The sequence below is a fragment of the Ruditapes philippinarum genome, unplaced genomic scaffold (assembly GCF_026571515.1).
Source record: "Ruditapes philippinarum isolate M1 unplaced genomic scaffold, ASM2657151v2 ctg4797_1_1_1_1, whole genome shotgun sequence".
NCBI classification, from domain to species: Eukaryota; Metazoa; Mollusca; class Bivalvia; order Venerida; family Veneridae; genus Ruditapes; species Ruditapes philippinarum.
The window spans coordinates 1-65,381 of record NW_026852106.1 but is presented as its reverse complement, the minus strand read 5'-3'; the positions used below and the strand labels follow the sequence as shown (position 1 = coordinate 65,381).

Here is a 65,381-nt window from a genome sequence, read left to right as displayed (position 1 = left end):
ATATAGGCCCCCCCACCCCCCCCCAAACGTTGCAGGGCCAATTTAACCAAAGGGCTTTTATTTGCACAAACTTGGTAGACACCCATAAGAAGATGTTTCATGCTTAACATCTAAGCTCTAGCTCATTGGGCTATTTAAAAGAAGATTTTTTTTAAGTTTTTACTATGACACCCCTGGGGCCGGGCCAGTTATGACCCCAGGGTTTTTATTTGAACAAACTTTGTAGACACTTTCTAGAATATGTCTCATGCTTAATATCTAAACTCTAGCTATTTGGGTTTTTTCAAAGAAGATTTTAAGTTTTTGCTATACACATATAAGGAAAATCAATGACCCCGGGGCGGGGCCAATTTTGACCCCAGGTCTTTTATTTGAACAAACTTTGTAGACACTCACTAAAAGATGTTTCATGCTTAATATCTTAACTCTAGCTATTTGGGTTTTTTCAAAAAAGATTTTTTAAGTTTTTGCTATACACATATAAGGAAAATCAATGACCCCCGGGGCGGGCCAATTTTGACCCCAGGGCTTTCATTTGAACAAACTTGGTAGACACCTATTAGAACATGTTTGATGCTAAATATCTTAACCATAGCTCTTTGAGTTCTTTAAAAGAAGATTTTTTAAGTTTTTACTATATGCATATATAGGGAAAATCAATGACCCCCCGGGGCGGGGTCAATTTTGACCCAAGGGCTTTTATTTGAACAAACTTGGTAGACACTTATTAGAACATGTTTAATGCTAAATATCTTAGCTCTAACTCTTTTTGTTCTTTAAAAGAAGATTTTTTAAGTTTTTACTATATGCATATAGGGAAAATCAATGACCCCCTGGGGCGGGGCCAATTTTGACCCCAGGGCTTTTCTTTGAACAAACTTGGTAGACACCTATTAGAACATGTTTGATGCTCAATATCTTAGCCATAGCTCTTTGAGTTCTTTAAAAGAAGATTTTTTAAGTTTTTACTATATGCATATAGGGAAAATCAATGACCCCCCGGGCAGGGCCAATTTTGACCCCAGGGCTTTTATTTGAACAAACTTGGTAGACACTCACTAGAAGATGTTTCATGCCAAATATCTAAGCTCTAGCTCTTATGGTTTTTTTAAAGAAGATATTTAAAGTTTTTTCTTTCGGTTGCCATGGCAACCAGAGTTCTGCATGGAATTAAATTCTTTGAACAATTTTTAAAGGTGACCACCAAAGGAACATTCCTGTGAAGTTTGGATGAAATTGGCCTTGTGGTTTATGAGGAGATGTCATTTAAAGTAAAAGTTTACGGACGACGGACGACGGACGAAAAGCGATCACAAAAGCTCACCCTGTCACTTTGTGACAGGTGAGCTAAAAATAAACATACTACTTTACTGGTCTGCAAAATATACTCGTGTTGTGTGAACATGTAGTAAACTTATTAAAAAATACCTGAATTTCTTTGTATAACATCAGATCCCTATACATCCACTCTGAAGAAAACTGTTTAGTAAACAAAAAACTTCTTAACATGGAATAAAACAATCAAAGGAATAATAACATAAACTTTTTGAACAATAACTACTAAAACACTTCACCTACACATTAATAGCAGTTACTACATCATTAGTGTCCAACTTTGTAATCCAATGAAAACGCTGTATTTCTTAAAAATTATGTGTTATCGCTCCCGTCAAAGATTCAAATTTTTGAAGAAAAGCACGGATGAACATTAACATATATATAGCAGTTACTATGACTTAAAGAGACTTGCATACAAATTTTGACTGTTGAATTTATATGAACATATTTAAAGTATTGACGACAGTTAATTTGCTGTTTTATACTGGATACTGGTACAGCCTTTCCCATACAATTGCCATTCTATTAAATATGATTCCTACATGAATAACTTTTAAGAAAATAAAAATAACAGAATAGGTTAACAGAAATACCCAAACTGATATGCTAGATTGCTCTGCATCAAAGTTTAAATGTCTTCATCTTGGGTATCGACGTCCATGTGTAGGTTTGTCGAAGGTTCAGGGTCAGGATGTAGTTTTGTGATTTGGCCATCCTTGAATCTTGAATAGACTAACATCAATTACATTGGTCTAAACAGATTTCATGAAATTCCATTAATTTCTTTTAACATAACTACTTGGATTAAAAATGTGGTTAGTTTAAATACCTTCTGTAATTCATGTTCAAGGTATAGAAATAAAAGAAAAATTAATATCTGAAATAAGCAGCCGTCCAGTTAGCACAATAGGTAGAGTGTTGGACTGTGAATCAAGTGACCTGGGTTCGATTACAGGACGTTGCAGGTCAATTTCGTTGTAATTGATCATGAAGTCCTTTCTACGGTCATTCCACGGCACTGTACCTCTGCTCTGGCATGTACAGAAGTTTCAGTTCCTTGCAAAAGTGAAAGCAACTAGTACTGGTAAACTGCTTGATAGTCTGCTCAGGAATGATGCGGTGGTTGTGGTGCTCTGGTGAATTCAATGTAGCTTACTGCCGTGATCCGGAGTGAAAACTACCAACACCAACACCATCTGAAATCAGTAGCACAGCTTAGTAAGATATCAATTTTGATGATTTAAATCAATTATTTTTGTTTTAATAATTTGTCTGTATCTAGTAAGATGTACTTATAAATTAATGTAATTATTACGTATTGTACTGGAAAGTACTGCTGAATTCAAATTTTCTCTTGCAACCTGCAGCCAACACAGTGCTTGATAAAATGATATCAGAGTAATATAATTATATAGGACATATTTCGCATGAATTTGCTACTGTAATGGGTTTAAAAATATGAGCAAAATCATAACAAATCCCAAGCATTGAAGACATTTAGGAATTCATAATATGTTCCAATTCTCAGACCCCTTACTAAATAATTTGAGTGGTCAAGCGTTATTGTACCAGCAAAACTAATCAAGTATTGGCTCTGACATTTCTCTTAAAAATAAAATGAAAAACATGACTACAATCCCTTCAGTAACAAATTGACGAAGGTATCTTCTGAGAGACCTCATGAGCAGCCAAGACTAGTATAAACCCATATTCAGCAGCTGATGACCAACATAGTGTTAGAATTTTGCACATTTGCTACAGATACCTATATAAACTGTAAAATATTTAATTCATATAGGGATTATATAAACTGAACATAACTGGACATAGTATTTGTCAATATTTGAACATAACTAACAGTTTTGCAAAATTTTATCATTATTTTTGTCATTGCAATGAGACTTAAATAAAGTAAAACTTCATTTTATATACCTTAAAAAATATCGATATAATATTCTTTAACTGGTTTGTTATTGCGAATACTAAAATATTATTTTTTTCCGTTTGAGTGAGATATGGAATATATTTTCACTAAACAAATAAATTTCCATATATTTTCACAAGCTGGAATTGTGAATGAAATATATATCACTTCATCATGTTCAGTGAAAATATATTCCATATTTCGTCTTCAAAAAAAGGTTTTGCCAAAAAACACATACTTGGGTAAGCAGTTTTTTAAATTGTACCCGGGAGTAAAAATGGTTATTTTAAAAGGGAAAGTGACTCGCTTTAAATTTAAACAACAAAAAAATTTTTAAAAAACCTCTTTTAAAATGTCCGAAAAAAACATGACCAGATAATTTCCGATAATGAAATGAAAAGCTGCAGCTACTGACTGTAACAGATTCAAGCTAAAAGCATGGTTAAAAAAGTGTATCTTTGGGGAGCTTTAAACATTCTTCACACCAACATCAACCATGTATTCTCTATATTCACAGTAACAAAACAGCTATTACTTTATATATTTATCACAATATTCCAAGTCATTTTTAGTACATTATTGCAGGTCCAATGTACATGTAAATATAAAGCACAGTGTCTAAATGAGAAATATCTTATTTCAAATTGAATGGCGAGTCAGTTCTTTTATCTTTCAGAATAGTAGTTACAGCTGCACATGGTAAACAAACAAACCTTAAACTTAATAAAATAACAAAGTGAGAAACTAATACAACAACAATCTAGAAGTTTAAAATTGTCATACCTGACAAAACAGGAATAACCAAATTGAACAGTTAAGTATATTATAATGATTAAATTGATATTTCCAAAAGAATAAGACAATTGTTAACAACAAAACGTTTAAATCCAAACTGGGATTTGAACCCAGGCCTTCTGTTACAAAGTAACAGCTGTTCTACCATTAAACTATCTGGATGCAAATTTGTTGCTTGCTGTAACAATCCACATTATTTTTTTTTAAATACTCTTCAACCAGTAACTCTCTAACATTGAAAGTATTAACTGTGTAAAGAGTTTCTTTTTTAGGTTAATGACAAGTCACTTGTGTGTAAAGTTACAATGTACATTATTGGAACATGAAATGTAATGGAGAGTCATTTGCACATATGAAAATTTCTTAAACAAACAACAGTCTAGTATTTTTCATAATGAATGCATAATACAGCAAAATTACTTTATTCTATTGATAAAAACATTCTTCGCAGATTATATGGCCCTTTATAAAGAGAATAATGTGCTATTTTCTTTTGACATCAATTTTATCAATTGATGTTAATATGGGCTGGAAACACCCATTGCTTTTCACAGAGAAAAAAATATTTCCGAAAACAATTGGGATTCACAATAATTTTGACAAGCAAAATGTTTTATAAATTGTAACAAGAGCTGTCATCCAAGTAACGAATGCCCCCGATAAGGTTTCTTAAGCATGCAGGTATTATGAAAAGAAAACAGAATGAAAGTAACTAATTGCTTAATATTGATCTTAATCTCTAATTGTGAAATATAAGTGTGACCTTGACCTTGTTTCCTGGACAAGACAGAATGAGATAGAAATTTGTGCAAAGTTATTTCAAAATCCCTCACTGCATGACAAAGTTACAGTCTGGACATGATTGTTGTGTAAGTGGGGACACACAGACAAACAGACAGACATGAGCCTTAGCCGTGACACATTGTCTTGATGTGGTAGACATTTGTGCCATTTTATTTTAAAATGTTTCCATGCGCGACAAAGTTACTGTACAGACACGAGTTACTTCACACTCTTCTCGAAAGAATGAGTAATGTCAAACTATAAGTGTGACCTTGACCTTGAAGGTAGGGTCATGGGTTTTAAGATGTCGTCCCTATGTGGTAGACATATATGCCTAGTTATATTAAAATCCTTCAATGCATGACAAAGTTACAGTTCAGACACGATTGTGTGTACCTATAAACTCTAATTGTGATAAAATGAAACAAAACAAAATGGTAGAATGACCTTGACCTTTGAGATAGGGACATGGTTATTGGATGCGACACATCATCTTGATGTGGTAGACATTTATGCCAAGTTATTCTAAAATCCTTCAATGCACGACAAAGTTATAGTCCGGACACAAATGTGTGTACCTGTAAACTCTAATTGTGATAAAGTGAAACACCAGTGTTAGTGTGACCTTGACCTTCGAGGTGGGTACGTGATTACTGAACGCGACACATCGTCTTCTGGTGGTTAACATATGTGCCAAGTTATTTCAAAATCCCTCAATGTATGACAAAGTTACAGTCCTGACACGAATGAAATGGGGACGGACAGACGGTGCGATTTTAATATGCCGCCCTTTTGGGGCATAAAATCTGCTATGTTGCAGCATGTATTATTTAACTTGTGCAACAAAGTCTTTATAGTTCTAGGTAAACATCTTGTACAAAAAACTTTCTTGTTCACTGTTTTGAAAGACTTTTTGCCAGTGCTTTCAGGATAGATTTTTTCACTAGCAATAACAATCATCTGCCTATTGCTCTCCTCTGGAGCCTCCATACGCCATACTGGCCTGTTCAGTATATGAACAAGAAACCACACTGGTAGTTCGCCACTCCTCTTCCTTATAGATGTCTCTACAACTCCACTATCTGATGGTTAGGGTGATGCTGTCAGTGACCTTGCTGGGGTTGGAGGTGATGCTGGTCTTTAATGACGGCTACGGCGTTCTTACCCGCAATGAAGTTGGTTGCAGTGGTGGCTTACTTTTGCTTACTTACACTGTCTGCTTTGTTTCTATTTAAAGATAAATACTTATAGTCTAACAATTGCAGTTTTACCACAACATATAAATGACTTATCACAAATGCTTTACAATAAATAAATTATATCCCAAATTAAATTAAATGCTTTAGTTTTTATTACACTGTCTTTTCTATTTTCAATTTCCAGCACTTTTTTTTTTACTTCATAACAAAAATCCGTTGTTCCTTGAAGTAACCAATTCCTAAGAAATGTAATTCAATTGATGGAACCTTACTCCGGTCTTTTATTTTTATATTCATAGATTTAACCACAAACATTGACATGTGCTTTTTTTGTTATCAAGTATGTTGTGGTGAAATTTTTATTGTATCAACTTATCTGATAATTAGTATTAGACAGGTCAGGGATCTATTCATTTTCCTTTAATGAGTGGGGGAGGAAAGACAATCCATATATAGAGATATTGGATGAGTGTAGGTTTAATACTAAATTTATTGAACGAGTTGAATAAAATCATATTATGGGAGCCTCTGGCGGGTATAATATTGTTTTATTTAACGAGTTCAATAAATTGAGTATTGAATCTCAACGAATATAATATTCTATTTATATCATGTATGTAAAATAAGAACAGTAAACTGTTAAAATGAGTCATTTTTCATCGACGCGCCTATAGTCTCAGTCTAATGCAAACATAAGCGCGCTTCAACGCTATGTTTATATATAGCGCAAATGACGTCACTCCAAAGTGTTATAACACTAGTGTAATATCATTTTAATTAAATCATAAAATGGCTTTATTCACTCCTGTGCCGCGGTTTATGTGATAAAAACATTTGCTGATATTTACTTTACCTTATGAAATGAAAGAAGTATTTATATTACACATCTGGCAATATCATGGAAACTGCAAGACATGTGAATGAAACCACTAAGGGAAAATATGATAAATAAATGTGATATACCACACTAGGTGCCTTAATGCTGCTGTTAATTATAAAATGATAGGTACCAGATCATAGAGTAACAACACCTCTAAATGTAATTTAATATGTATTCTTTTCCAAGATAATTAGTAATTTTCCTAAAATTTACCCCAAGTATAGGTAAGAGTGCATATTGGGTGTTCTTCGTAAATAAGAAAGCTAAAAAGGAGCGGAGCTTGCGAAGCAACTGTAGCTTTCTCATTTACGAAGAACATCCAATATGCGCTCTAACCGGCTTGGTGCTCCGCCCACTTGCGTTTTATAATATAAAACGTCCAGTTTATATAAAATCTGTTCTATTAAGATTTGTAACCTGAAAATTTAAAAAATCCTCGTCGGTGATTGGCTTAAAAATATTGGTGAGCACTAAGATAAGAGTTGTAAATAGTAGTGGTCAATAGAAAGCTCACCTCCAACATTTTCTGCAGAGCCAATCACTCTTACAGGTCTTACTGCAGTCACTTGCTAAAACCTCATTCATGGTATCAAAGTATTGCCAAGATTGACGTCCACGCCCACTTTTACGGTTAACATCAGTTATAACCTTGTGCCTGTACAAAAGATAATTGAAAAACGATGCTCTTTGCAGATACTTTGGAAAACAATTTTATCAAGTACATAACAGTTCTGTATGGCAGATATAATGTATTCAAGGTTTCTCATAAAATAATATGCCAAATATGAGATAATGAATCAGTCACTTCAACAAAGTTTTATAGATTTCATTTTTAATAATAGTTTATTTAATCCAAGGGCAAGGAAAACTCTAAGACATTGATTTAAGTAGCCATGTCTCTCTCAATAGAGTTTCCAGACAGCCTGAGGGATAAGAATTCTGTCATTTCTGGAAAATTTGATTACTATTTGGGAATGCCAATTGGAATCTCTCCATTGAGATGCAACATACATAAATTTATTGAACAGCTAAAGCTGATATTCATATAGTACAAATAACAACATACTTGTGTTTCAAGGCACGCCACTTGCTGTCACAGTGGTGCAGCTGAAAATGATGTGTTTTTTTGGCTATACCAGCTGCAATGTTAATCCAAAATCCTTTCGTTTGTAAATACTATTGCTGAACTTACTTTTATGCTCAGCATACAAACTAATTAGGAGCAGGACAGCCTCATGACTCCACACAACAGTACCTATATACAAAAATATATATACTTATGGGCTATTTTCAAAATAATGGCTAGTAGAGGTTTTCTTTAAATAAAAGAAGTATTCAACAGTGATTTATAACTGTTTTTTTCTCCAAACATGTTAAGCTATGTTATTAAGAAGTGTGTGAAGTTTTGTGGACTTTGCTTCAGATATAAAAAAGTTATGCTGAAAAAACAGGCCAAAAATGTCAGGAGTGTAACAAAATAGCGTGACACTTTGCAAAATTTGCCATTTTCAAAACACTTCTAAGAAAAACATTGACAATGCTTATAATTATAACTGTTTTTAAGATAAAGTAAAATATATGTCCTTCAAGTAAGTATATAACTTTATAATGAATTACTTATCAGAACATAAGAAATAAGTTTTTTTATAAATAAGGGGCTAAAATATTTTTCACTTATTTTTTAAAAAAAAAATCTGTTTTGGTGTACACTTTTAATAGCGCTTATAAAATTTTCAGTTTTTGATATTCAAAATTATGATATATATCACATAACAACAGATAGGTAAAATACTTTTGATAAATTACTACTATTTAAAATACAGTTTTCTCATAAATGTTTGGATTTATTAAAAAAAAATAGAATAAACTATCTTAAAACATATCTTTATAAGATCTTCTTTTTGACAGGTTTTGCAGGTAGATGGGGATGTTCAGCTTAGATTCTTAGAGATTCTCGGGGGATCTACACATGGCCCAAGGCAGACGACATATCATGGCAGTCTCCAGATGACATATTACGAAAATTATCACATCTTACATTATTGGTTAAAAATCATGTTTGATATTACAGAACTTGAATTGTCGGAAAAACAGCTAACAGCTTGAGATGCACTTTCTGTCAGGAGTGTCAGGAGTGTAACAGTATATGGAACCTATTTGTAACACATTTTATCATGTTTATTATACAATCTAGTCATAAGACCAATTTCAGGAGATCATATTTGAACTGTTTCAGTGTTATATTGTTTATTATGACAGACACTAATTTTTTCTTCATGTTGTGAGCCACTAGTATACATAATCATTTGTGATGGTACGGATTTGGGTGACTATTAAAAGTATGTCTAAAATTGGAGACATCTTTTTCAAATTTGTTCAGGAATGTTTAAATGTCCATTAGTTACAATATTTAAACAGTTTAGTTAATTGATATTGTTCATTTGTTTTCAGAATCTTGTTAATGATAAGCAGCTATACATGTCAGGAGTGTAACAATTTGTTACAAAAATGCTCATGTTTTCATGCTGATCCTGTGAAATAAAATCATTATTTCTGCCATCATTTATTTTACTGTGTTGCTTGTTACTGTCCAAAGTCCAAGAATAGATCTATGTTTATAATAATGATGAACCATTTTATCAGCAAATAAAACTTTCATTTTGTAAATTTGAATTTCAATGGGGGAAAATGCAAAGAAAATCCAATTTGAAAAATATTGTATATTTATCGAGCTCTTTAACACTTTTTTTTAGTATGACAACATTACAGCTATGAAAAATAGGCTTTGAAGCTATGCTTATTTTTTTTTTTTGCAAAATAATAGACTTTGAAAAAGATCATGTATTGTTGTTCTTTTTTGCCTATACAGCTTAATAAAATCTTGATAAGAATTTTAATATTCATTTTTAGCTTTACACCTAGTTGAATTTGTACACTGTAATGGTTGGTCTTGGAAAGAAAACAAACATTTTTGTACTTCATGAAGTTTTCAATTCTAACATTTTTTCAACTTTTCTAACCATAATTTTGAAATTAGCCCTTAAAAAATGAAGTCTTTTATATAAAGAATTTTACAAAGTTGGTCAGTGCTCTCCATAAGCACCGGCGGTCGGCGAAATCGCCGACTACTGCACAGTCTACCGCCGGCTACATTTGCCAAACCATAAAATAAAAAATCTCAAAAAAATCCCTCGTGGTTTTCTATTTTTCCTGGGTTTTCTGGACTGAATTACTGTTGGAAAAAGGCGTAAAATGAAACAAACAAAACAATTTTTTTCCTGGTGGTTCGCCGAATCGTAAACAAAAACAATATGTGGAATCCCAAGCATGTTATGCGCATACAGGTAGCGCATCTATTTTTATCGTCCTATAATATTGGCGCGCACTGATCGGATATTTTTTACTGTTTCCGTCTTGTTTCGGGATTAACAATCGGAACCAATGCGGTAACAGAAATCAACTCGTCTCTTTCCGTAAATTTACGTTATCCAATGATATTTCGTTAATTGTATGTCACGGGTACACATGCCGTAACGGGTGTGGGAATTAAGGTCAAAACTGTCAAAATGTCAGGCCCTCCGAAGAAGAAAATAAAGACAATCGGAGGACAACAAACGCTTCATACGCTTTGGAGAAAAGAACAGGGTACTTTGATGACCTTTTTTCTAGGTTTACATCATTTGTTGACAAAGTAAAGTCAGTTTGACCTACCAGGCTACGTCATTGAATGTTCGGTTAGAGCGAAATTTAAATTGTAACAATGTTTTTCTAAATAATTTAATTGATTTGAACATGATTTGATATTTATTTCACGAATAAAAATATCTTTATGCCAGTTGGTAGCTTGTTTAAAATCTATGCCTGACTACTGTATAGTAAGGAAAATACAGGTAGATCTCTATGTACAGCTATAGGCTTTAATATAAACTAGAAATGTGTCCATAGGACACGGGTGCCCCCAACGCGCCACTGTTCTGTCAATCTTTTTACTAAGTCAAGAGAAATAAATCCACAAGCGAAACCCCAGGTGCAAATCTAAAATATGCTGAGCACCCTGCCCATAAGGTTTAATGACTATGTCAAATCCAAGTTGAAAATTGCAAAAATTTTCTTAGTGAAGGGCAATAACTCTAAAAATACTAAATAAATCCAGACAAAAATACCTGGCGCACAACTGCACATGCTGATCAATATTTCTGTAAAGTTACATGACTCTAGGTCAAATACTTTTTGAGTTACGTGCGACACATGTTGAAAATTGCCAAATTTTACTAAGTCAAGGGCAATAACTTTGAAAATACTAAAAATATCCACATGAAAATACCCAGGTGCACAACTACATATGCTGATCAACATTCCTGTAAAGTTTCATGACTCTAAGTAAAATTCTTTTCGAGTTACGTGCAACACAAGTTGAAAATTGCAAAATTTTACTAAGTCAAGGGCAATGACTCTGAAAATACTAAAAATATCCAGACGAAAATACCCAGGTGCACAACTACACATGCTGATCAACATTCCTGTAAAGTTTCATGACTCTAGGTCAAATATTTTTTGAGTTACATGCGACACAAGGCTGAAAATTGCAAAATTTTACTAAGTCAAGGGCAATAACTCTGAAAATACTTAAAATATCCAGACGAAAATACCCAGGTGCACATTTTCACATGCTGATCAACATTCCTGTAAAGTTTCATGACTCTAGGTCAAAAACTTTTTGAGTTACATGCGACACAAAAGTGAACGGACGGACAGAAGGACGGACGGAAGGACGGACGGACAAGGGTAAATCTAAATGCCCCCCACTAACGTGGGGGCACAAAAATAAAATATGAAATATTTCTTTCAAAACTTATTGCCCATCCCCTTTTTTTTCATAATATTGTAGAATTGTTATTTTTTGCAAAAGTATTAGATCATTTTTAAAATATTTGTACAATCCTTTTAATACATTAAATATACTAGAATTAAACATAAAAGATACCGGTATAGACTCTATAGATAATGTATAGAATTAATCTTATTAAAATATCACAGCCATGTAAAAGATCCAAAGTCATAACAGATCACTAAAAGAATTATAATATTAGAAAATATTATGCATAGTAAGACAAATATATTTTAAATCTAAGCAGCCTGGTCTTATTTCAACTTTACTAAAATTCAATTCCTGTATATTTGATATTTTTATATAAAGTCAATATGCTGCTGTATGGAAACTTATATTACATGTATTCTAATTCTTTTAACAGACAACCCTACCACAACCCTCTCGAAACGTTGAATGCAATGTTGAGGTTGAGACACAGAAAGCTGTATCTGAAGCAGATGACTATCAAAATGCCCTTCATGCATTAGCCATGGATGACTCAAATTCTGGCCTCGAATCAGGCTCTGATGATTGTTTTAAGTTGTTAACTATAAAATGTTCATTAAACTGAGTTAAAATTTATTTGATTTTTCTGTTCAATTTCAGTGTCAGAGCAAACCTTCCCAATAAAAAAAACCAGGTCAGACAGTACCTAAAAAATGTACCAGAATGCACCAAAATGCAGGATTTAGCATCTTTAAAAGCAAAATTTTCCGGGGGAGGCCCCCCGTACCCCCCCAGCGGGAGGGTAAACTCCTCCCGCACTCTCCCCCGTCTCGCCACTGCGCGGCTCGCGTTAACGCATTCAACTTTCGTCCGTTACTTTTATTTGGCCACTGGCTACTTTACAACATATGGAGAGCACTGGTTGGTACGCCAAAAAGGGTTTACCTGATTATGATAATTCAAAATATTATATTAAACATTAAATTGAGTTTAAGAAAAGTAATCATATAACAAAGTACAAATTACTTAAATAATGAACAGGCTTATAGCAATTAAACTCAATGCTTTAACGTTTTTTATAAAGATTCTAGAGGATGGGAGTTAAAAAAGACATATTATGTCCGTAGTATGTGTACATTTCTAGCATCTTACATGTAAAGATGGAAATTGTGTTTAGATTTATCGTAGGGCTGTCATTTAATATCATGATATCAATGTATCATCAGTATAAACCATTCGATATCAATATCAATACACAATTTTTACACTTAATACACTCTAAAACCTATTTCTTCTTGTCTTATGAAATATCTTTCCATTCTGTTTACATAGAGATTCTACTTATTTTCATTCTTCATGGATAGCTTAGTTCAATTTTCATTTGCAGCAAGAAAAACAATTATAGAAAGCAAACTCTCTTTATGTTAATCTAAAACTAGCTTACATAACACCATGAACATAGTCTATAACACAAATTTAAGTGTTTTACACTATATTAACTATTTAGTTCAATATATATCGTCAATCTTTGTCTTTCAATAAATGGATACAAAAATTTCCATCAATGACAGCTTTACAGGGCTCGACAAATATTTTGAGAGCAACTCATCCTGCAGGGCAAGTAGCTTAGAATATTTACTGGTCCTGCAGCAATATGAACTCGTCCTACAGTTCACTAGGAAATTGCAATAAATTGATAAATTTGAATAAATCAGTAACTACATTTTATACTGTAATTTTGTATTTATTTACTTTTTAATGAAGCAATTTACACATTACCAATGAAACTTACAAACCACATAAATGACAAAAACAAGAGGGCCATGATGGCCCTGAGGTCGCTCACCTGTATATAGGCCCCCGGAGCAGGGCCAGTTTAAACCCCAGGGCTTATATTTGAACAAACTTGGTAGACACTCATTAGAAGATGTTTCACAATGTTAAGCTTTTACTACACACATGTAATGAAAAACAATGATCTTATCCCCCCCCCCCCCGGCAGGGCCAATTTTCACCCAAGGGCTTTTATTTGATTTTATTTGAACAGACTTGTTAGTCATCCATAAGAAGATATCTCATGCTAAACATCTAAGCTCTTGTTCATTGGGTTTTTTTAAAGAAGATTTTTAAGTTTTTACTACACACATATAGTTAAAAACAGTGACACCCCTGGGGCGGGGCCAGTTTTGACCCCGGGGCTTTTATTTGAACAAACTTTGTAGACACTTATTAGAAGATGTTTCAAGCTTAATATCTAACTCTAGCTATTTGGCTTTTTCCAAAGAAGACTTTTTAAGTTTTTACTATATGCATATATAGGGAAAATCAAGACCCCCCGGGGCGGGGCCAATTTTGACCACAGGACTATTATTTGAACAAACTTTGTAGACACTCACTAAAAGATGTGTCATGCTTAATATCTAAACTCTAGCTATTTGGGTTTTTTCAAAGAAGATTATTTAAGTTTTTGCTATACACATATAAGGAAAATCAATGACCCCCTGGGGCGGGGCCAATTTTGACCCCAGGGCTTTTATTTGAACAAACTAAGTAGACACACATTAGAAGATGTTTCATGCTGAATATCTTAGCTCTAGCTCTTTGAGTTCTTTCAAAGAAGGTTTTGTAAGTTTTTACTATATGCATATAGGGAAAATCAATGACCCCCTGGGGCGGGGCCAATTTTGACCCCAGGGCTTTTATTTGAACAAACTTGGTACACACTCATTATTAGATGTTTCATGCTGAATATCTTAGCTCTATCTCTTTGGGTTCTTCAAAAGAAGAATTTTTTAAGTTTTTACTATATGCATTTAGGGAAAATCAATGACCCCCTGGGGCGGGGCCAATTTTGACCCCAGAGCTTTTATTTGAACAAACTTGGTACACACTCATTAGAAAATGTTTCATGCTGAATATCTTAGCTCTAGCTCTTTGGGTTCTTTAAAAGAAGAATTTTTAAGTTTTTACTATATGCATTTAGGGAAAATCAATGACCCCCTGGGGCGGGGCCAATTTTGACCCCAGAGCTTTTATTTGAACAAACTTGGTACACACTCATTAGAAAATGTTTCATGCTGAATATCTTAGCTCTAGCTCTTTGGGTTCTTTAAAAGAAGAATTTTTAAGTTTTTACTATATGCATATAGGGAAAATCAATGACCCCCTGGGGCGGGGCCAATTTTGACCCCAGGGATTTTTTTTGAACAAACTTGGTAGACACTCACTAGAAACTCACTAGAAGATGTTCCATGCCAAATATCAAAGCTCTAGGTCTTAGGGTTTTTTAAAAGAAGATATTTAAAGTTTTTTCTTTCAGTTGCCATGGCAACCAGAGTTCTGCATGGAATTAAATTCTTTGAACAATTTTTAAAGGTGACCACCAAAGGAACATTCCTGTGAAGTTTGGATGAAATTGGCTTAGTGGTTTATGAGGAGATGTCATTTAAAGTAAAAGTTAAAAGACATACGGACGGACGACGGACGGACGCTGGACGAAAAGCGATCACAAAAGCTCACCCTGTCACTTTGTGACAGGTGAGCTAACAAGAGGGCCATGATGGCCATGAAATTGCTCACCTGTATATAGGCCCCCTGGGCCAAGGCCAATTTTTGTTTGTTTGTTTCATTTACGCCTTTTCCCCCCAACAGTATTTCAATCATATAGGCGGGTAGTTTCCTAACCATTGTTCCTGGAGAGTTACACCAGTACTAGACTACCTTCCTCCGCGCTAAACTACCAAAGCATCTCCCGGGGATCGAACCCACGCCAGAGAGGTAACTGGATTAGAAGTCATCGACTCTAACCCCTCGACCACAGAGGTGGTATAAGGCCAATTTTAAACTTAGGGCTTTTATTTGAACAAACTTGGTAGACACCCATTAGAAGATGTTTCATGCTAAATATCTAAGCACTAGGTCTTCGAGTTTTTTAAAAGAAGATTTTAAGTTTCTACTACACACATATAGGAAAAACAATTACCTCCACCACCACCCACCCCAGCGGGTCCAATTTTTACCCCCAAGTTTTTATTTGAACATGCTTGGTAGACATTCACTCAATGGTGTTTTTTCTTTCAGTTGCCATGGCAACCAGAGTTCTGCATGGAATAAAATTCTTTGAACAATTCTAAAGGTGACCACCAAAGAAACATTCCTGTGAAGTTTGGATGAAATTGGCTTAGTGGTTTATGAGGAGATGTCATTTAAAATAAAAGTTTACGGACGCCTGACAAAAAGCAATCACAAAAGCTCACCCTGTCAATTTGTGACAGGTGAGCTAAAAAAGGTCAAAATATGCATAAATAGCCTTTACTGCGTTAGAAAAGCAGTAAAAATATAGTTGTAAATACTGAAAAATCAGTTATTAATCACACACAATATGTAAAGAATTACCTTAATCTTGAAACTTTTTACTTTTTCTTACATCTTTAGTACAGTTTTCTCAAGTTTGATGTTATTGAAATAATTTGAATCATCTGGAGGCATGTAGGTTTAATCAATTCAGGTGTACCATTGTGTCTTCTGTCAACTCTCTGCGTGACATTCACTCCACAGAATGTTCCATTTTTTTATTCTTTCACGAATATGCGAAATATTTTACCTCTACCAATTGTCATGTGTGCACAGTTCCAGCACTTTTCGAGCAACATCACTAATCAAACAAGTCTTTTTCCTGAAAGAGAACTGATAAATCTGACAGGAGATTTGTCCAGTCAATTATAAAATGAAGAAACGCCAAAAATCTTTCAGTTGACAAAACTAAGATAACCCTTTTGCATTCAGTGCATTCTCATCTCTACCCCAGGATATTTCTTGTAAATGTGTATTTGTAAATTCATAATTGTCTTATATGGATTTTAGGGCTCTGTTTTGACTAACTACCCATCTAATCTGTTGTAACCCACCATAATTTTTAAGTTCTTTGTCTAGATTAACAGTAATGTCATATAACTCACTTCTTCTTTTTGGTGAGTAGTAGTATAGTTTAAATATACCTTTTCGTTTCAATACTCCTTCAAATTCTTCCAAATAAGCACAACCTTTCTTTGTATCACAGACAGCAAACTCAAGATTGTGAGCAAGACAAGGCACTAGTCATATAATTTTCACAGTTGTATTCACCTCCCAGATGTTCATTGATAGTGTCAATCAGAAAGTTTAACAGCACCTCCCTTCTTCCCAAGATTGACAGCTGCTCCATCTGTATTAATCCCAACAAGTTTTTTTTACTTTTCTACACCTACTGTTTGCAAACCTTTTAATATTCCTTCCTTTAAACCTTCTACATGACCATGCTCCAGTTCCACTACATCTGCTAATTTAGTTTTAACATTTCCATCTTGGTCAACATATTCCAGTTCCTTTTCTCGAACACCTTTTTCAGTAGAGCCATCAGAAAGAATACCCGAGAGACTCTCTCCGATAATTCCCAGATATACCCTTCACAATGTTGGATCCTTTGCCACATAATGACGGAAATTCTCTGCAAACACTACAAAACATTTCTTCATTCTCAAATGATACCGGTAACCCATGGATACAGAAGTGAATGCTTCCTTTTTGTCTTGTCATACCTACAAAAAAGAGAGAACATTTTTATTATTTTAGATAAAAAATCAACAATACCCCTCAAAAGTCTATGCAGTCTTTACTTAAATTACCCTTCAGCTCAAAATTTTAACAAACATCAAATTGATGATAGCCGTTCTTAGCCCAGGCAGTTTATAATTGCACCCCAACATTTCCAAAGACTACGCAGCAGCCCAAACATTTCCAAAGACCGCACAGTAGATTAGAAAAGACCCTTTTAATTTATAAAAAAAAAAAAAAAAAAAAAAAAAAAAATCCTAGGCACTTTTATATTGCACCCCCACCCACTTCAAGACCATATGACAGATTGGACAAGACTTACAGTATGGATAGAAAAGGGAGAAGATCACATTTATAACTACATGTGATCTTTCCATTCTGGTAAATAGATAGATAATTCAAATAAAAATAGCTTACCTTTCATCGACCTCAACGATAGTTAAAATATTAGTGGTCTAAGGCCGTACAGTAGCCTGGATTTTTTAATGTGCTTCTGTTTGGCAAATCGACACATGATACCGTATGTAATGAATAAGCGGGAAAATATCAACGCCTGGAATCCCAAACTAGCCGTACAGTAAAATAGCTTCACAAAAATCATTTTCATGTTTATAACGACGAACAACAAGGTAACAGGAATTATTTAACCTCTTCACCTGTTAACTCAAGCGGGGTAACTCAGCATATAAATCTCAATAACCATTCTCAGTGATCTCCCCGATCTGCCAAGGGAGGTAATCACTGTTAAATCACTGTTAAATCTGTCTTGCTACCATATGGGCTTACAGACACTTCACCCCCCAGACACTTCACCCTAGGCCCTTTTTTGCAGACACTTCACCCCTAAGACAGTTCACCCCTCATTTTAAGAAATTTGATCGAGACACTTCACCCCTCATTTTTTTATTTTGTGTTTAACAATTATTTATGTAGATTATGTTAAATACATTCAAAAGTGATTGAGTATGTTAATTGTATTGATTAACTTTGTTTTCAGTTTGATCCTTACCATATAATTATCATTGTGTTACGTTCATTTGGTGATGGTTTGTGCTTTAACCTTGTGCTTAATTTACATAACTGGTGCTATTTATTTGTTTAATAAATGACATTATGAATGATCTTTGTATTATATTGATATTTGTGTCTGATAATGATATTAAATAATTTACTATATTTTTTAAAGCAACCGATTCATTCATTCATATTCATTTATATTCATTTTATTTATTTATTTATTTGTTTAATTTATTTGTCAAGAATAAATCTAATTTTCATACAATTACACCATTTTACAATGTAATTCAATTACCTAATCAATTGTGAGATAACTGTTGTGAGTCAACATGTTGAATAAACAAGGTCACCTGACATGCAATAAACACGGTCATGTGACATGCAATAAACACTTAATGGAAGAAAGTGCTGTGATATATCATTTGGCAATACAACCAATTAACCTAAATTAGCTTCAAACTTAGTAAAAATAAAGGTAGTAAACAAAATTTTTGATCAAATAATACTAAAAATAATAAATATAAACATATATAAGCATTTTGTTGTTGACCAACTTGTTTTATTTACTTTATAGGAAAAATTGGATGAGGGGTGAAGTGTCTTTTTTGGCAATACAACCAATTAATCTAAATTAGCTTTAAACTTAGTAAAAATAAAGGTAGTAAGCAAAATTTTTAAATCAAATACTACTAAAAATAATAAATATAAACATATAGGGTAAAGGATCGCAAATACGGACAGATGACAATTTCGGACACCAAACTGTATAAATCTAATATCTTATAACTAATACGCCATAGGATTAAATTAAATAACCTACTTTTACTTTGAATACAAATATCCTTATCTACAATGTGAATTATTATGTATTCTTAAAACCTAATCAAGCAGGCCCGCTGGGTTCTTTCCCTTTTCGTTACCGAAAAGTTTAAAACCGCGAAAATTCAAACAAGAATCACGGTGAGTATATTTCTCAAAGATTATCCATAAAACAATTATTCACTGTCTTATTTGTGCTTGACATATGACATACTTTGTCTTTAAATGTAGAAATTGTCGAAGATATGTGCAAATATACTTTAAAATCCCTAAAAATAAGAAAAATAAAGTGCCCGAATTTCCCTGATCACTACTTATGGGCAGCATTTAATTTCGAACCAGAACATTTTTAATTTCGGACATGTTCTGAACATTTGAAATATGTCCTCGTATATTAAGGTTGGTTGCTATTAAACCACATTTATTAAGCATAGCTTTCGGTTTCAGATCTTTGAGATGGCTAGAAAATCTAAAAACATCTATAAAAAATACGACAACAATTTGATTAAAGCAGCAATAGATGTCATAAAATCTGGTCAAATGTCATTGCGTAAAGCGTCACAACATTATGGGATACCAAAATCAACATTAAGTGACAGACTAACAGGGAAGGTTGCCTCTGATGCTAAATCTGGTCGTCCTCCTACAGTGCCATTAGATGTGGAAGCAGACATAGTTGGACGTGTGACTTTATAGAAAAAATTGGATGAGGGGTGAAGTGTTTTACTGATTTTGGGGGATGAAGTGTCTTGAGGGGTGAAGTGTCTTCAAATTTTGAGGGGTTAAGTGTCTGGGGGGTGAGGTGTCTTGCTACCATTGAGACTACCCCACCCACTGCGACCGCAGGAAAATATATCTTATATATGTTTTTACCTATACGAACAGTTATAACGTAAATCAGGATTACATGTTTGACATAAACAATTATTTTAAAACACATACCATTATCTGTAGTATTTAGGTATATTTAACCGCTAGTTTATGTGAAAATTTTCTGACGACTTTCTTTTTCCAAATCAGCTTTGGTCGTAATAGAAGGATTTAGCTCAATACAGGATTGGAGCAGTACCTCTAGACGCTTGCAGAAATCATGATCACAAAATAGACAAATATCGTTTTTTTCGCCGATTTTTACATTTTTCCTTGATTATCGTACTTGATTCGTGTGAAAAGATGAATTAGACCTGTTAAAGTTCATTCCGTTGGGTAAAAAGACAAGATTTTAGCATTTTATCATTCAAGCGCCTTGTCCGGTATATACCGGAATACGGTATTTAGTGTGGTGCTCCAATTCTTTTTTTAGTCACAGCCGTAATAGAATGCGAAATGAACTCCATTTCGCGAAATGAACTTTTCGACTACGAAATGGACATTTGTTTCTTAAATTTTGGTCTAAGTGTACTATTTAATATCATTTTTAATAACGAACAAGTGATATATGACATAAAATTACTATTTAAACAATTTTGGTAATATTTTTTTCATTATTTAAGAATGCAATCGTATAATAATGCCACATAGTTCAGTGTTTTATACATGGTCTTTCAAATATAAAGATTCTGTTTTATATCATATGTTTAACCTGGGACAAAAATATTTGTTGTCCCAGATTAAACGTAAGTGAATAGAAAAGATACCCTTTGTGACATGTCAGTTACACCATAATTAGTAAAGTAAATGTCCATTCCGTAAGCGAAAACTCTATTTCGTGGCCGAAAAATCCATTTTGTAGAGGCCTGAATATTTTTAGAAATATGACAATAAAATAGGAAAATAGTAATATTAATTGGTTCAATCTGTAGTTTTATGTCATGTGTTAACATAAATTAATAAAAATAATATAACTCATCACGGTTAAACAAACAAATGTCCATTTCGTAGGCGGTAAGTTCATTTCGCGAAATGGAGTCCATTTCGCATTCTATTACAATCACATTTTCGTTTTTTTACCGGAAAGCATGCGCGCGCACAGGATTATGGTGGAAGTTTCAGGGGGAATAACTCTAATAACTCTGAGTTTTACGAGAGTGTAATAATATTCGGATACTAGGTATCAGTTGAACACAACCAATTTATCGTTTTTTACGGTACAAAATACTACATTTATAGCATTACAAAGTGCAAGGAAATCTGGTTTACGTGTATACTGAACATGTTATGATTGATGTTAAATCATAAGAGTCATAGACTGAAGGAAAGAGCCGAAAAGTAGCGATTGTTATCAGAACAGTTCGTTGACAATTGCGATACTGTATTTTGATTTCTACTTTTATGTGATCATCGTGTAGAAATCGGCGTGAATTGATGAATTAGACGTGTTAAAATTCATTCCGTTGGGTGAAAAGGTGATATTTTAGCATTCAAGCGGCTTGTCCAGAATACGATACAGTAGACAAAAAATAAGCAAGGATATATACCAGTGTTGCAAACTGCATAAACGAAGATGAATCTGTGGCAGGTAAATTACGGGAAAACTTTTTTAATGAAGAATTGAGCTTCTGCTTAGGTTCTTCTTCTGTTTAAATCATTTTAATGCGGCCGGTTTATTTACCCGAAATCCCAAGACTACCCTAGACTACCTCAAGACTAGCTAAAGATTTTCAGCGAACAGGTTTTATAGTACTGCTAGACCTCAAGACATCCCAAGATCACCCAAAGACACTTTTACACACCCCAAGACACTTTAACTGACATGTAAATACGTCTTAATTTTACATTTTTTACCTATGTTAAAGTAGTTCTATGCGATTTCACATTTACACATTGAATCTCTCTTCATTTATTTCCCTGTATTTTTGTGTCGCCTTGAAAAGGTGACATATAGGGGTTACTTTTGTCGGCGGTGTCGGCGGCGGCGTCTGTGTCGGCGTCATCGGCGGCGTCCCCTAAAGCTTGTCCGGAGCATAACTCAGTCACTATAAGTCTGATTGACTTCAAACTTGGTATGCATGCTTCTTTCAATTACCCAAAGTGCAGTGCACAAGGACCGGTACTCTGCAGTTCTTATTTTTTGAGTTATTGCCCTTTGTTAATTTTCATACTTTAATTTTGTCCGGGCCATTTCTCTTCAACTAAAAAAGCTATGGACTTGAAACTTCATAGGATGATAAATCTCATTATTAAGAAGTGCAGTGCTCAAGAACCAGTACTCTGCACTTCCTAATTTTTGAGTTATTGCCCTTTGTTAATTTTCATACTTTATTTTTGTCCGGGCCATTTCTCCTAATGTATAAAAGCCATGGACTTGAAACTTCATATGATGATAGGTCTCATTAAGAAGAAGTGCAGTGCACAAGAACTGGTACTCTGCATTTTTTATTTTTTGAGTTATGGCCCTTTGTTAATTTTCATACTTGATTTTTGTCCAGGCCATTTCTCTGAAAGTATAAAAGTTATGGACTTGAAACTTCATAGGATGATAGATCTCATTAAATAGAAGTGCAGTGCATAAGAACTGATACCCTGCATTTCTTATTTTTGAGTTAATGCCCTTTGTTGATTTTCTTACTTTATTTTTGTCCTGGTCATTTCTCCTCAAGTATGAAAGCTATAGACTTGAAACATCATAGAATGATAGATCTTATTGATAAGAAGTGCAGTGTACAGAAACTGCTGCTCTGCACTTATTATTTTTTTAGTTATTGCCCTTTGTTATTTTTCATATTTCATTTTTGTCCTGGCCATTTCCCCTAAACTACATTGTTCACAAGGCGACACATCCGATTCGCGGAGTTCTAGTTTAAATGTAAGATTATAAATATATTCTTTTATTGTGCAATAATGAAACAATCGATCATATTCTGTTTCATAATATTGATTTTTTATATTTCATCTGCCCCACATTTCATTAGATTAACATGCATAGTCTAGTTGTTTCAGTAAAGTTAATTTTAATCAAAATATTTTTTTTATATAAAAGAGCATATCGTTAAATATTTTAGTGATGACATGCAGTTCTAAGTCCATACATAATGATATTAACAATATTTGATATACATTTGACTGTAATTTACAAGATGACACGTAATTATCATTTGTCGTAAATAATAACATTTTCCCAATTTACAAAATATATAAGTTTCTTGGGGTAGTCCTGGGACTAAAAATGTGTTTCTATCCCAGCTTGTGTCTTGGGGTATATTGGGGTGTCTTTGGGTAAATAGACCGAACCATTTTAATGAGCACCTTTATAATCTGATGGGTCCACATGCAATAAAAAGGTTTGTGTTGACACGAGTCTTGACTCCGACCACAGGAACTTGAAATTCCATCAAATAACGTTTTTTTTTATATATAGGGGTACTTTTGGATGAATCGTCAACATTGCTTATTTATTTGGTGGAATTTCAAGTTCCTGTGCCCCTACACTTCCTTTTATCCAGGGTTGTCATTAACATTTTTTGCAGAAGGCTTGTTTTGAATTTGAGGCGGTCATTTCTGTCTTTATCGTGCATAACAAAGAGTGTTTTCTTAATTTTAAGGCCGCCCATAATGCATTTGAGACAGGCATTTTGGCCTCCTGCCGCCTCTTAATGACAACCCTGGATAATTTATCACACACAACAAACATACGCTCAACTCAGGGCCTTTTTACCCTTCTTTGCTGTAGCCTGTATCAGGCTACTTCCCCAAGCCAAATTACTACCTTTTTTCCCCAAAAAAACAGTCTAAAATTCCCCTTCTGGCAATATTTCCCCTTTAACTGAAGAATAAAACTTGTAAACAAACTTTCTAGTTTAAAAATAGATAATTGAAAGCTAATAATTCAATAACCCAATAGAGGGATACCTTGATTTAATACAATTGATGTTAACTCAGAGCCTCAGTCTGAGTTTGCAACTTTCTAAAAGCAGCATGGGAAATCCCTGCTGCCTTATTTTTTTTTTTAGTGCACATGTGATTTGTTACGACAATATGGCAACCAATACAATGTCACTAATGTAAACAATGTCACAGAACAAGAAGAAAATACGATTGAGTGACGTTTGTAATTGTTTATTAAAAATTGGATGAATTGATGACCTTGTTAGTGCAAGCCCATGTGTCCGAGTAGCATAACATGCCCAACTGTTGGAAAAAGCGAGCCTAGCACATCAGTGCCAGTAATACAGTGTAAACTGATAATAATGTACCCTCTGAATCAAACCAAGAACCCTCACATGACCAACGTAAAATACTATAAATAGGAAATATGAGTTAATATAAAGGGGCAATAAATTGATCTGTAAAAAATGTCTTTGACTCATGTTGGACAGAAAGCTTAGTACTATAGTAAACCTTAAATGTGATTGGAGGAAGATATGCAAATAAATTATGATATTCCCCCCAAAATGTGTGAAAATATGATATTTTCCCCAAAAGTGTGAAAATCGCAGATTTTTTCCCAACAAAAAGGGTTAGGGCGCCTTCCCCAAAACTAGTGAAAAGGCCCTGCAACTTCATAACTGTGGAGTGAACGGCATTTACAAAAGAGAGTGAGATAATTTCATCATAAAGGTCCCCTTGATTGGTAATTGCACTCGTCTATAAAGTGTTTACTTTTAAGCTGAAATATTTACTTAAGTAGATCATTACCAGTACCTCTGGGCTTTCATGATATTGGTATAAACAATACAAAATATGCTAAAATTAATGAAGATTCCAAGAAATTACATTACATGAACAAGTTAATATTAACTGTACATTGTCACCGATGGGCGTTCCTCTGGTTTATCTAATCTGATCCCTAAACAATTTACTAGCGGTAAAGATGTTTCTGACAGTCAATAGACATTCAAGCTTATTATTATTTGTCATACATTTTCATTGTGTATTATGATAATAATAAGATACGTACATGATCATGGGAATGCCAGTTGACTACCTCATATTGCAAGTTAAACATTTGATCACTTGCAAAAATCTGCAAGTAGAACATATCGCTAAATTCTAACCCTGATGGGTATGGGTCATGTTCCCAAAATCCTGGGAAAAAAACCTGATATTTTATGTACGGGAACTACCATTCATGATTCTTCATAAAAAGTTATCTAGGTTTTTTAGTACCCCATATCAGGCCTCATAAGATTATTATGTACCATATGTAATATGACTGTTCAGTGTTGCATCTAGAATTTCAAAATTATGGGGGATTGTCACCCACTCAACTGAAAAATGTGGGGGATTTGAAAAAAAATGTGGGGGACATGCATTTACCTAACAATATGACATACCAAAACAAACTCATTTATCTTACATTAAGGCATTTTTAACAGCTATCAAACGCTTAACAACGGAAATAAAAAATAAAATATTGACGACTACTACAATACACATGCGAGATGACCAAGTCGGCTTATGCGCGCGATTTAGTACATATTTAAGTCATTGCCGCGATTAAAAACAAACATGGCTGAAGCGTTCAAGCAGCTCGTTCAAGATGCGATAAAGATGAAAAAGATCATCAGATGGGCGACTTGGCGAGCATTGACTTCATTAAAATGGGCGATCTGCAAATAATATGCGCAAATCGCGCAATCGCGCGGCCTAGATGCAACACTGATTGTTACTTACCCATCAGAAATGTAAGAAACACTGCACTGTGGTGTTATTCCAATAAGGTATTTGATGGTATGATGGTGTTTGCACATGTATGACCACCAGGTCTATGCTCGTGCTTTCAGTCCTGTTTGTTCCTCTATGAATACTTCAAAACAGTCAATGATTACAACATATTTATTTTCAAAGTATTTGCGTAATTCCATGCGCATTGTCTTTAAGTGTTTCTCTCTCTCTGGTTGTTTAATAAATTTTTTTATTACTCCACAACTCAGTAGTTTTTAAGAATAGTCTTGACACAGTTGACCGATTCCAAAAACATAACTCAAGAGGTTGGACAAGTCCATACTTAATTTCATAAAAGTCATTGTATCAGTTTGAACTTGCTTAGCACAAAACAATTTGGTAAATATTAAGTCCTATAAATTCATAAAGAAAGGGAATCATTAAAGAATGATGGTAATCCTGTACTAATCCAGATAAATGTTTCACCTTGTCATCATTGTCTCTGAAGAATTCAACATCAAATTTGTCCAATGAATTTACTGTTAACTCTAGTTTTTCAAGAAGCTTCTGTATTTTGTCAAAATGGGCAGACATTAAAAGGGCATCTAAATCTGTTTGAACCGAAACACCTGTGTTTTCATCCTCTTGTACTGCATGCTTCCCTTCCCTTAAATGGTTTGTCTCCTCAGGGTGTTCAAATTTAATCAAACGCATATACCTTGGTGCCAGGTACACTACTAGGCTTTCTTAGCTTACCTGAAAAAAAAGAAAGAGTAAAATTAAAATAAAACAATTTTCTAAAAGAAGCGACACTTTGCTTTCATATTAACAGTGATTTATATTACACTGTATATTAAGATTTATTATTTGGAATACATGTATGTTCTTAATTGCCTCAGCCGTCCATTTTCTAAGTTTATATAAATTTAAGTATTTTTTCTGCACTGACCAGTACTTGAACTTCAAAAGTGTCTGGTTGTTTGAAAATTTAATTTAATCAAGAAATTTTGTAAAATGGGATATGATTTTTTGAAAATTTAGCTAGACATAAACACCATTGAAGGTCAGGTATGCACAGAAAAAGTACTGAAATTTCATTGTACAGAAAACCTGGAAAGCACCAAAACATTGGAAAGCACTCGTATTTCTCTTTAAATGCAATGTATAAAATTAATTTATGGCTTAAGTAAGTAAAATATCATGCATACAAACACTTCATTGAAAGTGAATGTGCTGGTTAAATGATGCCGGGGTAGTAATACCAGCATTTAGTCCATGCTTTATTTCATGAATGTGATATCTATTTTCATCTAGTAAAAATTGTTTCTTCTTAACGATTATAAATGAAAAATAGGACTGATATTACAACATTGTATAATTATTATGAATTATATTTTATATACTACTTCTCTTCATACATAATTTGGGTACCCCATATCAGGCCTCATAACTAAATATTATTGTATACTGTATGTAAAATGATTGTTGCTTACCCGTCCATCCAATCCATCAGAAATGTAAGAAACACTGCACTGTGGTGTTATTCCAATAAGGTATTTGATGGTATGATGGTGTTTGTACATGTATGACCACCAGGTTTGTGCTTGAGCTTTCAGTCCTGTTAGTTCCTCTATGAATACTTCAAAACAGTCAATGTATACAACATATTTATTTCAAAAGTATTTGTGTAATTCCATGGGCATTGTCTTTAAGTGTTTATCTCTCTCTGGTGGTTTAATAACTAAAGTTATTATTTACAGTATGTAATATGATTGGCGCTTACCCTTCCACCCCATACATCAGAATGTAAGAAACACTGCACTGTGGTGTAATTCCAATAAGGTATTTGATGGTATGATGGTATTTGTACATGTATGACCACCAGGTTTGTGCTTGAGCTTTTAGTCCTGTTGGTTCCTCTATGAATACTTCAAAACAGTCAATGATTACAACACTATTATTTCCAAAGTATCTGCGTAATTCCATCGGTTATATTTCTAAGTGTTTCTCTCTGTCCACTTCATAAGTTTTTTTAATTTTAATTTTCTTATACATGACATCAATAGTTTTAAAGAATAGTCTTGACACAGTTGACCGAATGATTCCAAAAACACATCTTGAGAATAGGTTGGACATGTTAATTTTTAATTTCATTACAGTCATTGTCATCAGTCTAAACTTGCTTAGCACAACACAATTTGGTAATTTAAGTTCTATAATTAAAATTCAAATAAAAGTTGTACTATCAAAAAATCAACCACATAAATGTTTCACCCTGTCATCATTGTCTCTGAAGAATTCAACATCAAATTTGTCCAATGAATTTACTAATTCAGTGATTTTTTTTCCAATTTTCAAAACAACCTTTGGCTTTCTTAAGGGGAAAATATAGTGCATGAAATCAGAAAAGGGAAAACAAATTTTAACAACTGAGAAATGAAATTTACCCACACATTCAATAAAATTTTCAATTTCAGTTCAATCTAACATGCATGGTTCATAGCAAAGGCTATCTATAGGGACAGCTTTCTGTCTTGTAGCTGATATAAGTCAGCTGCTGTCATGACGAATGTGCACAGGGCATTTTAGGGGAAAATATTAGCATTTTTAGGGGAAAGTATACCTATTTTGGGCTAGGGGAAACAGCCTTTATTTGGCTGTAAAATACAGGTAAAATCACTGACTATTAACTTTAGTTTTTCACTTTTGTTCACTTCTTAACTTCTGAAGTTCGTCAAAATGGACAGGCATTAAAGGGGCGACTAAATCTATTTGAAACGAAACACCTGTGTCTTCATCCTCTAGTACTGTAAGCTTTCCTTCCCTTACATAGTCGTCAACTAAGCTTACCTCCTCAGAAAGTTCACATTCAATCAAACACGTTTACCTTGGTGCCCAGTCAGAATTCAGCTGGTCATACAAATAGGCTTTCTTACCTGAAAAAAGTTAAAGCATAAATTAAAATACAGTCGACTCCACTTATAACAAACTCGCTTATAACGAATTATCGTTAATAGCGAACTAAATCTGACATTCCCGGCCGATTCTTTCTTTATTTTATATTAAATCACATCGCTTAATACGTACTCGCTTAAAGCGAATTTTCGGCTATAACGAACCATTTTTTCAAGCCCCAAATGATGGAAAACATTTAAATAACCTCGGTTATAACAAACTGTTATAATTGAAATATCGGAATGGGCTCGATTAGGATCAGTACATGAATAACACTATCCGATAATTAAACAATGGAATGATTGCACAAGTTAGTTATGGCTTCAGGGAATAAAGATTTTGAAAATGTTCTCACAACATAATTACCTACTTGTTACAGAAAATTTGTATTTCACATCCTCAGTTGATTGCTGTAAATACCCGATTTTTTGATTTTTTGTGTTTTCAATATTAACCAAACAATAATAAGCAAATAGCAAAAAGAAAACAAATGGTTAGAACTTCATAGACAATTAATACATGAATAAATCTATGTACCATGTACATAATATATTGCTCAATAAAATGCCCGCATTAAATAACCGCTGCAGTAAAATACTGGTTACACCGGTTACCAGTGAAGAGTATGGCCTTCAAGGCAAATTTCCCCATCCAAACAAGTCAGCAAGTTGTTGCTACTTCGCTTTTAGCAAATTTCGGATATAACGAACGATATTTTAATGTCCCATTGAGTTTGTTATAAGCGGAGTCGACTGTAAAACTATTTTTTTTTAACAAGAATTGACACTTTGCTTTCATATTAACAGTTGTTTTTTTAATATATACAGTATTTTCATTACTAGGAATAATTTCCTAATTGGGCCCAAAAAAAATAATTGTTTGTTTAGGGTAACCTTCCCAAAATTGCTAGGTAGGGTAGGTAGGGATTTTTTTTGATTTTTTTTATTTATTTTTTTTCAAAATCAGTCGTAAGTTCAGAGTGTTTTCTTGCACATGGCAGTCTTTCCTACACTACTGACATTGCCTGACTTTGTATTATCATATTTTATCATATAAACAATACTTCTTAGCTTTAATGCCATTTAATGTTATTTCAATATTTAATAAAGACAATATACCCAAACATGTGTTAATTCTGATGTTTGTTTGCTACAGGCACTACTTTAAAGTTTGACTCTAATCTGAACAGCAAACAGTGCAGATTCTCATCAGCTTGCATGGTTGCAATTCTGCTGATCTGAGTCTACATTGGTTGCATGGTAGGAGTTAAGCACAATAAAAGAGCTAAAATGACATGCTGTGATCTGGCTTTCAAAGTTTTAGTTAAAAAATCTAGACTTATTCTGTTTTTCACTATTTGATATTCGTGCATTAAATACTGCACATTTCATTGAATTAACAATTGTAGAGCTGACGTCTTGAAGCTCTTACAGTATAACAAAGTTTATATTTTGACACTATGGTACAATTTAACAAAATCTATAATTTTGAAATGCAATTTTGATAAACTGGTTCTCATAAAAAGTGCAAACACTTCTATTTGTAAAATGACACCCTTGTCAATCAAATACTGTTTATTTTCTATCAGATACAACATATCAACATGATACATGATCTATCAACATATCAAAGACAATAGCCAAGCTTATTGTTGAATTGGAATTTTGTAGATGTCATTCAAAGTGTCGTCTAATAGTATCCATGGCCCATCTGAAAAAAAGCAAAGACTAGATCTCAATAACACATGGAAAATGGGATACATTTGTGATGGTATGAAACAAAATGGTCAGACTCCAAGTCTGGCTAAAAATTTGTTTCAGTAGTATGCAAAAGAGGATGAAAAATATACTGGAAAAGCTTTGCAGGTCTCCAGAATAGCTATGTACATATGACCTGTGGCTATACTTTATACTCAAGTGCACTTGATTTTCAGTGGGACTAGGGTCTCATTTGCCTCTAACTACTGTCTGAACTTGAACTGGTTTAATAAATTGTAACACTTTCAATTTTCCAATCAAGCTGAAATGTGTAACTTCAGTGTTTTTTTCACCCTTTTCATTTTAATGTTACTGTTTTAATATTCATTTTGAAGTGTGGCCGTTGTGGCACAGGACATATCAAAACATCTTTTCAAATTTTTAAATATTAAAAGCAATAAAAAAAGAGTGGCATTGGTTTTACCTAAAATGTGTTTAACCTTGTTATTTATACAATAAAATATCAATATAGATCTACTAAAAAAAAAAAAAAAAAAAAAAATTCACTGACAGGTATGCAACATCCGAGTACGAAAATTATGGGTATGTTCGTTCTCGGTGTCAAAATTTTCCACCGGCAGGTAGTATCGTCGGGTTTTAGCATGAAATCAATGCAATATATATTTTTCTATCAAAACTGTCTATGAACAGATCCTTATTTTCACGTAAATTACCACAGTAAAGCCAGAAAGTCAGAAATCACCCAGGTCCGAAAGATGAGACCGTCATGACATGTACATTATTTGTAGCCTGGTATTTACGCATGAAATACTACATCAACAAAGAGATCAAACGGGTCGAACACACATGCAAACAACTGGATTTTACATACTTTTAAATAGTTTTATCCTCCACGAGTGGCACAAAGTCCTTTGTGCCTGTATTCTAAGAAAAACTCTACATGTAAAAGAAATTCCTATCGGAAGTGTTCTCCTGCAACCCGTTCCGCTCTATGTCAATGTATGTAAAACGGAAGCCGGAGAATACTTCCGGTAGGAATTCCCTTCTAAAAATATCGTCTACATGTAGAATTTTTGTTTCCGACAGCGTGATATTCATTGGACCGCAATACAGCACGAGCCAATCAAAACACGTATAACTAAAAATGACCGATCTAAATCGTCTGAGAGTTTTACGACAGCGTCTCAAGCTTTCAATTCTCATTTATCCGCCCTTTGAAACTATCTATTCGCAAACGAATATTTTATTTTTGTTCAGAAACGGAAAAAAATAGTTAGGGTCGGCGCATTTTTATAGGTAGGGTCGGGTTACCCGAAACAAACATATTTTTTTTTAGGCCTTAATAATGCATCAGAGCCAGGGGTCTGTTAAAAAATCCTTAATTGCATCAGCAGTCTGTTAAAAAACCAAGAGGGAAATGATGGCCCTAGATCGCTCCCCTGACCCATCAACCACATCCAAGCAATGTCTGCATCCTGACCAAGTTTGATGACAATGGAGTCAAAAATGTGAACTCTAGTGTGTTAACAAGGTTTTTCCATATTTGGGCAGTGTGACCTAGCTTTTGACCCCAGGTGACCCATATTCAAACTTGACCTAGAAATCATCAAAACAACCTTCCTGACAAATTTCCAGAATATTTGGATCAAAACTGCAGCCACTGGAGTGTTAAAAAGATTTTTCTATTTTTAGCTCCTGTGACCTAGTTTTTGACCGGAGATGACCGGAATCGCACATCAGATTAAAGTGGACAGAATGAGAGATGGCGGAATGCGCGGAGTGCGAAATATGACAGATTTTCACAAGAGTATGTGGTGTTTTTGCAGCTTTGTGAAAAATTATACACATATGAATGTATTGATACAGTATTATTTTCAAGCATTAATATATGAAAATATGCTGATAGAACGATGCAACGCTTAATTAAACTAGAACTATCACTAAATTTGATTAATACCCCCACAAGACTGCTTCGGAAATGAGGATGTTACTAGTAACAGAATACCTTGTAAAAGAATTAAAATATAGAGTTATGGTTGTGGGCAATTAAAGATAGTTGTGGTTCTTGTATGTTGCATTTCCTTTCAATGTGGTTGGCCATTGATGAAGTTTAATTGAATTACTCTGTAATAAGTCCAGAAAGACAGAGAAAAGGAACAAAGGGCAATAACTCTATAAATACTGAAGATAGAGTTATAGTTCTTGTGCACTGCACTTCCTCTTATTGTGCTTGACCATTGTATGAAGTTGTTTTGAATACCAACCAATACGTTTTAAGTTATGCTCCGGACAAGGAAAAGTATCAAAGGCCAGTAACTCTGTATTTTGTCAAAATGGAGTTACGGCTCTTGTGCACTGCACTTCCTTTTAATGTCCTTAACAACTGTATTAAGTTGTACTGAATTCCAAACAGTAGTTTTCAAGTTATGCACTGGACAAGGAAAAGTAACAAAGGGCAAATACTCTGTAATAAGTCAAGATGGAGTTATGGTTCTTGTGCACTGCACTTCCTCTCAATGTGCTTGACCATTGTATCAAGTTATATTGAATTCCAACCATTAGTCTTCAAGTTATGCTCCAGACAAAAAAGCAATGGAAAAGTGCTTGACCATTGTATCAAGTTATATTGAATTCCAACCATTAGTCTTCAAGTTATGCTCCAGACAAAAAAGCAATGGAAAAGTAACAAAGGGCAGTAACTCTGTAATAAGTCAAGGTGGAGTTATGGTTTTTGTACACTGCACTTCCTCTCAATGTGCTGGACCACTGTATGAAGTTGTTTTGAATTCCAAAGAGTAGTTTTCAAGTCATGCTCTGGACAAGGAAAAGTAACAAAGGGCAGTAACTCTGTAATTAGTCAAGATGGAGTTGTGGTTATTGTGCACTGCACTTCCTCTCAATGTGCTTGACCATTGTTTAAAGTTATAATAACTCTGTAATAACTTTAGATAGAGTTATGGTTCTTGTGCACTGCATTTCCCCTTATTGTGTTTGACAATTGTATGAAGTTGTTTTGAATTCCAACCAGTAGTTTACAAGTTATTCCCCGGACAAGGAAAAGTAACAAAGGGCAATAACTCTGTAATTAGTCAAGATGGAGTTATGGTTCTTGTGCACTGCACTTCCTCTCAATGTGCTTGACCATTGTATGTAGTTATATTGATATCTTCAAGTTATGCTCCGGACAAGGAAAATGCAACGGACAAAAAAAAGCAATGGAAAAGCAACAAAGGGCAATAACTCTGTAATATCTTTAGATAGAGTTATGGTTCTTGTGCATTGCACTTCCCCTTATTGTGTTTGACAATTGTATGAAGATGTTTTGAATTCCAACCAGTAGTTTTCAAGTTATGCCCCGGACAAGGAAAAGTAACAAAGGGCAATAACTCTGTAATTAGTCAAGATAGAGTTCAAGTTATGCTCCGGACAAGGAAAATGCAACGGACAAAAAAAAGCAATGGAAAAGCAACAAAGGGTAATAACTCTGTAATTACTTTAGATAGAGTTATGGTTCTTGTGCACTGCACTTCCCCTTATTGTGTTTGACAATTGTATGTAGTTATAATGAATTCCAACCATTAGTCTTCAAGTTATGCTACGGACAAGGAAAATGCAATTAACAAAAAAAGGCAATGGAAAAGCAACAAAGGGCAATAACTCTGTAATTACTTTAGATAGAGTTATGGTTCTTGTGCACTGCACTTCCCCTTATTGTGTTTGACAATTGTATGAAGTTGTTTTTAATTCCAACCAGTAGTTTTCAAGTTATGCCCCGGACAAGGAAAAGTAACAAAGGGCAATAACTCTGTAATTAGTCAAGATAGAGTTATGGTTCTTGTGCACTGCACTTCCTCTCAATGTGCTTGACCATTGTATGTAGTTATATTGAATTCCAACCATTAGTCTTCAAGTTATGCTCCGGACAAGGAAAATGCAACGGACGTCTGGACCGACCCACCGACCGCCAAACCACCGGGTGACTCCTATATACCCCCCAAACTTAGTTTTTTGGGGTACAAAAAGTACCTAATTAAAAAAATTATTTGCCTATTGTTTAGGCATACTCTCTACACTTTGACGCCCTTTTACTTCAAGCACAAATTATTACCGCGATTCAGATTAGGCCTAAAAAAAAAATATGTTTGTTTCGGGTAACCCAACCCTACCTATAAAAATGCGCCGACCCTAACTATTTTTTTCCGTTTCTGAACAAAAAAAAAAAAAAAATTCGTTAGCGAATAGAGAGTTTCAAAGGGCGGATAAATGCGAATTGAACGCTTGAGACGCTGTCGTAAAACTCTCAGACGATTTGGATCGGTCATTTTTAGTTATACGTGTTTTGATTGGTTCGTGCTGTATTGCGGTCCAATGAATATCACGCTATTGGAAACAAAAATTCTACATGACGACGATATTTTTAGAAGGTAATTCCTACCGGAAGTATTCTCCGGCTTCCGTTTTACATACATTGACATAGAGTGGAACGGGGTACCAAGCACGTGTTGCGGGAAAACACTTCCGATTTAGGAATTTCTTATACATGAAGATTTTTTCTTAAAATACAGGCACATAGGACTTAGTGTCACTCGTGGAGGATAAAACCATTTAAAAGTATGTAAAATCCAGTTGTTAGCATGTGTGTTCGACCCGTTTGATCTCTTTGTTGATGTAGTATTTCAAGCGTAAATACCAGGCTACAATGTACATGTCATGACGGTCTCATCTTTCGGACCTGGGTGATTTCTGACTTTCTGGCTTTACTGTCAGTGTGGTAAATTTACGTGTAAATAAGGATCTGTTCATAGACAATTTTGATAGAAAATATATATTGCATTGATTCCATGCGAAAATCCGACGATATTACCTGCCGGTGGAAAATTTTGACACCGAGAAAGAACATACCCATAATTTTCGTACTCGGATCATGCATACCTGTCAGTGAAATTTCTTCTTTTTTTTTTTTAGTATATTGATATTTTATTGCATAAATAACAAGGTTTAACACATTTTAGGTCAAATCAATGCCACTATTTTTTTTTTATTTCTTTTAATATTTAAAAATTTGAAAAGCTGTTTTGATATGTCCTGTGCCACACTTCAAAATGAATGAGACCCTGGTCCCACTGAAAATCAAGACTTAGTGCACTTGAGTATAAAGTATAGCCACAGGTCATGTGTACATAGCTATTCTGGAGATCTGCAAAGCTTTTCCAGTATATTTTTCATCCTCTTTTGCATACTGAAACAAATTTTTACCAGACTTGGAGTCTGACTCTACTGTGCATCATTTTGTTTCATACCGTCACAAATGTATCCCATTTTCCATGTGTTATTGAGACCTAGTCTTTGCTTTTTTTTCAGATGGGCCATGGACACTATGAGACGACACTTTGAATGACATCTACAAAATGCCAATTCATCAAAAAGCTTGGCTATTGTCTTTGATATGTTGATATACATGTATCTGATAGAAATAAATAGTATTTTGATTGACAAGGGTGTCATTTTACAAATAGAAGTGTTTGCATTTTTATGTGAACCAGTGTATCAAAAGTGCAATTCAGAATTATAGATTTTGTTAAATTGTACCACAGTGTCAAAATATAAACTTTGTAATACTGTAAGAGCTTCAAGATTGTTAATTCAATGAAATGTGCAGTATTTAATGCATGAATATCAAATAGTGAAAAACAGAATAAGTCTAGATTTTTTAACTGAAACTTTGAAAGCCAGATCACAGCATGTCATTTTAGGTCTTTTATTGTGCTTAACTCCTACCATGCAACCAATGTAGACTCAGATCAGCAGAATTGCAACCATGCAAGCTGATGAGAATCTGCAATGTTTGCTGTTCAGGTTAGAGTCAAACTTTAAAGTAGTGCCTGTAGCAAACAAACATCAAAATTAACACATGTTTGGGTATATTGTCTTTATTCAATATTGAAATAACATTAAATGGCATTAAAGCTATGCAGATTTTAATCAGAATTATTGTTTATATGATAAAATATGATAATACAAAGTCAAGCAATGTCAGTAGTGTAGGAAAGACTGCCATGTGCAAGAAAACACTCTGAACTTACGACTGATTTTGAAAAAAAAAAATAAAAATTTTTTTAAAAAATCCCTACCTACCCTACCTAGCAATTTTGGGAAGGTTACCCTAAACAAACAATTTTTTTTTTTTGGCCTTAAGATAATTCTTTTTTACACGGTTTAATGGGTGCATTACAAAAAATTTTCTTGATTGCTTAAAAACTTTTAAAGAAATTCATGTTTGAAATTTGTCCTTATTTCTTTGAATTATTTTCAAATGATTTGTACATTTTTTATTTGATTACCTGTATATTAGTATAAATATAGTAAATTTTCTACTAATTAGTAGTAAATATATTTTTCAGATCATTCTAGACAAGCGTTCATATATAGATAAATTCATTAGATTGGCAAGGAAGAAACTTTTATTGGCATACAGAACGGCTGTTTTATAATATTTTTTTTTATTTTGAAACAGATTTTTTTCAAAGATATCCTTTACAATTCACGTCATATGATTTATTTGTCATATGTTTATTTTCATTATTTTTCAAGGAAAGGGCTATACAAATTTAGTTGTATATTTTCTATTTCATTTATAAATGTTAATAAAGAAAATAGATTTACATTGTATTTATAAAATTATATATCCTGTTCTGTAAGTTCTGAATCATTTTCTTATCACACATACCATGGATTGTAGTTAAAGCATGGTGCATATCCCTATCGGTACCCTCTTTGCGAAATCTGCTGAAACGGTACCCTCTCTGAACATGCACAGGTCATTCTCTGCTAAAAACAAACCGGCGATGGATACCAATCCAGTAAAATTTCATTGTAATAAGGAAAGGAGGTATGTCACGTAGAAAAGATGTATACTACGGAACACTAGGATGTTTTATTTATGTCCTGATTTGTAATGTGCCTGATTTTCATTTACTGCAACTTCACAATAAGCTACAAAAAATCGACATGTCTTGCTTCGCCCATCACCTCGATATATTTTTCGGGCTGAAATGAACCTGTGATAGATGTCTCGATTCTAAATTCGACATTTTTCTGATATTACTCAATTTTTAGTAACATCGGAAAAATGTCGAATTTAAAACACAGGGACCCAGCACAGTGTTGGGATAGTGTAAAAATGTAATTTTTAAAAAAAAATATATATTGTATATATATATATATAGACAAGGGGTTGAACTCGCCAAATGGGCCGAACGCCCCTAGTCCAGTATAAGTCAAAATTGCAAAGTCATTCTTGCGTAAATCATATAAAGCTATATGACGGTAAGTTGTTTATTTTGTTTTGTTTTATCAATTTATTGCGGGTTGGTGTAATCACATGGTCTGGAATTGCGTTTTTACACGTAGAAAATCGAGTGTTGACAGGTTGCACGGTTGTGTCCGACCTAGCAAAAATACGATGTTTCATCCGAAATATCGGTTTGTTGTTCAAAAACGGTTTAAGTGGGGACAGTAATGTTATTGTCAACGTCTAGTGATGTCATTTAGCTGCAATTTGATATATAGCTTCAGGGGTCATCCTGGGGGGAAATTTTAGGGAGAAGTGACTTCCTCGCGAAAATTAGGGAGAAGGAAAACAACCCAATGTGTATGCATTAACATGCTTGGCTATACATCCTTTAATTATAATATAAACACAATTAACATCACTTATAATATTTCTCCAGTTTATTAATTAATAGTAGATCTGGCAATGGCATCTAAATGTTTTTGAGCTGCAAATATGAATAAAAACAAATTATTTTTGATATCTATTTATCAGCTATTTATTAGCTTTCTCTAAATATGTGTTTATATATTTTCATGTAGATTTGTTGATAATTATGTGTAAGAAAAGATATGATGATAAAAATAACTTTATATTATTTACTTTCCTCACTTTTAATAATTAATAAAATCTGTTCTGTTCTGTTCTGATATAACAGAATTTTCTTTCAATATCCTTTACCTTGTAATGTCAGATTTATATGATTGTATATAATTATGCTTATAAAACAATTTTCAAACATCAAAGAATATGTAAAATATGTACTGCAAACATTTGTGCACATTATATTTGATCACTAAAATTATATACATTCATTACTTATTGAAAATTTTGACTGAGAAATTATAGGAAATAAATTTCTAATTACCTCCCTTTATTTTCATGAAATGTTAAATTCGGTAATATCTTTATAAATAATGCTTTTTGAAATTTACAATATTGATAAATCTCACTGTCTACAACATACCAATCGCAAGATTTTTGCGAATTGGCTCTCTTAAATTTTCGCGTAGGTGTAACTATCAGAATCAGTAACTTTCTTACTGCTAGGTTTTGGAAATTTCGCCCTGTAGCCATGACGTGAGCGACATAATTTTACAGTAAAAATTGATGTTAACGGACTGAAATGATTCAAAACTATGATCCGGTCGCTGATCATTAATGAAATTGATTATTTTTAATTGACTAACAGTTTTGTGATAGCCGTGAAAAATCCATTGCACATCGCCTTTACTCGGGTTAAAACCCCACCATCGAAGTGCATCGTGTAAATCAATTAGGGAAGATTGCACGTGTTTAGATAATCGGGGAAAAAACAATCTATAATTATCGCCAAATCCCGTATTAAACTCGCAAAACTGTCACACAATTATACCTTTTCGGGCCGATGCTCTCGTTATTTACTGTTTAGAGTAGGCGGTCTATCGCTTTGCTTACAGGTAGAAGGGTAGTATAAAGCTGCTTACAGGTAGAAGGGTAGTATAAAGCGACGCTCTGATTGGATAATGATAATTAGCAGTCGTCATATGGGCGGATACAATCTCTGCTCTTTACATCGCCAATTAATTACTATTTGGGAATTAAGATTTTATCGGCGATGTTGACTTCTCTTTGATCAATCGGGAGAGCGAAATTGGAATATACACGGCGAAGTTTTCGCCTGAATCGCCCTTCCGGATGAGCCCTGAGCTTTATATAATTTACGCAAGAATGACTTTACAATTTTGACTTATACTGGACTAGGGGCATTCGGCCGATTTGGCGAGTTCAACCCCTTGTCTATATATATATATATACAATATATATTTTTTTTTAAAAATTACATTTTTACACTATCCCAACACTGTGCTGGGTCCCTGTGTTTTAAATTCGACATTTTTCCGATGTTACTAAAAATTGAGTAATATCAGAAAAATGTCGAATTTAGAATCGAGACATCTATCAAGGCTCTCGATTGACACGGGGATCCGGGTTTTGACTCGTGAAAATCAGGAAATGCACACATTTGACACGTGATAAAATCTGCTCAAGAGTCAATTTGCCACGTGGGATTTTCAGCTATGCAATAATAATTACCTAAAATCCACACCTAATTACCTATAAAATCCTACACATGTTCAAATCACACTAAAAAAATGTCACCGTGTGTAATACACAGCATTGTTTATAGCCTGTGCACTGAAGCGTGACATCATTGGATGCAATGACAGCGCTAAAAATAGCTCTACACAACTGATAAGAATTACATACTTGAGGTGTCAATTATTGATTGCTTTTAAAGGTTTACAATACGTCTTTGATTTACTTGGAGTGCCTGTACATTTGTTATTTTCCATTAAATATTCCTAGTGCATTTTGGTATTTAAAATTAATATGATATAATCATATATAGCATACCAGTATAGATATTTCTTTACATTGTAAATTTTTAATCCTTAATTTATTCTTTTACAGTAAAGATGCTATTCATTTTTTTTATTTGTTCTTTTTTTTTCTTCTTTTTTTTTTGGGGGGGGGGGGGGGAGGGGGGGGTATACATTAAAACAAGGCATTTTTTCCATGTTAAATATAATCAATTTAGACTTGAGAATCTACCCAAAATGACCTCCAAAACAGTAATTTTTGTAACATAAAAATGATTCATGTAGTCAAATGTTTAAGACGCTAGAAAATAATTATTTGACTCATGAAAATTTTGGCCAAACGCTCATTCTCAATAAAACACAGCATTTGATGTTCCACTGGGTAGCTCTTATACGAAGGTTTTTCTTGAGGTCAAAATGTCGTTAGAAAGGTGGCTGCCACTTTGTCTAATAGGGACACTCTCAGTTTTACATTTCTATCTGTTATTTTTCTTTTACAAGTACCATTAATGCCCTAAAATGAAACATACGTTACTGTCGCCACCTAGAATTTTCAACTTTGAAATTATGTTTCAGAAAAATAAGTTCCAGAATAAACGAAACATGTGCAATTAGTCATTGCTGTGTGTATATGAACTTTGATTATTGGTAAAAATTATATTTGACTGTTAAAATCGCATTGGTATAATGGATGATCAAATGTCGCCAAATGCATATAAATAAATAGTGACAAACCTAAAACATTAAGAAGTGAAACCCAAATTACATAATTGAATCGATGCATGCTTAATAATACAGCATATATATGATTATAAATAAAAATAAGCTTGCAGCCTCTCAAATATCATTCTATTTTCGGAAATTTTCATTTTTTATTCAAATCTATTCAACAGCACTTTAAAAAGAAACATACGTTACCATTATTTAAGAGCCAATCCATTCAAAGAAGATTCCAAACAAGAAAGAAAATTAACATGTGTGTAACTCTGATATATTAACCATAAATTATGACGGCTTAAACGGTCTTGCGTCATTTTTTAACCCACTTTCAATGTAAAAATGAAACATACGTTACAGAAACATACGTTATCAACTTTTTAAAGTAAGTTTATCAAAAGGAAAATTGAAGACAGAAAGCACGTATAACAGCAACATTAACTTCTATTTGACATTAGTAAGTAAATTTTGTTAACTTTGGTCGAGTTTTTACTTGTTTAAGTAACCACAGTGAAACAAACGTTACTTTTATCAAACAGACTTAATATTGTTTACACATGCATATATAAAAACATAAAATCGCATTTTATGACAATAGAATGATGTGCATTTGATTCCTAAATAAAAAAGTCGATTTTACATGTAAGTTTAAATTCCGTGATAAAGTTCATAAATAAGCGAGTGTGAAACATACGTTACGATCCAACTTACAATTCAACAATTTTTGAAAATTAAAGATAAAGTTGGGATTAGCATGCCTGTTAGTAACGGTTACCTTGTATTAGTTGTAAGAAGACACAAAATTGTTTACAAAGGAAAGATATGTTAATAATATGTTGATGTACCAGCAGAAATGTTGAAAATATATTACAAGATATTGATGTTCTCAGCAACAACTAATTCGTTTCTGCAAAGAGCTTACTGGCCGTATTTCATTCTATATATAATAATGTTAAAATAATATCCATAAATATAAATTATTTTACAAAAAATAAAATTGTTTTCTCAACCTTTACTTGCATTTGAATAAAATGAAACATACGTGACATCCTATATGGGGATAAATATCGAACTGCTTAGTACTAAATTTTCCAAATATTAAGAAAGTGGAAAGTTGAATGTTTTGAAAAAAAAATGCTCATACAAAATTTGTGTATGCATTCGACCTCTTATATATTATATATGATATATATCCTTTGAATGAAGACATAAAATAATCATTTCCAAAATTGACTATTTTTGCTTTCTACGAATATTTAACTTTGAAGAAACTGACTGAAAATTAGCAAGGTACCCAACTTCTTTGAATTTTCCTGGGTTAGAAAGTCCCTCTAGATAGAGAATTTACAGATTTGGATATATTTTACAGACATTTGTTATAAATATGCAGCCAATATGTTACATTATTAGATCTGAAATCTACGTTACCGAAGAAATACAGTGTCATTACCGAAAGAAATGCCATCCTGTTATATCATAGTTTCTTGTTCAAAATATTTCTGGCAAACTTGCAAAATACCCTAAACTTTTACTTCAGCGATAAAAAATGACACAATGACAACATCAAATTTTTAATATTTTTCAACCTCAAATGCTTTATTTTATTGAGAATGGGCGCAAAGAGTCTTAGACTCGTGAAATTCTGACCCTACTGAGAGCCCTGATCTATGTTAAAAAATCGTTACATTCAATCAAATTTGAGTCCTACAAACCCTTCAAAAGGCTTTTTATCCCGAAACCAAGTGCCTATGAGTAAGCCTTACGACATGTCCAATATGGCGGCCATATAATCATAAGTTTATCGAAGTTTACGTTTATCATATTTATGTATCGATTTTTTTAGGGGAATTTTGTTAACATTTCATTTCAGTATGAAATAATTTAGACTCTACTTAATGGTCATAAAAATTTAAAGGTTCTTACCGCTGTTGCTTCGAAATTTGAGAAAATATTATCCTGGACTACAGGGCTGCCTTCGATTGCCTAACCCGTGTAACAGTAATAAGCACAAAAACTGGCTCATTTGAAACGATAACGGTGTCGCTACCGGAAAAGCTCATATGCGCATGCGTACCTATAAATAGTATTCCTCAATGCCGTTGACCCGTATTTTCAATCTCCACACAGTGATCTCCCCTTAATTCTTCGTACAATTCTGCCAAGGGAGGTAATCACTGTGAGGAGTTTGCCGTATTTTCGGGTTTTATTAATAGTAAATGGAAGACTAATAAAGTTTCCTCTTAAAAGGAAAGGCTTGCTCAGTTTTGCCATCATCCCATCCCCAAAAAAAAATTTCTGTTTCAATTTATTATCACAATTTTTTTGAATTACGGTATTTGTATATCAAAAAGGGTTTATTTAGTTTTTTTTTTTTTCTCGAAAAAAAAAACACTTTTTAAGGGATAGGTAGGGTAAGCCCAAGACTGGACGAGCACCTGTGCCCATTTGTTTGAGCACCAGTGTTATGCGTGCAAAATTGGACCAAAGAGGGACCAGAAGTCCACTGATTATAACTGAACGGGAACATGCTGACGATAACAGTAGCAACTTTTATTGTAAAGCATGTATCAACTATGTTACATGATGGCACGTCGTAAGGTTAATGATATGCATGGGCTATTTTTAGATAACCTCACCAAGACGTTTAAACTCGGTCAGTATATCTAAATATAACTTGATCATGCACTAATATTCTGCGTGATTCGGTCACGATCTTTAGGTAAGCAGGACTGCCCTTTGGAGACGGAATACTAATACAGTAACCATTCTCTATTGTATAAAACTAATAAAGACAAAAACCAATTATTTTTGCGTCTTGAAAAAAGGATTTAAACGGAACAATGTAAAAATAGAAATCCTATTTATATAAACAAACTGGGATTACCGAAGTTACTAAAATAGCTTAGATTTCCGTAATATTACTTCGTCTGATTCCGCAGTATGACGAAATCGCCCGAATTGTCACGATTGCAATCGGAACTACCTCGGCTATTATCATTAATCCGAAGAGTGACGGAAAGGGCCGAAAAGTTGCGATTGGCACGATTGAAGCTGGTTTCGCGTTCAATCATGCACTTACAAATGTAAGCAGGAAACCACCTAACCGGAACAACTTTTCCAAAACAATGGCTTGCAGCCGTGGCTGCAAGCCAAAAACACCAACAGTGACTGGGACAATTTCTTAAATATGAAAATTCATGCGAAAAATCAGCCTCGGCCAATAGAATTTTACGCAAAAATTTATATCACAAATTCTGTCATATCTTTTGATTTTGCCAATGGATTTTCTTCAAATTCAGGTCCTCTCAATTTGATGTTACCGGCTAATGTCATTTAGTTATTTTTATGAAAGAATAAGTCCTTATTGCTTTAATATTGTAATATAAACACCATTTATTTTAATGAGAGCATGAATTTTTGGGTTAAACTACAAGTAATCACAATTAAATGTGCTTTTTTCATAACTTTTTCTTTCAATATTACAATAAAACTTACTGATTATGACTTTTACCTATATACCATGGTAAATAAAGTAAAGTACCAAGATATATACCCTACATTGTTTGCTTAAGATATCAATAAAGACAAACAGAGGTAATCTTAAGTTTAGCAAAGAGGTTACCATATCGCCATGGGCTATGTCTTCTGACAAGGTAAGATTAGCCAACTCTCACACAAATAAGGCTAAAAAATGATAGCACATACTGTATCCCACTTAAAATCATTGAGAAGTCTTAAAATAGTCAAAATTAGAGAAATTTTCTCCTGATATATACATCAAAATATCTGCCAAATATTACCCAAGCATTGGGAGTGTTGCCAGAAATAGCTGAAGTTTCAAACTAGACATACGTTTTTACCTTCTCAACTTGTCCTGACAAATCTGCTGCCAAACTGAGCTGAAGGAGTTCTTCCATAGATCTTAACCAGTATAAGGTAAGGCCCTGTACTCAAACCCTGGCTTTGGTAACTGCATGGTCTGAAAAAATATGCAACACTAATACATGTCGAAGGAAATTATAAGACAGTAGCGTAGCCGGGCATACGCCAGTACGCCGTAGGCGTACTAAACGAAAATGAATTTCAAAAAATCAAAAAGTCTTTAATGTTGAAAACAGTTGTCCAAATCAGTACCCTAACCCGTGTTAGGCATCGCCGTGAGTTTTGACGGAGAAAAAAGGATTTGCTGACAAAAAAAAATTGTTATTAAGCGATTTAAATAGTGTATCGGTATTTTTGTTGCAAGTGTAGAACAGCTAGTACTATTTTAAGTAAGACAGTGTCATGCGTATTGACTTTATAGTATCTTATCGTAGAATCTTATTATATTCCGAATGTTGTTTACATAAGAAGTTATACTAGCGGGAAAAATCAAATGGCGTCCCAATGTGAAACGTCCGAAGAACATGAGCCTTCTTACGTAGATATTTTCAACTGCACCGTTTTAAACGATGGACAGAAAGTCACTTTATTAAAGTCAGATTGGCCTGATGTCCATAAATATGCATTTAAATCGAGGCAAGTTTATGCAGATCAAGAAATTTAAAGTAGGTAAAATAATGCAATTTGTCATTAAATCCTATTCAAATGTATTTTTTCTATCAAATTACATCAACTATTATTCTATTTTATTTTTAACTAGATCTATAATAAAACTGAAATAAAGAGTCATTTTTAAACGTTGTTTAGGGCGTACGGACGAAGCTACCTTTACCAGGGAAGTGAGGAAGTGGGTTAAATGGTGGAGACAAGCTCCTGATACACTTCTAGGAACATTACCACTGGCTAGTGAGCAGTACTATCCCAAAGTCCGTCGTTGTTTGTTAGTACTGATCACCATGCCAGTGTCTACGGCTACAGCTGAACGATCATTCAGCACCATATGAAGAGATCTACCATGACTACAGAACGGCTGTTTGGGCTTGGCTTAATGAATATTTACAGAGACATGAAAATTTACTATGAGTATATAGTTGATAAATTTGCTGAAAACAACGCCACCTTGAATTTGTCTTCAGGGAAAAGCCATCTCGGTATAGATATCATCATGAAATTTATCACCGTGGCGATTTTGCGACTCCGCAAAAATGTTATTGCACTGGCATAATTATATTTTGACAAGACATCATTTGCGTTACATAAACATAACGCTAAGACGCGCCAAATGTTAGAGTTATACTAAAGGCGCTTCAATGAAAAATGTTTCTTTATCACTTCAAACGGTCTTTGTTTTTGGTATGTGATAAATAAAATATTAAATGCGTGTAAGTTTATTACTAAATTTATTGAACGAGTTGAATAAAATGATATTATATGCTCGCCAGAGGCTCACATAGTATCATTTTATTCAACTCGCTAAATAAATTCAGTATTAAACTTATACACTCTTTCAATATCCTTTATTAGTAAGATAAGAAGGGAATTAAATATATTGTCAAATGTCTCCAGATTGCGTTACTTTGCATCTATAAATCCAAATTTTCTCGGGGGAAGACCCCCGAACCCCCTACCATTTACAAAGGGAGGGGGCAACCACCTCCCTTAACCCGTCAGAGGCTCACATAATATATCATTTTAATAAATTAAATTAAGTATTAAACTTACACTCTTTCAATATCCACTATTTTATTACATAAGAAGGGAATTAAATATATTGTCAAATGTCTCCAGATTGCGTTATTTTGCATCTATAAATCCGAATTTTCTCGGGGGAAGACCCCCAAACCCCAAATCATGCAAAGTTTCATCCATATCCATCAACCAGTTCCCATTTTTCAAATTTCTCCTCTTGGTGACGGCCTGGTGAATTTTCGTGTTCTTTGTTCTATAGTAAATCAGTCACATTTGAGGCTTAATTCTGGATTCCAACTGTTCTTGATGAATTATATACTGTCTTCAACTTTAAACATCAACACTATTTAAGTCAAATGAGGCCCAAAATATAATAGGTTAGCCATCTACTTTTTTCAGAAATCTTCACTCTGTTGTAACACAGTTTAAATTCACCACTTTGAAAACTCCTGACTGCTGGTGGGTGGTACATCTTTAATCCTTCGCGCAACAAATGAGTTCCTGGAGAATACACAAAAAACAACTTTTAAACACATCATATAACACACAAAAACTACACACATGCAATGAATACACTTTAATTATGACCAATCTAACTAGAGATGACTTAAATTGGGCCACTTCAAAATTTTAAAGAACTACTTTCTAGACTACAACGGGCTGGGTCTAATTCCGTACCGGGTTGAGACCATCGTATCGATTTATTCAGGGAATAATACATACATGTATGTCAGCTGACTACGGGTCAAAATTACTTGAATTTACTAAATAATATTACTAAATACATTAAGTTGGACCACTCACAACCGTCAGTAGCATCTAATACACACGAGATTCGAGTTTCAAACATTTACACGGTCTTTCAATCGCTTTCTACGCCATTAGGCATCTTGTGTGAAACGTTGCGGTTTTCGTTGCTATTGGCCAATCAGAAGACTCGTTACAAAATATCGAACAGCTGATTGACAATGGCGTAGAAAGTAATCTAAAGACCGTGGAAAGGTTTGAAATTCGAATTTTGCGTGTATCAGATGCCAGGTACCAACTTAATGACGTGACGTCGTACATGACGTCACGTTTATTATCATTTGGCGCGCTTTTCATTTAGTATTAGGTTTAAAGTCTTTTTAAAACGTTTCTTTGCATATAATTAAAAGAAAATTTGTTTAGTTTAGTGTTAGATCGAAAAATATTTCACCTTGTGAACACCAAAAGTTCATATTTCACTCGTGGCTGCACCACTCGTGAAATATATCTTTTGGTGCTCACTCGGTGAAATATATTCCGATCTTACACTGAACTAAACAAATATCCTCTATATATTTATGTGTTTAATATGTTTAGTACGAATTCTTATGGTAGTAATTTATAAAAATAAGTGTCGGCGAAAACTTGATGCTTTTTTGGAGAGTCCAATCAATCGCACGAGCTATCATTCACAACTGGACATGACGCCACGAAAATATGAGAACCCCCGAAAATATGAGAACAAGGCATACAAATTTGTCATATTGACCGACGATTTTCATTTTAAAATTAACTGGAAAAAGTCAGTCAATTATTACTTATCTTTCAATATATTGTATTCATTATTCTTAAATCAATTATTTTACTTTAAAAAAAATCAATCAATAAAATAATACATAAAATCAGGTACGTATATTAACGGTATCCGCAACTCTATACAGTAACAGTAAATCAATAACGGTAAATTATGCTGTCGTGGCAGATAATCCATCCAGACTGCCGATAGTTATTAAACAAATATGGACTTTTTAGCTGTTGAATATGATGTGATATGTACTGAAAAAAATAATATTGACCGAGGCGATAGCCGAGGTCAATATTAATTTTTCAGTACATATCACATCATATTCAACAGCTAAAAAGTACATATGATCGAGCCGTGTCATGACAAAACCAACATAATGGGTTTGCGACCAGCATGGATCCTGATCAGACTGCGCGAATGCGCAGGCTGATCTGGATCCATGCTGGTCGCAAAGCCATTATGTTGGTTTTGTCATGACACGGCTCAATTATCTGTTTTATTATATAATTTATAAATAGATCTAGCTTTTATATGGCTTATCACATACGACGGAAATCATTATTTTTCAGCTTGTCTACTGTTTCTATAATTTGGCCCTTTCCATTGGCATGCTAATCCCTATTGTTCTTAAAAATGAAAAATGGTAACTAAAATAGACTTATTTGACTCTTATGTACACCCCGCTCAACGTTTTTTTCAGAATAATAACAACAAACTTGGCGTGACGTCACGTCAAAGTCTCGCGTCTTTTAGGGATTTCCAGAAAATCTATTTTTAGAAGAAAAACCGGTGAATATACTCTGAAAATCTATTTTTAGGAAAAAAAACAGTGAATATACTTTGATATTGACCTGTTATTTTTTACAAAAAGTTGCTTGTTACAGGGCTGGGAATCAAAACTGCGTCGTATCCTACAAAATGTAAACAAACGCCGCCATCTTGGAACGAAAAACGTATGTTTTTGTTTATAACTCTTTTTGTTGGAAATGACTGAAAACCAGATATATGTATTAACACGCTACACTATTTTCCGCTTCGTTCGGTATATGTTGTTTGCACAACTATTTTGTAAAACAAAAGTTATAGCGAACTTGCAACTCGAAGCGGGGCAGAATTTTTATTAAAATGTGTGGATACGACGCAGTTCATATTGCTTTATCTATCGTTTTTCATTCAAATCAATTATATATTTGTTTCCGAGTTCACCATAAACTTTGAAATATAATTTTGGATCATTTACTAAAATTTCATTAAAAAGAGATGTTTATTTTCTAAGAAAATAATGATTTTTACGAAATGATACGACGCAGTTGAAAATAAAATATGATACGACGCAGTTGTATTTTGGCAGTCTTTTCAACAGGGAGAATTTTGTCAATATATTTCTATTTTATGGAATAATCACTTGCGCTAGATAAAAAACCCAGATCATTTGCGGTGTATAGCAATGTTCTGTTGCTTTTGATTATTAAGAATACATTGTGTCATGTCCAATATAACATAATTTGAAATGTTACATTGCGGAAGCTACTTTTCAGTTAAACATGCACATGTTACCTAATTGATCATAATATCTGAAATAATTTCTTATATTTTCCTTGATGTTCAATATTATCCCTATTTTTTTTTCGCAAAAAATGTAGAAATCTATTAACTTGAATTCATTTTGGCTAGCTATGCTCTAAGTTAACTGTGGTTCTGCATGTTCTGGGCAATGACTGCTTTTTTGTGGTTTCTTTTGAAACTTTCACTCTACACATTAGCTTTACTAGGGGCGAGGACCTCAGGTGCGCCTTTAAATTGTGCTTTATTTCAGGCAAAATGCTGCACCTGCAGAGAACCATCGACATTTTGAAACTAGCTTGATAGGTTTTCCACATGAAAGAATATAAAGTCCCTGGTGGTTTTCGAATTCATAGCAGTTCAGTTCAAGTGATTTGAATACAGCTCGGCCTCGGTCGGACACACCTGTCTGATTTGTTTTTTCAACAAATTTTGTTAACGTCAGCTGTACAAATAAGCAGCTTTTTTATTAACTTCTGGTGTGAAGTTATAAGATTATAAATATTTGAATTTAATTATGAAGAGAATAACATTTAAATTTCTTATTTCGGTATGACTAACAGAGAAATTTTCAATTTTAACAGGGGGTAATCCTCTGTGAAGTCATTCTCTGAAAACTTTTGTTTAAGTTTTCAGGCAATTCGTTATCAAATAAAAATCACACTTTAGTATGAAGGTATGTTAAGATGTCATGCCTCTAGTCTGTTGAAAATTCTGTGCCATTATCTGACCTAAATTTTCTGTTCAATATTGTGAAAACTTCTTCAATACTGTTGAAAGATCATGTCTGCCTATATCTGTATCAAATTTATCGGTGCACAGCGTAAAAATACCTTTGCAAAACGGACACCTTCTTTACAAAATAATTTGTAGTTGTATCATATGTAACTCGATTTTGAAAATTGAAAGTTTTTGATGGAGAAGAATGATACTTAAGTGCAAATTTAAAAAATACATTCCGTAGACCTTTCCCAACGGCGATAAAGAAATGCAATACGACAAAATCAGCGGTAAAGTTCTCGGCGCTGAACATAAAATGGCTAAACGGAACGCATAACCTTCTTGCAAAAATATATTGTAGCTTAACCATTTATAATATAATTTTAAATATTTAATGTTCAATTTCAAATTATAAATCTCATCTGTCCTCACCGATTATTAAGAAAATGAATACAATAAAATCGGCACGCAAAAGACATAAGTAATAACGGAATTGACGGAAATTATTGCTAATTATAAGTAACAAAGGAAGGCATGCAATTTGCGCATAGCTCTCTCCCGATAGCGAGAGACCTTTTCAAAATTTGTAATTCTTTATCTTTTTAAAAAAAGGTAATTCCTGATTAATACAGGATCCAGGAGAGGTTACACTGGAATATTGAAATATTGAAGCAGAAATTTAAAACCCCTTATGTTAACATAAATCGCAGAATATTAAGCCCGCAGAAATAAGTACTTATACGGCATATTGCATTTGATACAGCTTTTCGGAATTTGTAGATGCTTATGATAGGTAATAAAATGCGACCGAAAAATGCAGCCTTAATAGAATTGACTTACATTTCCATTTTTATGGAACCAATGAGTGACCTCTGCTTTTGACTTAAGTTGTAAACAAGAAATGTTGTTGGACGTTATTAGCATACCTAGCACATAATTTAAATAGTTTAACCAATATGCAGCCTGCAATGAAAATATACAACTGCGTCGTATCATATTTTATTTTCAACTGCGTCGTATCATTTCGTAAAACTCATTATTTTCTTGGAAAATAAACCATCTCTTTTTAATGAAAGTTTAGTAAATGATCCAATATTATGTTTTGAAGTTTATGGTGAACTCTGAAAACGAGTATATAATTGATTTGAAGGAAAAAACGATAGATAAAGCAATATGAACTGCGTCGTATCCACACATTTTCATAAAAATTCTGCCCCGCTTCGAGTTGCAAGTTCGCTATAACTTTTGTTTTACAAAATAGTTGTGCAAGCAACATATACCGAACGAAGCGGAAAATAGTGTAGCGTGTTAATACATATATCTGGTTTTCAGTCATTTCCAACAAAAAGAGTTATAAACAAAAACATACGTTTTTCGTTCCAAGATGGCGGCGTTTGTTTACATTTTGTAGGATACGACGCAGTTTTGATTCCCAGCCCTGTGTTAGCCAATCAGGGAAAGGCATTTCAAAGCTATTTATAGATTATATGATAATGATTTTTATCGACGATTACATATCATTAAGCGGTGTGATATTTGACCTTGGTTATTTAAATTACCGTCAACATGTTATTTTCTGTTCAATTTTTTAAAAGTAACATATTCTAGAAAGCTGAAAGATAGAATTTTTCAAATATATATTTTATAAATCAGTGCGTTTAGTATGAAGAAAATTACGACGAGTTAAACACAGAGTTTTGTTTTTTTTGTCTCCCGATTATGTAAAAATAATGATGCCCTCTTCGAACAAATATAAGATTTTTTCGTCATTTATGGTCCGAATTTAGCAAAATACCTATCAAAAGAAAGCTGAGAATTGGATCTTTTTAACCGTGTAATTATCATTTATAAAGCTATATTATTTCCGGAATTGTAACGAGTAAAAAACGCAACTTTTTACTAACCAGCCAAATCGCGACTGCACACGAAAGAAATTTTATAATACATATAGTAAACAAGTTATTATTGTTTCGTCATTTTTTGCCGAAATTTGTGAAAAAATTATTTATAAAAAGCTTATATAGCTGTAGTTTTAAATTTTTTATTTTTCAATTTCTATTGCGTATCTTAAAGAAATGCGGATAAGATATCGTGAAGAATCACATGGCCAAAATCATCTTGCATATTTCGAACGCAAATTTTACCATATATTTAACTTATTAAGCCCTTTATATTTTTTTATTTGAACATTGTTTTAAAGAATGAAGTTATCTATCTATCTATTTTTAAAATTGAATAAAAGTATGATTATATAATTTTCAAACTGCACCAGAAAAGAGCTCTTATAAAAATGTTCGTTTTCTGAAAAACAGCCTAAACATTTTTTGTTATGAAAGTATTGTGAAAAATAAGTACATTGTACCGTCATAATTGATGTTTGCTGCAGATTCAGTAATTGATTTAATCTCGGTTATTAATGTGCATCTATTTAATTGTTCAATTGTGATAGTTTTCACACTTTTTCTATCAGTCGGTCCTGTTTGAAACTGCTTTTTAGTGGGTAAGGCTAGATTATTACTATATCCAGTTAATTGTTTTTATTTAAAACATATTCTCTGTGTTGCTTTTTATACAATTATATTGAGTAAACTGTTTCACCACTACATATGTCAGTATCTTTCAGGTTCTCTTGAATGAACGTACATGTTTTCGAGAGAATAGACATAAAGGTATTGGAAATGGTAGTATCAGGTACCTGGTAGTAAAAAAAGAAATAAAAATGAAAACACATAAGTTTTGCCTTTTATTTTATAACTGGATTTAAATAAAACTTCAATAGCATCGCACTGGCTATAAAATGACTGTTTATAGTGTTTTCATTTAGTGTCACTTTATTCCCGAAATTTATTTGACACTTCTGGGACTCTCCTGGCACAAGCTGCAAATCTTTGAACTTTTGGGCTGTATCAGCATTCAGTGAAATTGTCGTGCTGATCTACCACTTGAAACCCTTGAAGCACATTTGTTACGATCTGAAATAGATGAAATGACATTTAATATAAATATTTTGTTTTATCAACAGAATAACCATGTACTAATGTTAATATACGTACCTGGAATAACTAACAAAAAAGAAGTTGAAATAACTTCTGAGTAAATGAAAAAAAAATGGGGGAAAACTCATCCATTTTCAAAAAGACATAGCATCAAAATTACTCGGCTGAAAATTATAAATAATATCATAAACCATTTACTATGATGTAGTGACTAACTTTTCAGCTTTCATTTATATTTAATATACGTACCTGATAAAATCTAATTTGTAACTTAGAATCTCTTTACTAAACGCAAATAACAAATTAAATAAAATGTTTCAAAGTTGATTGTGTCATATTAATACCGTAAAAAGTACCTTTCTATTCAATTATTGTATTTATTTATTGTTTTTACAAGACATAGATAAAATGAAAAGTGTTTTTGTTATTTTCAGAATTGAAAGTTTTTTGTATAATAATAAATAAATAAATTTGAGAGATGATCTGTGTTAATTCATTATTGTAACCAAACAAAGTGACAAACATTCAATTTTGGAGAAAAAAAATTATTTGTTACGATCTCAAATAAAATATCTGCTCCAAAACCGGGAGAGACCGGACAATAAACGTGTGATACTATTCGCCGGTCTCTAGTAAATCCCGGTCAAAATAGACCGGGAGAGACCTGGAATTACCGAAAGGAGACCGGAGAATAGTACATCCCCAAATTTAGTTGTATATTTTCTATTTCATTTATAAATGTTAACAAGAAAAGCATTGACGCAAAGCATCAAAGGGCGTCCAAGAGTGAAAATGAACTAGTAGACATAAGATGAAAAGATATTCTTATAAACTTTTCAATGGTTAATTGGGTTTTACCAGAATGAACAGACGAAATACATTGTTCATTATGAACTTTGATTGGCATGCTAGAGATTAGAATATTACTTGTTATTTCTTTATGATCGTGATTATTAATATCAACGGATATACATGTATACAATCATTTATAATCCATATGTATAACGCATGATCAACACGACACTTGTTGAATTGTCCCTTATTATGTTATCGCTGTTAGCGAAGACCCCCTCTTAAGGTATCTGTTCAGTAAAAATATGATACTGGTTATTAACATTGATCATGTTGAGCATAATTGTTTATTATACAATAATTGTAATATCTATTTTAATATAAAAATACAGATTTTATGAATATTGTTTTCCTCTCTTTTTTGTGTTTTATGTGCTATTTAAATACTGAGTTTTTTATGTTTACTACTCTTTTTTATTATAATTGTAAAATAAATTTTAAGAATTCAATTGTCATATTGACCGACGATTATAAGTCAAAACTTAACTGGAAAAAGTCAGTAAATTATGGTTAATCTTTCAAGATATAAAATTGTTTATTCTTAAACCATTTACATGTACATTGGTATTTTTCTTTATCATTTTTTAAATTATCAATCGATTGAATAATTCATAAAATCTAATTAAATAAAATGTTTTAAAGTTGATAGTGTCATATCAATACCATAAAATGTACCTTTTTTCTCAATTATTGTACATATTTATTGTTTTTATCTCATATAGATAAAATAAACATGCTATAGTTGTTGTTGTTGGTTTGTTTTCGAATTGTATGTTTATGTATAATAATAATCAATAAATTTGAGAGTTGATCTATGTTTATTAATTATTGTAACCAAACTAAGTGACAAACATTCATTTTGGAAAAAAGCTTATTTATCTGTAAAATATTTGTTCATTAAACATCTACTCCAAAACCGGGAGAGACCGGGCAATAAACGTGTGATACTATTCGCCGGTCACTACTAAATCCCGGTCAAAATAGACCGGGAGAGACCGGAAATTACCGATAGGAGTACATCCCTCTATAAATAGATTTTCGGAATGTTTAGGTCATCAACTCATTATTGTATTTTAACATACCATAATAACCCACTGTGTACTAAAAATGATAAATAAAAAAACTGAAGAGACGGAAAAGGTTATTTCATTTGAAAATGTTTGCATTGCGAAATTCTCCAGTTCGCTATTCATTGTACATATCGCGACTTTATAATAATCAAGCACCCTCATACCGATCGGAATGATCGGCTTTTATCATGACCGACTAAAAGGCTCGAGAAGTTGCTGTCGCCCTTTCACAAAATCTCATTTCATTCCATAAGGCGCGGCAAATAAGGCGCCGCGCTTCGGCGCGGACGCCAATAAAGAAAATAGATTTAAATTGTATTTATAAAATTATATATCCTCTTCTGTAAGTTCTGAATCATTTTCTTATCACACATACCATGGATTGTAGTTAAAGACCGCGCACATACAAAATATACATTCAAATTCTATTTGTTTTTAGCTCGACTTTTTTTTTGAAAAAAAAGTAGAGGTATTGTTATAGTCGCGGCAGCGTTGCAAACTTGTACCTGGATCATAACTTTTTTATTTCTTGGTGTATTGTCTTCATACTTGGCCACAACAACCCTTGGGACAAGACCTTTCAGTAGACCACACTAACCTTGACCTTCATCCATAAATGACCTTGACCTTCAAGGTTAAAAGTCCAAATTTTGCTTGTTCATGCTGTTATTGGCTGTAACTTTGTTATTTTTGAATGGATTGTCTTCAAACTTGAACATAATAATCTTCAGGGATATCCCTTAAAAATAACCAGACAGACCTTGACCTTCACTCATAAATGACCTTGACTTTGAAGGTCAAATTATTGAAATTTTCATTTTTTTTGGCTATTATTGGCTGTAACTTTGTTATTTTTGTATGGATTGTCTTGAAACTTGAACATAATAATCTTCAAGGATAACTATAAAAACAACCAAACAGACCTTGACCTTCACTCATTAATGACCTTGTCTTTGAAGGACAAATTATTGAAATTTTATTGAAGTTTTGGCTGTAACTGACTGTAACTTTGCTATTATTGCAGGGATCAACTTCATATTACAACAGAACATTCTTAAGGACCAGACCTTGTTGTTTATCAAACCCAAATTTGCTTGGGCTCTTTAATGACCTTGACCTTGAAGGTTAAATTACTGAATATTCTCAGATTTGTGCATTAAATGACCATAATTATATATTTATTGGTGTGTGTGTGTGTGTGTGTATATATATATATATATATATATATATATATATGCATCTATCATCATCATCATCATCATCATCATCATCAACAACAACAACGTATATTGCGAGTTTTTCTATTTTTAGAATTGCGTGTTTCTATTTATAGAATTGCGTGTTACTATTCATAGAACTGCATGTTACTATTTATAGAATTGCGTGTTTCTATTTTTAGAATTGCGTGTTTCTATTTTAAGAATTGCGTGTTACTATTTTTAGAATTGCGGGTTATTACTTTTAGAATTGCGTGTTACTATTTATAGAATTAGGTGTTTCTATTTTTAGAAATGCATGTTTCTATTTATAGAATTAGGTGTTTCTATTTTTAGAAATTGCGTGTTACTATTTTTAGAATTGCGTGTCATTATTTATAGAATTGCGTGTTACTATTTTTAGAATTGCGCGTTTCTATTTATAGAATTGTGTGTTTCTTTTTGTAGAATTGCGTGTTTCTATTTTTAGAAATGTGTGTTTCTATTTTTAGAAATTGCGTATTACTATTTATAGAAATTGCGTGTTTCTATTTTTAGAATTGCATGTTTCTATTTTTAGAATTGCGTTTTACTATTTATAGAATTGCATGTTACTATTTATAGAAATTGCTTGTTACTATTTTAGAATTGCGTGTTTCTATTTTTAGAATTGTGTGTTTCTATTTTTAGAATTGCGTGTTACTATTTTTAGAATTGCGTGTTTCTATTTTTAGAATTGTGTGTTACTATTTATAGAATTGCGTGTTACTATTTTTAGATTGCGTGTTACTATTAATAGAATTGCGTGTTACTATTTATAAAATTGCATGTTTCTATTTTTAGAATTGCGTGTTTCTATTTTTAGAATTGCGTGTTACTATTTTCAGGATTGTGTGTTTCTATTTTTAGAATTGTGTGTTACTATTTATAGAATTAGGTGTTTCTATTTTTAGAATTGCATGTTTCTATTTTTAGAATTCCGTGTTACTATTTTTAGAATTGCATGATTCTATTTTTAGAATTGCATGTTACTATTTATAGAATAAGGTGTTTCTATTTTTAGAAATTGCGTGTTACTATTTATAGAATTGCGTGTTACAATTTTTAGAATTGCGTGTTTCTATTTATACATTCTGCAGTATCAAAATACAAATGTTTAACTGGCAATTAAAAAGTAGCAATTAAACTTGTTTAAATCAATTTAAATTTATATGATTATAGATAAGAATTTAATGAATACGATTATAAATTAGATAAATAGAAATTGGAAGATAAACAGCGAATAAATACCCAAATTTTGCTCCATAATTACCTCCCTTGGCAGAATTGTCTACGCCGAAGAATTAAGAGGAGATCACTGCGTGGATATTGTGTATAATCTGGATTACCTGCCTTTTTCTCTCCGATCTAAATTTTATAGTACGAAGGGAACCTGACTAGATTGTGTATTGATTTAAATCCTAATTTTACAGCGCATGCGTGAGTGAGCACCGTGACACTTAATAACGTATTCCGGTATATACCTGACAAGGCGCTCTTAGGAATATCTATATATCCTAAAATCAGCAAAACTTCTACACGCATAGAAGGATTTATATATAACTTGGCACAAATGTTCACTTTTGTGAGGCGGAATGTTTTGTGCAAAATTTAGGTCTCTGCGGCCAAGGTCACACATAGGGGTCAAAGTTCAGATAAAAAATCACTAAAGAGATGATAATATATCCAGATATTTTCCGGATATTGCCCAGAGAATACCTCCTATATGCATATCTTTAAGGTCCACATCTCTACCAAAAGCTTCTGTGAAGGTCTATATTGCGACAATTGCATATTTATGACCCTTTTCGACTTCTTGGTTAAGTTTTTGCGTGTAAGCTGGTATCACCATTACAACTGAATGGTGTGTGCCCTTTTTTGCAAAAAATTTTATGCATTCATAATATGAAATTAGGCAAAGCCTATGAACGGGGAAGTCGGTAAAAAAATCCTTTAATTTTTCCGTTTTAAAGGTGTCATTCGGTATTACATGCACCACTTCCGTTTTCACTCGGAACACTCGACGTTTATTATTTATCCGAAAAGTTGAGATTTGTTCCGTTATCGAAATCCCCCGCCTATTATCATTGAGTTACATTGTAAATGGCGGCGCCCGACTAGAACTGACACTGAAAATTTCATTGATAGGTATAGAATTCTATATATTTTTTAATTGTTTTTTATTTGATTTTCTTTTAAAGATACACGTGTAGTCTATAGCCGGGCAAGCCAAAGCCCGGACCCGCTTCGCGAGCCCGGTCTTTGACTTCCCCGTATTAAAAGTGAAATAAATGTAAAACTTAACACGTTTGCGACATTAAAATAGCGTACTTGATTTGATTGTTTTGCACGTGCTGTTTGGCGCTACATTGTGACGTCACGTAAACAATACTTTAAACGTCTGTACAGCGTTAACGACTGAATAAAAGATATTGGTGTTCGGATTCATTTTCTTAGTTAGACCATTTTCTTTCATTCTAGATAGTTTTCACAACAAAATTCGACAAAAAATTGTTTTTATTTATCAGATTTTTCAAACAAAATGGTGCCTTCAATTTTCAATTTAGATTTACATTTTCCGTTTTAAAACTGTCATTCGATATTTTAAACACAGCTTCCGTTATTCTGGTTCCCTGTCCAATTATGGTTCCCATAGACGTACACGGGTGACCAGTTTACACATCCGTTTTCAGTCAGAATTCCTCAGTTTTTATCGTTATCTTTAAATTCGAAAAGTTGCGATGTGTCCAATTCGGTACTTCGGACGAAAGTTTTCAAAACCATGACTTAGCAGGTACTCGCGTTACCGTAAAGCTCGCTCTGCGAGCAGGCCCTTCGGGCCAGCTCGTCGAGCTCGCTATCAAAAGATAGTGACCGAATCACGCATAATATTAGTGCATGATCAAGTTATATTTAGATCTACTGACGTTTAAACGTCTCGGTGAGGTAATCTAAAAATAGCCCATGCATACCATTAACCTTGCCACGTGCTGATCTCCTGTGTTGTCGATCATAGATATTTAAGGTGTAACATAGTTGATACATGCTTATTAATTGGTACCACGTAACGAAGTCTTTTAGTGCATTTACTTGTTTCTAAAGCTGCTATATAAATGAAATTAGCAACTGCCAAAACGAAAAAAACCCTACATATCCCTTTAAAAGTGAAACTTTTTTTTTCGAGAAAAAAAAACAAACTAAATAAACCCTTTATGATATACAAATACGTAATTAAAAAAATTGTCATAATTAATTGAAACAAAAAAAAAGTTATTTTAAAGGGAAGGGATGATGGCACAACTGAGCAAGCCTTTCCTTTTAAAAGGAAACTTTATTCACAGCTCATTAGGTATAGGATATATATTTCTTTGAAATTTTCATTTACTTTTAATTTGATTTCATTTGAATTGATACGCATCATACATGTTATCTAAGAGCGCTACAGCCCTCGCGGTGCCTTCGACCCCGCTCGGACTTTCCGCGTATTATACTCAATGAACACCCTTGTGACAATTTTTTTCAATAGTCGTCAGAATTGCTGTCCTCCGATAGCTCTTGTTGTCAGAGTTATATTTTATGATTGTTATTTGGACTACTCCTCTTATACCACTAATGCAATTTCAATGAATTTTTTTCAAGATTGAATGGATTTTCTGTGCACATTTTAAGTTATTAGAATCCTTCATCAAAATGTACAACTATCTTGGGGGGAAAAGGTTTCCAGTCCCTACATGTAAAAATAACCTCAGTTGAGTCCCTATAAATTGTTGATATTAATTAATTACTATCAATTTGTTCAATTTTGTTAGTTTATTTACATGGAATGTCTCCAACTTTATCGAAAAGAGATGTCATTAATATTTATGACAAAGTAAGTGTCATAATTCAATTACCTCTTATTTTTAAGTCCTCTTTGTTTCTTATAATGAATGAACTATGACCTTGGGATTGTCATGCAATGAATTTATAACTTCAAAACATTTTGCCAAGATTTTTCACTGAAAAAAAAAACATTAAAATTTCCATGTGTATGCCAATGGAAATGATTCCTTTAATATGATTATCTATTTCATGTTGTTTCAAGTTCAATAAAGCTTTTGACTTAAATGAGTAACAGCTCATACTTTTAAAGGCATTTTCTTTTAAGATTCTTACAGATGGTCCATCCAACTGTTTAGAAATGCATCACCCTATTGGCACCCCAGCTGTTTTGTAATATATCACATTTCCCAATATACAGGTTTTTTTCTTCAAATAGTTTTAGTGCCAGCCCCCACTGTGTGCAAATAATCCAACTTATTATATGATTAGGGCTATACCCCACTGTTTTATGAGGGAATTAAATGATACAGTAGATGATTTGTCTGCTATTTGACACAATAATCTATGTTTTAACAAGTGACTGATTCTAATCACAGTAATATCTGTATCTTTTGCACCTTAGCCCATCTTCTATCCTGTGTTTTAGAATTTTTGTTTGTTCACTTTAAGTTGTTGTTTTCATAAAAAATATTTTAGCTCACCTGAGCACAAAATGCTCAAATTTTGAAGTTAATACTTCTATTTTCAATAAAACAATTGTTTTTGGCAATAAAAGAAGTTTGGTGCTTAAAAATGTTGATTGTATCAAATACATCTTTATAAATTTTATATTTCTGTCACTGAAACATTTACATGTACAAAAATAGGGATATCTATAATTGTGGATCAAGAATTCAACATAAACGCATTGAAAAAAAAATCGTGCAATTTTAGGTTGTAAAATGCTGATAAGTCCTAATGGTGGATATTAATTGTAACACTATGTATCTGTTTGAATCGTGTTTACTAAGGTTCCATGTATTTCCGGAAGTCCCGGTTAATGGTGATCTCACATACATTATAACATTAGTCTATAGGACATCACAAATGCCTAATGCCAAATATAACTTTTTACTGTGCAGCCACAGTAATTGACAATATGCAAAAGTACTTACCTACTATAGAATTATGTTCCAAAATCCAAGGATGTTTTCTACACAAGAACCCAGCCTGTCAATCACATAAATGAAAGTTTAAACAAGTGCATTTTACAAAAAAAATACCTTGTGCAAATTTGTTTAATAATGCACATTTTCAATTTATCACAAAAACATATAAACTGAACTTTCTTAACTGTAGAGATGTAGATATATCTCTGTACTGGTGCTGTTAGTCAGGATAAAGCACTTTATAAATATCTTTCATTTCATGAAATTATCATGTCTGTTTGATTGGTTCCTTATTTAATAAGGCCCGCATCCAGTGTTTAAATTACGGCATTATGACAGTGGTATATGACCACCAGAGACCTAAGTTTATTAGGGGTCTGTACTCTCAGTGCCTGAATTTTAGGGCAGAAGATACACATACACACAAGTTTATTATCAATTAACAAGCTAATGAGCCCCTTTTCTGGTGATGTAGATGTGTTGCTGAATTTTCAATTCCTTATCAGTCAAAATCATTAAAAGAGATAAGAAGTTAATTCTGATGCAATTGTTACACAATTACAATAAAGTAAATTAAAGTAAATTATTTTTGATATTTAAAATTTATGGAGTAAGGATATAACACCTTTTTTATATAGAGCTAAATATGGTATATATACTATAATTGTATGCATTCATAGAAAGCCAAAACAGCAGTTCATATAAAATGTACAGTTTTGTAAAACTATTTCGGTAAATTCATAAAATAAGTCACACATAATGTTTTCTTCCTTTAAAGCTGCATGCAAAATGATGAGCAAAAGACTGCAAAAGTGTTTCAGAAAATTAAACTTGACAAAAATATACGAAGATTTTAAGAAAAGTAAAATCATTAATAAATCAAGTAATAATTTACCATGTACATGTTATCTGCAATTAAGGACTGAATTTGCAGTATTTATCACCATATTTCTTCCACACGACTAACACAGGAAGGGGTTGTTTGTTTTTTTGCTTTTTTTATCAATTTTTGGTAGTTTATATGGATTGCTACTAGTGCTGTTTGCAATGTGTAAATTATTAACTTAGTTCACTTCACATTATTTTGATTTAAAATACAAATAAAAAGACAATCATGAAAATTAGCCATATAAATCTGGAGGCATACTGCTTCAAATTCTTTTCTATGAAGGAGGCAGACATTAAAAAGTTCATGGAGTGATAAATATATGAGGCCTATAGAATTTTCTTTTTTCTACAATGCTTTGTTCATGTCAATCATGTAAGAATAGATCAAATAGGGTTCACAGGTCGGTTTAAATCTTTAATTAGTAAAGTGTAATTGGAGCAAAACAGAACAGGACATTATCTATATGTGTTTTATTTTTCATAATAAATTTTAAACTTATGAATAAGATAACTTCAAGAGATTTCTTAATTTTTGATTTTCAGATAATTTACTACAGATGCTGAACCAAACTGTCACATAAGCGTCACTGCCATACAAGATTATATTCAAGCATCATCTGCTTTCTTAAATACTTCAAGAAATATGCATATAAATTAATATACTGTTCTACCTTCCATTCTCTTTACTTCTATGTTATCAACTGCATTAAGGAGTGAATTACATTACTAGGAAGTGTCATCTGGGGACATTTTATAATAAATTTTAATTGTTACATTTTGAACATACTGAAACTAAAGTTAAAGGTTTAAGAATTATCACATTATTCCCAGGAAAAAACAACAAGAAATAATTTAACTCACAGTTTTAAAATTTAGATAGATTGGATGGAAACACTTTTATTAGTATAAGTAGCAAATGGTTATGCTTAAGCATTATCCTAACTAAATAAATGTATTCAATGTAACAATTCTCTAAATGTTGAATGACATATTAGTACTTATCAATGAAGGGAGGGCTCTGTTATCCAAAATTTTAACTGTCCACTTCATTTAACAAAAAACAGCGACCATTTATTAATAAGTTCATCACAAATGGTTTTTTTAAAAAATACAACTTACAAGAAGTGACAAGACAGACATATTTAATTTATTAAAGGAAACGTTAAGATCTTTGTTTGCTTTTAGAAAAGTAAAAAGTCGAGCGTGCGGTGCCCCCGCCCAGTGCTGGCTCTTGTTATTTTCAGACACATAGCCGTTATATTTCAATAAAAATATTTAATTAATACACATCTTTTTTTTTAATTTAGGTAATTACAATAGTGAGATGGGCTCAAGCACTCTATGTGGCCGGCATGGCTTTTCTTGAATGAAGATTATCGAGCACGATACCTTATTAGACAAGAGACAGGTTACAATGGGGAAATTGAACAAGGCAGAAACCCAGGGCCATATGTTGAGAACTACAGTGATGAAGGACAAGTAGTTTCCCTCAGACACGAGAGAATTCTCAGACAAAATCGACACTCTGAAGGTACATTTTACGTATCATTTAAATCACAGCTGTTAATTGATTTTGAAACACACAAAGTTTAATGGAATGGTCTTTTTCTTCTTCCTTTATGAAATCGACTTTGTTTTCAAAGAAAACAAAAGGTATTTTGACAGTCATGGCGACGTTCCAGTCTCCGTGACCGTCCGCAAATTTTTTAACTTTATCATAATTTTTTAAGTTCATGGTGTATTGTCTTCATACTTGGCCACAGCAACGCTTAAGACAAGATCTTTAAGTAGGTCAGACTAAGCTGGACCTTGATTCATAAATGAACGTTACCTCCAATGTCAAATGTTGCTTGATTTTTATCTTTAGTGGCTATAACTTTAAACATAAACACAACAATCTTTAAGGTGACCAGTCCGACCTTTACATTCACTTATTAATGACCTTCACATTGAAGATCAAATTATTGAAATTTTCGTCTTCTTTTTTGCTGTAACTGTCATTTATAATTGGGTTGACTTCATATTGAGAAACAACATTCATTTGGATAAAACTTTCATGTATATCAAACTCAAATTGACCTTGGTTCATTTATGCTTTTGACCTTAAAGGTGATTTTTTTGGAATTTCACTGGGTTTTTTAGCATAAGTGACTGTAACATATTCATATTTGGAGAAAACAACCTTTTGGAAAAGACCTTTTAAAAGGTTGAATTGACCTTGAGCTAAAACTATAAATATACTATAGTTTGTTTTTATTGTCATAATTTTGTTATTTGTGTACCAGATTTTATTTATACTTAGACAAAACAAAACTTTCTACCAAAAAAACATACGGAATAATTGAGAAAAGTGACCTTGACCTTTCATTGATAATGAATGTGAAGGTCAAGTAAACGAAATTCTCTTGTTATGTCATGTAACTGGCTATAACTTTGTTATTATCCCCCGCCGAAAATTTTCGGCGGAGGATATAGAAATAGTCTCCGTCCGTCCGACCTTCCGTCCGTCCTTCCGTCGGACATTTTTGTCCGGAGCATATCTCTAAAAGTATTTGAGTTATCAACTTGAAACTTCATAGGTGGATAGACCTCATTGAGGAGGAGTGCAGTGCACAAGAATGATAACTCTATCTTGCATGATTTTTGAGTTATTGCCCTTTGTTATTTTTCAAAATTGATTTTTGTCCAGAGCATAACTCCAAAAGCCTATGAGATATTAACATGAAACTTCATAGGTGCATAGATCTCACTCAGGAGGTGTGCAATGCACAAAAATGATAACTCTACCTTTTATATTTTTTGAGTTATTGCCCTTTGTTATTTTTCATACCTAATTTTTCACCTGAATGGAGCATAACTCAAAAAGTGTTTGAGATATCAACATGAAATGTCATAGGTGGATAGATTTTATTGAGGAGGAATGTTGTGTGCAAGAATGATAACTCTTCCCTATACAATTTTTGAGTTATTGCCCATTGTTTTTTTTCATGCTATTTTGTCCAGAGCTTATCTTAAAAAGTATTTGAGGTTATCAACTTGAAACTTCAAAGGTGGATGGATCTCATTGAGGAGGAGTGCAGTGCTTAAGAATGATAACTCTACCCTGCATTATATTTGAGTTATTGCCATTTTGTTATTTTTATGCCACCGCAGCATCTGCGATGCGGTGGATTAG

General features: G+C 33.1%; 2 long non-coding RNA genes across 2 annotated transcripts; both read right to left on the bottom strand.

Annotated features, from left to right (window-relative positions):
* Positions 1 to 4,796: 4,796 nt before the first annotated feature.
* On the bottom strand, positions 4,797 to 8,174 carry LOC132749345 (uncharacterized). Its single transcript, XR_009628400.1, has 3 exons — positions 7,986 to 8,174; positions 7,434 to 7,574; positions 4,797 to 6,067 (listed from the first exon to the last, which is right to left on the bottom strand). It is a non-coding gene; the product is annotated as an uncharacterized LOC132749345 (long non-coding RNA).
* A 16,977-nt stretch (positions 8,175 to 25,151) lies between these two features.
* LOC132749338 (uncharacterized) lies at positions 25,152 to 42,818 on the bottom strand. Its single transcript, XR_009628394.1, has 4 exons — positions 42,713 to 42,818; positions 28,557 to 28,642; positions 27,200 to 28,080; positions 25,152 to 26,457 (listed from the first exon to the last, which is right to left on the bottom strand). It is a non-coding gene; the product is annotated as an uncharacterized LOC132749338 (long non-coding RNA).
* Positions 42,819 to 65,381: the final 22,563 nt, after the last annotated feature.